General features: G+C 55.8%; 1 protein-coding gene across 2 annotated transcripts; it reads right to left on the bottom strand.

Annotated features, from left to right (window-relative positions):
* Window positions 1-55979: 55979 nt before the first annotated feature.
* On the bottom strand, window positions 55980-66669 carry NPEPL1 (aminopeptidase like 1). Of its 2 annotated transcripts, none has more exons than XM_040988207.1 (12): window positions 66445-66669; window positions 65775-65960; window positions 65361-65531; window positions 64445-64534; window positions 64034-64115; window positions 62991-63133; window positions 58864-58941; window positions 57540-57640; window positions 57258-57381; window positions 56838-57014; window positions 56479-56589; window positions 55980-56253 (listed from the first exon to the last, which is right to left on the bottom strand). In XM_040988207.1, the coding sequence occupies exons 1-12, from the start codon at window positions 66592-66594 to the stop codon at window positions 56098-56100; spliced, it is 1569 nt and encodes a 522-aa protein (XP_040844141.1). In that variant the 5' UTR covers window positions 66595-66669; the 3' UTR covers window positions 55980-56097. The 2 variants fall into 2 exon arrangements, with proteins under 2 accessions (XP_040844141.1, XP_040844140.1); XM_040988206.1 differs by having other exon boundaries at window positions 65739-65960; window positions 66445-66617.
* Window positions 66670-69476: the final 2807 nt, after the last annotated feature.

Genomic DNA, 69476 nt, shown 5'->3' with positions numbered 1-69476 from the left:
AGATTCTTAGGATTGTACCCCAGAAACGAGAACTTGGCTCAGTCCAGTGTCCTGATGCATTCATTCCCTGTGTTCTCCTAGATAAGTTTCTTAATTTCAGGACTTAACTTGAATATTTTTCTTTTTATTAATTTGAGATTTATTTTTTAGAAGATTTACTCATTTGAAAGGAAGAGTGAGAGATTTAGAACGAGAGAGCAAGAGTTTCCATTCACTGTTTATTACCTAAATTTCTACAACATCCAGGTTTGAGTCAGGCTGAAGTCAGGGGCCGGCAGTTCTGTCCTGGTATCACATGGGTGTGTATTTTAGGAGCCCAAGGAGTGGATCGTAGTTTTCCATCTTCCCACACACATTAGCAGGAAGCTGGGTGGAGTAGCTGGGACCCTACGGTCACTCTGATATGAGATGCTGTGTTGAAAGCAGCAGGTGCATCGGCTGTGCCACAAGGCAGGGTTCCCTGCGTGCGTTTCTCTGTGACGGCGAGAGGCAGGGGTCTAGATTCAGACATCCAATTTCTCTACCCCGTTTGCTTCTGACTCTTTTCATGCTCTTGGTGCTGTTGTGGAAAACCAGTCAGCTAGGCACGTATGGATTGATCTGCTCTGTTGGTCTAAGGTGTCTGTTGTGTACGTCGAGAACCATGTTGCCCTCAGGTCAGAGGTTCTAATACCTCCAGATTCAGCTGTTGGTGGCTCTTGGCGATTTCACACAAACTTGAGGAGTTTTCCTACGTCTGTGACGAGCATAGTCACGTTTAACAGAGGTTGGGTTGGGTTGCATCTGTAGATTGCTTTCGGTAGTATGGCCATTTAAACAATATGAATTCTAATCCATGAACATGGGATGTCTTTCCTTTGTGTGTGTGTGTGTGTGTGTGTGTGTGTGTGTGTGTGTGTTGTCTGTGTTGTCTTATTTTCATTGTAGAGCTTCTACACCTCCCTGGGGAACTGAGCAGGTTATGTCCCTGGCGGTGTGCAGAGAAGCACAGGCGGCCTTGGGGCTCCCCCACCCAGCCATCGAGAAGGTTGGACCAGTCACCAGCATCACATGAGTCCCAGGAGTAAGTTGGCCATGGCTGGGAGCTCCAAGGTGGATCCAGTAGCTACTCCCTAAATGGGCCTTGGTCAAGATGAATCTGAGCTGGTAGTGGGATGTGAAGTTTGCACATTTACAGCCCAATTTTGAGGTTCTAGGTTCATGACAACAGCACGAACAAAATCCGTGGCAATGCATGAGGCTGGCAGGTGCTGCCCTGTGGGCCTGTGCTCATCTCCTTCCATGCCATGTCCCTGGGATGAACTGTGCCTCATAAACATGTTATGCTTCCTGAAGAGGCTGACAGATGCTACCCTGCGGCCCTGCACATACACGCATGTCCTTCCACTCCATGTCTCCAGGATGAGCTGAACCTCATAAACATATTTTGCTTCCTGAAGAAGACAGAAAATTCCAGTAGTCAGGCCTCAGGCCCCGGTGACCTCTCAAAGAGCTAACGGGAACCATGTTCTCGACCGCAGTGCTACAATGGGCTGCTCGGCCTCTGTGCGGCTGGCGCCAGGCTGGAAGGCTCCGGGTGGCTGGGCTGCAGGGCATTCCCATCTGCTCACCCAGGTGCCCCCACACTCCCCACACCTCCCATGTCCCCCAGGGGCTGAGACTGCTGGACACTTCTTTCTCTTCATTTTTATTGATAACATAAAGAGAGCAAATTTCATAAACTTCACAGATACAATTCACTCTTTTAAAAGATTTATTTATTTTGATTTGAAAGGCAAAGTTAGAGCGAAGGAGAGAGTCTTGCATTGCTGTTTCACTCTTCCGATACCTGCAGTGAGACTGGACCAAGCTGAAGTCAGATCCTAGGAACACATCTGATCTTCCATGTAGGTGGCATTTGGACTGTCTTCCAGTGCCTTCCTACAGGGAGCTGTACCAGAAGCCAAGCAGCTGGGACAGTGAAATGGGATGCTGGGACTCAAACAGGTGCCCTGACATGGGATGTTGGCATTGTAGGCTCGTATGCCACTGCACTGGCCCCAGGGCTCCAGCCCACAAGGGGAAGAAGCTTATTTGGGCTCTGCTGCCTTGTGGGTTTGCGTTTGTTCTCACCTTGCCTGCTTGCCCCTCTTCTGGGCACACACCCTGTGGCTGCATGGGCAGACTTGAGCATAGAGGTAAGTCACCTAGCGTTGACCTGGTCACATAGGCTGGGTGCCAAGCAGCACCTGACCTCGTGTGGTTTGGGTGCCGGCACTGGGAATGACAGTTGGGTCTGGAGGACAGCTGGATGTGGGGGGTGGGAGAGCGGAGGGGTGTTGGCAGGCAAGGGGGTCATGCAGTTGTGGCAGGGAGAATTTCCCACGACAGCTGGCTGGTGTCAGGATCTCTAAAGAACTTCAACCTTCTCTGAAGACAGGGAGTTGGTGGGGCAGGCAGCCCAGGCCTCCGTGCACTGCCCGGCAGTAGCCTGGGTCACCCCGGGGTGTGGGAGCACCGTACCTTGACCTCAACTCCCCCAGCCTCTAGCAACTTTTGTGAGAGCAAGGGTTTGGGATTCTGCACATGTTGAGTCTGCCTCGCTGTGCCTGGCTCACTTCACACGATGGACTGAGTGCTTCAGGGCTCGGGGGGTACACACCATGCGCTGCTCCCTGCTCAGAGAGGATGCACATGCAGGTGGCCACGGTCAGGGAGTGCCGTGAGCAGGGGATACCGAGAAATGAAGTGCCACGCCTTCTTCCTGTCTGGCCTCATTCCTCTGGGTGCTCTCGTGCTGGGGTCACTGGGTCACAGGGTCACTGTGTCCAGCCCACACTGCTGTCCTCCGCTTGGGCTGGCCGGCTTTCATGCCAGCGGTGCTCCGCGTTCTCTGCACCCTCTCCAACGTTTGTTGTTTTAACATTTTGCTCCTGGCCATTCTGCCTGGGGTGAGGCGTTCCTTCAGCTCCGGGGCGGTTAGTGGGAATGTGTTTGTTGGCTATTTCTGCATCTTGAGAAAATGCCCTACCAGATTTTTTTTACTTACTCTTACTCTGGGCTTTTTATTTTATTTTATTTTATTTATTTTATTTTGCTGTGGAGTTGATTGAATGTTGATACATTAAAGGTTTTACATTTAAGCCACATTGATTTGCCATTTATTTTTGTTTTAAATATCTGTAATTTCACTTTTTTTTTCCTTTGGAATCTCGCTCATGTCCAGACTGCTCCATTTCGGATCAGGCTCCCTGCTTGTGGCCTGGGAAAGCAGCAGAGGACAGCCCAAGGCCTTGGGACCCTGCATCCATGTGGGAGACCTGGAAGAGCTCCTGGCTTCAGATCGGCTCAGCTTTGGCCACTGTGGTCATTTGGGAAGTGAACCAATAGAGGGAAGATCCTTATCCCTGTCTTTCCTTCTCTCTGTAAATCTGGCTTTCCAATCTAAACAAATAGATAAATATTAAAGAAAAAAACCTTTGCAAAATACAGAGAAAGAAAGGACCACCTCCCATCTGTTGTTTCACTCCTCAAATGTCTGTGACAGCCAGGATTGGGCCAGGCCAAGGTCAGCAGCCCATTCCCAGTCCGGGTCTACCAGGTGCCTTCCCGATGCACACTAGCAAGAAGCTAGGGGCACACTCGGTGTGGGCTGTGGATACCCCAAGGGCATCCTAGGCACAGCACCTGATGCCACCCTGAACTGAGCCTCATGTCTGCTAAGGGCAGGTCGGTCTCATTTGGCCGCAGGTAGACACCCAGTGCCTCCTACTGTTCACTGAAGAAACTTCCCTCGCAGCACTCCCCCGGGGCAATTCTTGGCTCCTTTCTGAGTGCTGCTGTGACATCAGGTCCTGGAGAGGCAGGCAAGGCATAGTTCAAAGGGCCTGACCCAGGAAGGGGGTCACGAGACGCCAGGCAGCCAGCCTCCTACCCACTGGCTTGGGGGCACCTCCAAGCCATGTGTTTAAGTTGCCCACCCCCCTTTGGACCCCAGGCTCCTGGCATCCATAGCCCACATGGCTGGCCCACCTTCACACTCTGGTAGCGCCACAGGATCCTCGGAGCTTCTAGAAGGCAAGGACAGGGCCCAAGGACACACGACTGTCCGGGTCATGTGCTCTTCATGCTGGGCCTAGCGGGGGCATCTGTAGAGGAGGCCTTCCTGCACAGCTGTGGGGATGGTGAGGTGTGGGGCAAAGAGCAGAACTTGGGGCCCAGCACAGCCCAGCATCGCAGCTCCTCTCCCCAGCTTCTTCCTCACCTGGCCTCCCTATATGCTTGTGTGACTGTGTCCTTGGTTGCCAGCGGCCACGGCAAGGGCCATGAGTCCATCCCGGCTCCAGGCGAGCTGACTGCTGCCGCCCCCGCTGTGCCCTGCCTGGGCCTGTAGCTCCAGCGCCCTTTCTTAGTGTCAATGCCTGGAGTGAAGTCGACTGCATGCCCGAGTTGCCACCTGTGCCATCCCCGGCAGTGTCGGGGGAGCCCATGGTTCTCACTCAGACCCCAAGTTGGACACAAGTCCCAGCTTGCCAATGGGCAGGGCTGGCTAACAGTAGCCCCAAATGGGGGTCAAGGCCAATTTCAGTGGAGCGAGAGCTAAGCATGTTCACCTGCTGGGTGCATGGAGCTGGAAGGCCTCAGTGGGCTCTGCTTCCTGCTGTCTTGTGTGAAGGAATGTGAGGATCCAGACAAAGCCCCTGGGAGCTTGTCTGCAGGGAAGAGCAAGGCCCCACAGCCTGACGGGAAATGCACACAGCTGCTCACACACTGGCCGGACCCAGGCCGATTTCCCTAGCAGGTGCCCTTGCTCCTGCTCTGAGCCTGCCTTACCTGCAGGGACAGCCCCCAGCTTTGCGTTGCGGGGTCCAAAGCCCTGGCGTAGGTCCCTGTGCCAGAACCGGGGCTCTGGCCAGTAAGGCCGTCCATGGGAATATGGGATTTCACATGTTCCTTGCCTCCTGAGTCCCATCCTCCCATTGGCTCAAGCGCCTGTCCGATGCTCCAGCGATGTCCCTCAGGGCCCCGCTGAGTCAGACACACTGCAGCCCGCAGAGAAAGTTCCTGACCGTCCCAACCTCTTACACGGGTGTGGTGTCCTCTGTCCAGCCCCAGGGGGTGGCTGCATTCTCCTGTCCTTTCCGAGCCTGTCCGAGCAGGAGGAAGCCCCCTCCCTGGCGCCTGCAGCTGCTGCTGGTGGCCGATCCTGCTCTGCTTGCTCCACAAAGGCCCTTATCGAGACTGGGGCACATCTGCTTCTGAAGTGGTCAGCCGGCGGTGCTGGCGGCTGAGACAGCCCTATGGTATTTTCGGTGGAAAACAGAAGACAAGACAAAGCCGTGAGTCACTGAGACCTGTGCCTGCCCAAGGTATGCGGCCTGCTCAGGGTGCCCTCAGGGCTGTGCTGTTTCTAGATGGTTCCATCCTGCACAGTTTATCTGCTTGTCAGGATCCAAGACTGGTGCCCTGAAGTCTGGAGTTGGGGGTGCATCTGCAAAGCCATCAGGTCCTATTGCTCTGTTGGGGGCCCCAGCCAGTGGCTCAGCTCTGCACCGCATTCTCAGGCTCTTCCCAAGCTCTCGCTGCTCCCTACCTTGGCCTAGCACCCCTGCATCGTGGCCTCGTCTGAGTTTTTGCCCAAAGCTCATGATGTAGGCGGCTTTTTGAGAATGGTGGGCTTGCTCAGCTCCCAGGAGCCCACCTGCGCCCCCAGTGGCACTCAGAGACTTGCCTGGGAGCTGGGAAGCAGTTACCTTCCATTTGCCAAGATGTCCGTTCCAAGAGAGATGTCCTTTCTTCATTGCTGGGTCAAGGTCAACACTTCGAGCCTCTGCAGGGCTGACAAATGGCACAGGGCTCCCCACCCTCACCCCACTCTAGGGCCGCCTTCCTACAGGAGACCCCAGGAGCCACTGTGGACCAAACCTCTGCCTACAGTATCTCTTCTAAGCCTGGGCTCGATATGCTTTTGAATTTTTAACCATCCCATACTTCAACTCAATTAAGACGCCAACCATAAAGCTTGGTTTTAAAAAGGTTCCTTAATTTGCACACTGAGTCACTAATACAGTAGAGGGCTTCGCAGAATTCTTCTTTCAAAAGGGGGGCATTGCCAAAGCAATTCATTCTCTCGCTCAGAAGAAGTGAGCGGGAGGCTGTGCGCTCTCAACCCCCAGGCTGTTTGTTGCATCCCTGTGCAGCCACCTCACAGGCAAAGCACGCAACAGGCCTGATGTGATGATCCAGCCCCCAGGGACCGTAAGGCGGCTTGGTTTGTACCTGCTTTGTTCCCCTTCAAGGCAGGGGCTGAGAGAGGGCTGTGCAGAAAATGGGGGCAGGTGTGGGTGCAAGCAGGATCTCTCGGGACCCGGAAGTCGTTCGCCCACCCCCTGATCATCCACTCTCTGATCCCAACCCCTCAGGATGCAAAACGTGGAATCCTAGTAGTGCCTGGCCACTGAACCAGGAGAGAACCTGTGGCATGTTTTCTTCCGGGGCGGCTCACGGGAAGGGCGAGGGCTCACGGGAAGGGCGAGGGCTCACGGGCAGGGGCGAGGGCTCACGGGAAGGGCGAGGGCTCACGGGAAGGGCGAGGGCTCACGGGCAGGGGCGAGGGCTCACGGGAAGGGTGAGGGCTCACGGGAAGGGCGAGGGCTCACGGGCAGGGGCGAGGGCTCACGGGCAGGGTGAGGGCTCAGGTGAAGGGGCGAGGGCTCACGGGCAGGGGCGAGGGCTCACGGGCAGGGGCGAGGGCTCACGGGCAGGGGCGAGGGCTCACGGGCAGGGGCGAGGGCTCACGGGCAGGGGTGAGGGCTCACGGGCAGGGGCGAGGGCTCACGGGAAGGGCGAGGGCTCACGGGAAGGGCGAGGGCTCAGGTGAAGGGGCGAGGGCTCACGGGAAGGACCGAGGGCTCACGGGAAGCGGTGAGGGCTCACGGGCAGGGGCGAGGGCTCACGGGCAGGAGGAAGCTGTTGCTGTCTGGAGGCCAGGTTGCTGTGGAAAGGGGCTGATAAACTTCATGGATGGCAGGCCTTGTGGTGTGGCGGGGGAATGGCCTGTTGGAGCACCCGCTGGGATCCCGCTCCAGCTCCCCGCTGATGTGCCTGGCAGGCAGCAGCACACGGCCCGGGCCCTCGGGCCCGCATCACCCACAGGGAGGCTCAGGTGGGCTTCCTGGTCCCTGGCTCTGGCCTGATCCAATTCTGGCGGTTGTGGCCATTGTTGTAGTATATCAGCGCATGGAAGATCTCTGTATGTGTGTCTTCCTTTTTTAAATACATAAAACTTTTTTTTTTTTTTAATTTCCTGGAAGCTATATATTGTAAAGACACTATGCATGGATTTCAGACTTATTTTGGTGCTGAAATAAAATGATCGCACAGTCCCCTCCTTCCACCACCTCCTGCTGTGCATCTCGGGCTCTCGCTCTGGGACTGACAGTCCCTCCCTCCACCCCTCACCCCACCCTCGACAGCTCTTCTTGGGACTTCTTTCCCTAGTGCCCCGTGACTGCGCCCCTGCTCCACCTCACCTTGCTCAGTCACTGGCTTATCGGGTGTTAATCTCATTCTTTTAGAAAAAAACCCCTCCGGTGGGGAATGAATTCCCATCACTAGGGGGATGGTTAAACAAGTTATGATGTGTTCCGGCAGCCGGACTGATGCTATGGCCGCCGTCCGAAAGCACGAGGCGGCTCTCTGTATACTGATGCAAAATCAGCATCAAGATAGATTGCCAAGGAAGAAAGCCAAGTGCAGAACCCCGTGTCTGGAATGTGCTGTCCTTTGTTTAAGCAGAAGGTATACACACACGTGCCCTTACCGACAAAGCGTATCTTTGCAAGAACACAACAGCAGTCGGGGCTGGTGCTTGCCCCGGGAGGGGAGGCGAGCGGGGGAGGAGAGCTGCTCTCCTCTGCATAGCCTGCCGAGTCTCTCGCATCCACGGCTTAAACTATGTACATACATTGCCTGAGTAATGTGATGAGTGAACCAAATATTAAAAATCTATTAGGGAGTTTGCTGCTTAAAAACATGCAAGAGGAAGCAAACACTCCCACAAGTAGGATTCTCTCTCCCTCTCTCCTCCCCTTCACTGGCCTTTCTCAGCCTCAAGACGACAACATGGAGACGCAGCAAGAGGAAAGAGCTCACCTTCCACTGGAGGCCTGCAGTTCTGGGAAGCTGATGGAGGTACCCACGAGACCCCTAGCAGTGTGCAATGCACAGGCCCGTGGAGCCTTTCCCTCGAGGAGCACGTCAATGGCTCTGTCTGCTTCCCACGATTCCTGCTGGCTTGGACCCATCTCATGTGGAGACCTTGATGGAACAGGTTAGCCAGCTAGTGCTCCAGTCCGTAGGAGTTCCCTGGTTTAGGTTTTTAGCCATGGATTCAGCAAAATAAAGAAAAATCAGACTCCTGGGACTGAGGCAGGTAGCACAGCGCAGGCTGACCTGCGGGCACAGCAGAGGGTTGGGGTCTGGCAAAGGACCCTGAGGAGTGTGGACAATCCTCACTGTCCTGCATGGCACCATCGAGGCTGCTGTGCAAGCACCCATGCATCTTGGGTGTTCAGGAAAACAGCTGGTTCATTTAATACAATGCAGCGAGGCCAGACTCCATCCAGCACATGCTGCTGTCCCGCTTTCTGCCAGGTGTGTGCCACTGCGTCTCTGTCCCTAGCCAGCCGGCGCCTCTTCATGTTGGCCCTGCACATTCTGAACGTTATGGTGATTCAGATCATGGTGGGGCTGCCGCCTGCCGCCTTTGCAGTGAAAACATAGCCTGCACATTAAGAGTGACGAATTCGGCGTAGGCATCGCGCCACCTGTGCAGCTGTGCTGCCAGCATGACATACGGGTGTATGTGAGTTCAAATCCCAGCCACTCCACTTGTGATCCATCTCCCTCCGTGCTAATTCACCTGGGAAAGCCGTGGGGGATGGCCCAAGTTCTTGGGCCCCTGCACCCATTGGGAAGGCCAGGGTGGAGTTCCAGGCTCCTGACTTTGGCCTGGCTCAGTATTAGCCACTGTGGACATTTGGGGAGTGAACCAGCAGTGGAAGGTCGGTCTCTCTCTCTCTCTCTCCCTTCTTTCAGTCTCTGGGAACCAACTGTCCTTAAGTAACTCTAAAGCACACATTTGTTGGACTTAGCTTGTGGCTAAAGTAAAAACAAGAGCTGCGGGACACCCAGGACAGCCCCTGGTGCATGCTGGGTGCTGGAAGTGTGCAGCTGGCTTTCATTCTAACAAACAATGATCTTACTCGGCTATAAAGCACAGTAAATGCAGACAGTCTTGTCCTGGGCGGTTGCTCAAACTTGAACTCCTCCTGGGCAGTTCATCCAATTTTTATTCATCAGGCATTGTTCCTCCCCGTAAGGGCCCCGTCTATGGACCGGCCACTGAGCTATGCCTTGAGCGGAATGAGGCCTTGGAAGGAACACGAGAGCCAGTGCACCTTGCATCGCGGAAGCCTTCTGCGTACAGTCTGGGCAACCACGCAGCCCTCAAACTCGCTTGTGGGTACCAAGCACCTGTGGGAACAGTGCTTGGAGGGCAATATAACACTTGGCAGGAGGTTGGAAGGCAAACAGGGCCGTATGGCAGAGACCAAGACAGAGAGCAAGGCTGTGGGCCAAAGGACTGGTTCACGGAGCTTAGTGATATTTAAAACCTCAGCCACCCCCTGGTTTCTCTCGTCCTGCTTTGCAGAGGGGTTCATTCTGTCTTAAAGGAGAGAACAGAGCCCGTGTCATGGCAACTGCATCTGCTGTCCATGGCAGGTGCCCCCTCTGCCCCGAGAGGCAGTGAGCGACTGGGACATGGCTGTGGACCAGCTGACCGCCAGTTCTCCCAAGCTCCTGGAGACGCCTAATGACGACCTCTGAGGGTTCTGTGGCGTGCACAGAAATGTGTATCCCAAAGCGTGTGTCCTCGGTGGTCATGGGCTCTGGCACAGGGGGTCAGTGGGATTGTAAGAGGGCAGATGCTGTTGGGGTTCGGGGAGTCAGTGTTGGGTTCTGAAATCTCCACCCCTTTCTTCCACACCAAGTTGACAGATGACTGCAAGTGCTGTAGACAGGGCCCAGAGCGGGGAGGTGTGGAGGGAGGAGCCTTCCAGGCAGAGGGGCCAGCTGCTCCAGGCTGGACAGTGGGGGTGGCAGGCTTCCCCCTCCCCACTCTGCCGACCTTCCTTCTGTTCCCTGACCTGTTGACTTGCGTGCAACTGAACTGGAGGGAGCGGGAACCCGGGCCTAGACAGGAGACGTCATCACTGCTTTTCATGGCAGGGGCGGCAGGGAGGCCGGCTCCCCGGGCTGGGAGGTCAGTCCCCGGGGGTCAGATGCAGAGGGGCAGCCCCTGGGAAAGGAGCACAGGCCCTGGGGCCCAGCAGCTTCCCCCACCCCATACCTGCCCCCAGCTGCCCTGGGGCCCGGCAAGTCACAGGAATGACGTGGGAGAGATGGGAGAGATGGTCTCAGGCTTCCGCAGTTCCCACACCGCGCCCTCGGGCTCCGTCCAGAGGAGGCGACTGCCTTTGGCCTCCAAGGATTCCCATGGAAGGCCCTCCTGGCCCAGTCTGGGTTCAGCCAGTCCGACTCCATGTTCCAGCCTTTATGTTTCCAACTGTAGGTGCTTCCTTGGGGCAAACCCAGCCCCGAGGGTCACTGGTGGCATTCCTCTTCCCTACCCCCAGGCCCCCCCAAGGTGGGGGACCTGTCTCCTGCTCCTCCCACTGTGAAGCGTGATGGTGGACTGGAGCCAGGCACCATCCGGGGTCTCCCTGTCTCAAGGTGACACGGAGCAGATGGAGATGTGAGAGGTGCTCTGGTGGGCAGGAGATGAAGTGCCCGGTTCAGGGCTTGGCGCCCAGTCGGCACCTGCTCTGTAGGCTCAGCCTCCACTTCCCTCGCCTGCTCGGGACCATTACATTAAGTAATTGCTGTAGTGGCCAAGTTCTATATTACCGAGAATGAACCTGGCTTTGACTTCTCATTCACTTTTACTGTTTTGCCTAGAGAGGTTTTTGTGGCAGCTTGGAAAGCCAGAAATGAATAAGGAGAGAGGTGACATGAAAGGCAGGCTGTTAGCAGAAGTGAAAATTAAACAGCTCAGCCAAAATCGAAGCCTGGGAGGGCCTTGCTGTACAGCCGGGGAGACAGATTGCTCCCCTCGGAGCCCTTCCAGGTGTGGGAGTCTGCAAGGGAGCTGGCTCCGGAGTCTGTCACTCAGCCCCACGGCTCAGGGGTCACCATCTCATTTCCCAGAGGAAGATGCAAAGATGCCAGGACTAAGAGAGAGAGAGAGAGAGAGAGAGAGAGAGAGAGAGAGAGAGAGCACAGTGACTAGTCCAAGGTCATACAGAGCTGGGAGTGGAGCTGGAGTGAGGCCTTGTCTAGGGACCACCTCTCATTTCAGCCGCTCTCAGCCAGGGAGCACAAAGCAAGCAGAGAGCAGGCGGGCGGGCGGGCGGGCGGGCAGGGCAGCAGTGGGGGTGCAGACGCATCCTTCTCTGCCTCCAGCTGGGTGAGCAGTTCTGTCTCAGTTCTAGAATGAAGGAGACTTGAACAGCCACCAAGGGGGAGGCCCTGGAAGGCACAATCCCCACGGGCAGGGAGCAGAGCCTGCCACAGGGCCAGCATTGTTGGGGCAGCAGAGCAGGTCGCCCTTTGCAACGCCTGTGTTTTATGTTGAAGAGCAGGCTGGCATGCCGTGTGCGCTGCTGCCAGCCCAGCTCCCTGTCGGTGAGCCTGGGAAGGCAGTAGAGGACGGCCCAAGTGCTTGGGCCCCTGTCACACTCATGTGGGACACCAAGGGTGGAGTTCTTGGTTCCTGGCTTCTGCCTGGCCCCATCCTGCATGTTGCAGCCATTTGGGGAGTGAACCAGCAGATGGAAGATTCTGCTCTCCCTCTCTTTTTGTGCCTCTCTGCCTTCCAAATAAATACCCAAATCTTTATTTAAAAAAAATGATACACAAGAAATCAGATGAGTGTGAAAAGTTACTAGCATTCGGGAGCCTGGAGCCTCCCCCAGATGCCCATCGCCTCTCTAGTGCACCTGTTCATTGAATTCTTGCTCTGGTCCCAGGAAGAAGACCTGTCTGGGTAAGGATGGTGAGGTCAGGGGGCTTGGGCCCTTCATCCACTCAATACAGCAAGAGGCTGGAGTGGGCTGCGTGAGGCACTGGCCCCAGGCCACAGGGTCGAGTCCTGGGAGGGAGGGGACAGGCTGGCCTCATTGTTGGTGGGGAGATGTCCTCCTTGCAAACACTGTGTTCTGTCTTGGATCAGCACCCACAATGTGTGTCTGGGAAGCTCCAGAGAGCTGGGCTTGTCCCGGGGGGTATTTCATCTGGGGACATACTAATCCATGCTGGGGACCCCTCAGCTGCCTGGGAGAACAGCCAGCTGTCAGAACCCTCACAGAGAAGTGCTACTTAGTAGAGAAGGTGCAGAGAAGGTGCAGAAGGCCTTGGCCCAGAGCCAGCATCTGTGTGGAGTGCATGAAAGGTGATGGGCAGCGTGGCTCTATGTGTGTGTGTGTGTGTGTGTGTGTGTGTGTGAGGCAGGCATAACTCCAGGGCTGGATGGACCCTGTTCTCATGGCAGATCATCAGTGCACCCCATTCTGATGCCTAAATATGATCTAATTAGATGGTCCTTTGCGTGGTGCTGTCACATAGTCGATCAGGAAAAGGTGGCATGTTTAGACCCAACAATCAAGCTTTCACTGCTCATCAACAAACACACTCTCTGTGGCCCATCCCCAAACCCGAGCCACGTTCACTCCATCCATCAAGTCATCGCCATGTTGGAAGATTCCACAGCTTGCCTATGGTATTAAAAAATAACCATCAAAGACCACTAAAGATGGTTCTTTATTCACAAGTCAAGATGGATTTGTGCATTAACCAGCAGTGGAATGACGAGCCGGCAGCTGAGGGGGAGGCTAGGCGGGGGGAGGAGACGCTGGTGCACGTAGCATTTTATAAAGTAACACAATCACGCCAAGTCAATGAACTCATTATGATTGGCTTTTTATTCCCCGCTTGTCAGGAGTCATAACTGTACGAGGCGTTCTCCACCTCGATCAATTGGAAAATCAATAGCTTGGTATTTGCAGAGAGCATCTCTTGTAGGAAGAAGCGGAAAGGACTGCCTGGGACAGATGCAGGAGATCGCCTGGCTCTCTGACAGCTGGGCTGCTGAGCAGTCGCCCTGCCCTGGGAGAGTGGGCACCTAATCAAAGCCTTTCGGAGAAGCGGGGGCTCACCTGCACCAACCTTTCTGTAGACAAGGTTTCCTTCTTGGGGTATCAGGCCCAGACACCTCGCCGTCCTGGCCTCTGTGACTCGGGGGAGACCCTGAGCAGTGCCAAGGATGCTGTCAGCTTTGGAACTGTCATTGCTAACCTCATCCCCGGAGCACAACTTGACAGCATGTGCTGTGTGCTCGAGTTTACGCGGTGCACATCATACAGATCCAACCTCCGTGCACCCCACTTTCTGGATCACTGATGGTTCTTTTTAAGGATTGATTTGAAGAGCAGAGAGAGAGATCTTCTGTCTGCTGGTCACTCCTCCAGTGGCTGCCAGGTCTGGGCCAGGAAGTCCATCTAATGTCCCGTGTGAGTGACAGGGTCTTGAGTATGGACCGACTTACACTGTTTTCCCAGGGGCAGCAACAGGGTAGATTCCAACAGGTTCTCTGATGTGCAATGCCGCCATCGTTTTACCTGCTATGCTGCAGCACCAGCCCCTTGATTCATCTTTTTAGCAAGGAAAATGTCAAGCTCACACACATTAGGGAGAGCAGTCATCAGCGCCAGGCAAAGCCTGCCACGTGTAGCAGTTGCCCTCACTACTTCCCCGCCCAGGAAACGCCCAACACCGCGAACACTCTTCATAGATGTCAAAGGGATTCAGAATCTTAAGAAAAACACAGAAACACAAGCACGAGACCATTGTTACACCCCAAACCCAACAACCTCACAAACCGTTTAACTCAGGATCCACACGAGGCATTCCCAGGCAGTTGCAGGTTCTAATCCTCCTGCCTGCCGATGCACCTGGGAGGCAGCACACCATGCCTCGAGACTTGTCTTTGTTGCCTGTTTGGGAGACCCAAATGGAACTCTTGGCTCCTGGTTTCAGATTAGCCCAGCCCCTCATGCTCCAGGGGCAGAAATCCCACTTTAGGCGAGAAATGACAAAATTTAAGCAGTGAAGCAGTAGATGGAAGAGCTCTATTTGGTGCTTTAGCTTTCAAATAAATCAGTAAAAATGAACGTGTAATATTTAAGAACATCTGACACCAACATTCTCAGTGCAGGGGTGAGGAAGCCAAGGCTGCCAGGACAGGAGTGCTGGCCGGTCACCACACCCTGGCACAGTGCTGGGTGTGCCAGCTCCCGGGTAAGGTTCAACAGTTCTGGTGACACACACCAAAGGGGAACTTGGGCTGCAGACTTTGACCCGGGTGGTGTCTTCCATGGATCACCCTAGCACAGCCAAGACTCTCAAATCTTGCCTTGAGTCGAACGTGGAAGCTCTGCTTCGTTAGGTGCGCTGTCCCCGGCACCTGCGACCCTCCTGTTGGTTCTGGGTTTCCGCATCTTTCTCCTCCTTATCTCCCTGTGCTCCCTTCACTACGCCCCCTCTTCTGTGTCTCTTCTCTCCCCCTCCCCCGTTCTCTCACTGTCTCTCGCTCTGCTCTTCCTCTTCCAGCCTTCTGTCCTTTTCGCGTCCTCTCTGCTTTGTCTCTGCCATCTTCCTGTGTGGGGGTCACGCTCTCGTCCTGGCCTGACTTCTCTCCTCTTGTCTGCTCTGCCTCCCGGGTTGGGTTCAGACACCCCTCCCCTGCCCCCATGGTCTCTCCCACACCTCGCAGTCCCGCCCCCCAGAGTGGAAGGTGCCCAGGTGTCCCGTCGGGCCCTCTGCACTTGTGTCCCCTGAGGTCCCTCAGGCTGGGCACTTGTTTGCTCACAGGGCGGCGGGTGTCCTGGCTCTCTGAAGTACCTTCCAGTGACCTCACAGGGTAAGGAAGTGGTCTCCTTGACCCTGAGGTCGCATCTGGCGCTCCAACTAACTTGAAGGAGCGCAGATGCAGTGATCTCAGGGAAAAATAGTGAAGACGAAAGAAAACTGACTTCTTCCTTGACCGTCGCCCGCAGAGAATCCCCAGCCAGAAACATCCCCGACCCCGACCAGGGCTTGGCTGGACCCCCAGGGGCAGCCTGCTTGCCACCCTGTGAGTCCCATGGGTGCCTGAAAGCCGGTCCGCTTGGGAGCTGCCAAGTGCCGGCTCAGCCTCCTGTTTGCCAATCTTCCTTCCGATATGTCTCCATTTCATCTTCTTGTAATCACCCAGACAGGCCTCAGCGAAGAAATATAGTTACCAGGTTCCAAGGTCTCCATCTAATTAAAAAATGCTTGCGTCGGAGAGAATTTTAATTCAGAAGCATTATTCCGATGGGGTGAAGTGGAAGGGGGGTGGTAGGAGTTCCAACAGACGATTTAAAATCCAGAGATTTAGTAAGACACTAAATAAAAAGTAGATGGCTGATTTGCAAATAAGATTTCCAGACGTCATCTTCTGAAATAAAGGCCTTATGGAATTTGGAGTTGGGAAAGTGAGCGCTTAACCCTTTGCGTTCCCTTCCGGGTTTGCCCTTCTCAGAGAGTCTAGAAAATGGCTCCAGCTTTGAGCGCACAGGTGGGAAGCGCAGCTGGGAGCGGGGCAGGTTTTCGTATCTTTCAGGTGCCGGGCAGTGTTCAAGGCACAACAATTCCCGTCCTTCGCCCAGCACATGACATTCTATCATCATGGCTCTAGAAGACGACAAATGTATGTGGCAAAGCAAAGAACCTCCAGTGACCAAAGTCATTTTGCAAAAGAATAGGGTTCCGTTCGCTACTTGCAGTCAAGGGAGTTGGTTCGGTGTTGGCGAGAGAGTGGCCACCCAGACCCGCGGAGTCCAGAAGGAGCAGTTGTTTTCGGGGTGTTATTCCAGCAACTGGATATCCACACCCCTAAAACACAAGGCACCCCGATCCAGACCACTCTCCAAAGACAAAACTTAACTGGAAATGGGTTGTAGACTGAAAAGCAGGACCAAAGGCCGTTAAGCTTCTACTCAAAGAGCAGGAGACGCTGTTGTCTTGGTGGGGAGCAGGTGCCTTCCCTTGGATCTGAACGCACATGAGCCACGTCGGGACGTGCTGAGAACTGAGAAGTCAAAAGGAAAACAAACAAACAAAAAAAACACTTCTGATCTTGCAAAGACACTGTTAAGGTGGAGGGCACACGAGCCATGGGCTGGGAGAAATATTTACAAGCAGATATCGGATAAAGGACTTGTTTCTAGAATATATAGAAGCCTTTACAGCCTCATAAAAAAAAAAGCAACAACAACAAAAATCAAACCATGCAGCTTTTAAAAACGGGTAAAACATTTCAACAGACCATCAGAAAGGGTAATAAGATAATAAGTACTTTTGAGGAAATTTCAACGTCGTTAGTCATTAGGCAGAGGCAAATTAAAAATTAAAATGAGACATCATTGCACACATCTTAGAATGGCTAAGATTAAAATAGAATAAAAGCAGTTGTTTTTCAGTCCCTGATGATACAAAGTCCTACAACACTGTCCGGAGCAGGAGCTCTCGCGCGGTGCTGACGGCAAGGCCACCGGGAGACCCACTTTGGAAAAGCGGCAGCTTCTTGCAAAGTTAAAAGCACACTTGGCAGGAGCCCTCCCATCCCTCCTCGCCAATCTACTCCAGGGGAACGGAACCGATTCTTCACAGCAACCAGGACATGAGCGCTTCTGGCAGCATTATTCGTAATTGCCCCCAGACCAAAGACAACCCAACCGTCCACCAGCTACAGAGTGTTCCTCAGCAATGAGTGAACGCATGCTCTCGGAACATCATTCCAGACACGCAAGGTGACACTCCGTGTGCTGCCACTTACATCACTTTCTAGAAAAGACAAAACTCTCTAGATAGAACACAGATCACTGGGTGCTATGGGGTGGGCAGGGACCGGCTTCAGGGGGATCCAGGCAGGACCCTTTGGGGATGACAGGCAACAGGCTGCACCATTTGTACAAACACAAATCATGACACACAACTCGAAAGGAGGCGCTGTGTCTCCGCAGGTGCTGGACTGCACAGAGGCCTGTCTCCAGCAAGCTTCCCTGGGAGGGTCCTCAGGAGCCACTGGGCAGCTCGTCTTCACCGTGCCTCTTCTGCCTCCGTTCTCTACACTTCTAGAAAGCCAGTGCTACGGAGACATGCACAGACACGCATATACTCGCTGGTTTACACCTCAGATGGCCAACACAGCCGGCCTGGGCCAGGCAGCAGCCAGCAGCTAGGAGCTTTCAGGTCTCCTACCTGGCGGCAGGGAACTAAGCTCTAAGTCGTCTTGCTCTGGTTTTCTGGCCATCAGCAGGACACTGGCTGGGAAGCAGAGCAGCTGGGACACACACCGGCACCGGTATGAGATGTTTACATGCTAGGCCACAATGCCAGTGCCATATGTGCGTGTTTAAGGCGGCCACCGGCCTAGCTCCTTTGCATCACCCGGGTCTTGTTGGGAGATGCTGTTGGCTGGCGTCATTTCTGGTTCACTCTCTGTGCCTGCTTTTTCTGGTGGGGATGACCTGGGTCAGCATCATCGGGCCTGGGCACCTGCTGGCCTTTGGATGTCCATGCCACCGGGAAGCCTGTTGCCACCCAGGGCTGGCCTGACCCCCTCCTTTCTGTTGCTGCAGCCATGGCGATGTGCCTCTCGGGGTACCAGAATCCCTTGTTCAAGGCTGCTTGACTGTCTTGATCCCCCCAGGAAAGGCACTGCCGGAACCAACAGTCCTTTTCCAAAGACATGTTTACCACATGTGGAGCAGTGTATGGTCTCCTGCATGCCACGTGGGATGTGGCCTGTGCCTTCTGCCAGGGCTGTGGATCCTGGAGGGCTCTGAATCCCAAGAGAGCCTTGGGGTGGAAGTGGGGAACCAAAACAGCAGCCATGTTTCATGGACCAACTGATAACCCGGGAGTGACACCCCACGAACCCAGTGTTCGTCCATCGTAGCAGGCTGTGCTCTGTTGTTCCGGGAGCAATTGCACTAAAATAAGGTGGAGCAACACGGAGTCCTCCAGCCGCTTGCAGGCCGCAGGACTTCAGGGCTTGCAGGCTGGAAGCGGCCTCAGCAGACAACTTGGTTTACTGTGAACCAGCCCCCTCCCTACGCCGGCCACCATCTCTGTTAGTGTGGGTCAGGTTCGAGATCTGCCCAGGATGGATGAAGACAGAGGCCAGACGAACCCTGTGTGGTCAGCTTGTCTGGCAGACACGGGATCCGTCTGCAGATGTGTGGCGCGGATTCTCCCGTCTGGCTTGCCATGCCCCACACATGAACTTCAACCCAGCCGTGCATTAAACTCCACTCAGCATAATGGACTCATTCTTCAGAGGCCCTGGAGCCTCAGCTAGTCACCCAGAATGGTGGTCCTTGTCGGCCCGAGACGTGTGAGTGATGGCCTGTCAGATAAACTGGCTTTTACTGTAATGGCGACATTCCTATTACCGATTTATCTCATCGCATCACCACGGGCAGAGGTGCCCCAGGGTCCCTCAGGGCAATGCATCTGCAGACAGTACCCTCCTAATGGCCGCTGGGTCTCTCTTCCTAAAAAGCGAGTCCCCAAGATGACAGGACATTGGGGCTTTGCAAGTGAGGACTCCAATGACGCAGAGGCAATGCCCATCACGGGATGCGGGGATGTGTGTGGCCAGTGGGTTCCCTAGGCTTGGTCCTCGTCAGTGTGGAGGGTGTCTCCCTGGCCTCAACAGCTGAAGGCTCCTCTTCCAGGAGCTCCTCTTCCACCCCATGTGACCACGGGCCCGGGCTGGGAGCCTCGCAGACAGAGGGAGCGGTGCTGTCCTCCATACTTCTCCCGTGTCCCAGGTCAGCGCGTGTTCCTGGCGGCGTCGCTCGTCCTGTTTTGGCAGATACCACGCAATGGAAGGGTATCTGCTACAGATGTCTTCTAGAAAATTCGCCAGCACAGCATAGGCACGGACTTGGGGAAAGACAGTGCAGAGCTCAGAGGTTATGTTATAAAAACAAAGTCCTGATGCAAGAATGCTGAGTGACCGGCTATACTCCGACTGCGAACCCAAGGCGCAGACTGGGTTTTGTCTGTGTTTGTGGGAGCACGCACAACCAGCTCTGTAAACCCCAAAGAGAAAGGTGCAGACGAGTAGAGGTTGTTCTGGGCTGGCACAATGGCTCAGTAGCCAAATCCTCATTTTGCACACCCCAGGATCCCATATAGGCATTGGTTCTTGTCCCGGCTGCTCCACTTCCCATCCAGCTCCCTGCCTGTGGCCTGGGAAAGCAGTCGAGGACGGCCCAAAGCCTTGGGACCCTGCACCCGCATGGAAGAGCCGGAAGAAGTTCCTGGTTCTTGGCTTTGGGCCAGGTCAGCTCAGCTCCAGCTGTTGCAATTGTTTGGGGAGTGAACGAGTAGGTGGAAGATTTTTCCTCTGTATCTCCTCTGTATAAATCTGCCTTTCTAATAAAAATAGAGAAAACTTTTTTTTTAAATATATAAAGAAGGGATTATTCCATGTAACCACAATGCTATTGGCACAGCCCAGGAGAAAGCGCCTAGCTACCTCACCCTCCCCAGTCCTGGCCATGCCCCAGGTCCCTGGCTGTCCCCTACTGTCACCAACTTGGTCAGCAATTGAGAGACAGGCTGCCTGCTCATTCGCCCAGGTTCGTCTCTCCGGAAACCCCAGCCCAGCAGCCCTCGGGTGGTCTCTGTTCTCTCATGGAACAGACTAGCAGGAAAAACATGAGGTCCAATATCAAGTCCAGAGTGGCAGCACCCTCCAGGCAACAGCCTCTGGAAGCTGGGGACATGCCCACCCCATGCCAAGGGCACGTCCACTGAGTTTGCAAATCCCCAGCCTGCAACTACTTCCTGGGATTTTAGGCTGCTGGGCCAGGGCGGTGGTCTGGGTTCCACCCCAGTAAAGCTGGAGCCGGCTGTCTTTTATGAATGAAGGCAGAAGGGGAATGTATTTCTTTTCACTCTTGCCTCTGAGCGACATCCCGGGTTAGGCTCTCATTCTCCAGCTCTTAATTTGTCAAGAAAACATGCGAGGACACATCTCTCATGTCGCAGACAAGCGCCCGGCTCCGGGGCGTGGAGCCCTGGCCACGCTGAGTGGGTTTCTGCACATGAGTCAGGTGCCGAGATGGACGAGTGGCAAGCAGTGCGGATTACCTGTCCCTCCCCTGCCAGTCAGCCGCTACTGTTTGCCCTGGGGGAAGACCATGGCAGCATGGGCGTGAGTTACCCCAAGGAACCGGGAGGGCTGGGGAACATGGGGGCGGGGGTGCCATATAGATGTAGGGGTGCAAAGAACTGGGCCACTCCCTAGATGAGCCTTCTCTGTTACTTCCCTTTTCGTGGGAGAGACAGAGTACAGAGAAGGGAATAGACCAAGACAACAAACGTCAACTCCTCCTTCTGTGCTGGTAGAGACACACCAGGAGCAGGCCTGAGCCCTGGCTCCATCTGCCTAAGGACCGGGCCTATGTGTCCAGCATGCAGCTGCCAGGACACCCAGCGATGAAGATATCACTGTCCAGGGATGGCAATGTGAAAGAGGCTGCAGACCCAGAATCATTAATGCCCAAGAAACCACAGCAACCAAGAAGAAGGGGGGCTCCAGGTGGACCAGCTGCTCGAGGTTACAAAGCAGAGCTCAGGCCTCAATAGCCCCTCCGTACGGAGCCTCCCAGGTGCTCGAGGGAATACTGGCAGGCACCGGGGCAGGAGGAGGGGAGAGGGCACAGGCCCAGGAACTCAGGGTGGGGGTGAGTGAGCTAACACCTGGGAGAGCCACAGTCACGCGTTGAGGCTGGCCAGGTTGTAAGCAGGACCTGCAGTCAGCTGAGCGCAGCAAGGTGCCAGGGGTTGGAGAGCCTTTCTTTGCAGCCCACCCACAGCCTAAGATCCCAGTTTAAGTGTCAGCTTGACCTGCTGCCCCACTCGTAGGGACGAAGGGAGCCACTGCCCGGGGTCCGGTTGGAAGGGGATCCTGCCACCCCCCATGGGTGTTCCCTTCGGTCCTCCAGCTTCTTGCCCAGAGCACAGCCCACTGAAGCTTGTGTGAGTGTCCGTGACCCCCACTTCTGTGGTTTGTTGAGGGCCCCCATGCATCTTTTACGCTCAGCAAGCACGCACTCCTGGAGGAAGGGACACTGCACATGCAGCCAGCGACACCTGTCTCGTCAATGAATGGTTGCTTCATCTTGGTGTGGAACAGAGTGTCTTTCACCAACAGACCCCCACACAAACGTTGGCGAGACAATGCTAAGAGACCCCTCTTTTGTTTCTTTGCACAACACAGGAGTGCTGAGTGGTTGGGGCCTGTCAAAGTCCTGTGAGGAAGCCGAGAAGAGTCCCAGTGGCTCACCATGAAACAAACTGGGACCAGTACCTGCTCAACAGGATAATCCTCCCCTTGCCTGGATCCCATATGGGTGGCAGTTCATGTCCTAGTTGCTCTACTTCCCATCCAGCTCCCTGCTTGTGGTCTGGGAAAGCAGTAGAAGATGGCCCAAGTCCTTGGAACCCTACACCCATGTGGGAGCTCTAGAAGAAGTTCCAGGCTCCTGGCTTCAGATCAGCTCAGCTCCAGCCATCGCAGTCATTTGCAGAGTGAACAAGTGGATGGAAGATCTTTGCTTCTGTCTACTTCTCTCTGTAAATCTTTCTAATAAAAATAAGTAAATCTTTAAAAAGACAAGATAAGAAGAGGAGGAGGAAGGACCGAAAAGCTAAGCTGCCTGAGGCATGCGCCTCCTAGAGGCTCTGCTACCTGCTCGCTGCCTGTTCTCCCTTTCCACTATGTTCCCTTACTTTAAAATTTCCCCAAGAAGAAGCTCTTGCCATGAGACTGGAATTATTCTGGTGTCTGGAGTGCGGCACGCTAACGAGCTGTTATGGATGACTGGGGAGGCAACATTGGCGAAGGGCCGAGAGCCCGGGTGGCTCCTGGACGAGACCACCCCTCCGCTGGGAAGGTGTCCCTCAGAGCTCTGCGAAGCTGAGCTGCTCTGCTCCAGTCACCTGCTTTCAAGGCCCGAGCTCTGGTTCCAGCTGTGCCTTGTCGACAGTGGCTTCTGCATCTGTTTAGCCACCACCGCACTCCATCCTTCTGGGTCTGTGGTGTGTAGCAACATGTCCCTGTGGCTCCCTGGCCGGTGCTGGCGGTCACCGAGCAGCATTTATGTACATGCACTCTACAGTGTGGAGCATTTGCTCGGGTAGTATTGCTGACGATGCAACTGAAAAGCGGGTCCTCTCGAAGTCGACTTTGGAAATGAAATGATGTCACAACGGAGTGTGCTGCGTTCACCATCATGTCCTTGCTGCTCAAGTCTGCGTTCAGAACTGCTCCAGCCTCCCCGTGCAGTGTGACTCCCTGAGAGCGGCCACCTGTCTCCCTGGCCACCCTCCCTGCGGCTCTTACCGTGGACCGCTTGCAGCGGAAGCAAAGCCCCGCTGGCTTTGGGGCACAGAACGTCACACAACTTGTCTTGAGTGAAGGGACACTGGGGGCTGAGGCTTGGGCGTCTCTTTCTCAGCCTCGGTTTTAGAGGAAACCAACAAAATGGCCAAAGCGTTTTGACCAGCGGTGGAGAAAATGGCTTTCTCTGTTTGTCTTCAATTGCCGAGATGGAGAGAACGAAAGCAAAGCTCAAGGAAATTGCTGCTCTGCAGAGAACCCGCAGGTGTCCTGATGACTGGCGGTTAGCAGGAGCCTAGCAGGAGCCGCCTGCCCACAGAGGAAGCTGTGGGGGTGCCCTTCCCCACAGCCTGCTCCGACCTGCTCTGAGGGGGCCCAAGACAGGGACATTAAACCAATCCTCCCGCCGCCCCAGGAGCCAACAGGAAAACGGGTTTCTCTGCGCAGAATGGAGGAAGCACGGGAGTGCCGATTTGTCTGGCGCATTCAGATTGGGACTGTGGTTTGAGTTGAAATTCTGAATCCAGGCCGGAGACCGTCCCCCGCTTGCCAAGTAAAATCCCCTAGGCTGCTCAAGAAATGTTCCTTTTGGTGAGACGTTTGGGCTCTGGAAAGGCTGTGCTGGTTATCACAGGCAGCAGCTCTGCCACTCTGTTGGAGTCTTCAAAAAACATGACTTCCCCAAAGGGCCACACGGAAGCTGTTACCTGGAGATCAGACTGAATTTGTTCTTTCCTGCAGTCGAACAAGTTGGAGAGAATCATGTCATCACGTGGCCATCGGCCACGAGGGCGATCCTGCTTTATCTGACCATTCATACGCAGTATGTGATCAACGGCTTAACCTCCCTAATTGACACACTGAATTAGTGACAAGGCTGAATTATGGTGCTTTTAAGAAAAGAATTTTAGTTCTTGAAGCTGTCAGGTCTGGGCTTCCAGGGACGCCCCTGGCCAGAGGGACAAGAAGCCCGTGGCACCACAGCAGGACCTGTGGTGGCCCAGACGTGCCCGCCCATGGCCTGGTGGCGCTCACTAATTTGTTCAAGAAAAGCACGAGAGGGAGTAGGCAGCAGAGCGCTGACCACGCAGCGAGCCAGTTCTGATTCTTTTGGTACCCGAATAAGCGTGGCAGTCCTCCTCCTTTCTGGGGTGCCCCCAGCTTCATCCGAGGCTCCCCGATTCTGGGCCTCTGTCCAGCTGGTCTCAGCTCAGCAGCGGGGGCAGCAGAGAAAATGGCGGCAGCCATGTTCCAGGGTCCCAGCATTCCAGGATTGCCCCCAAAAGGGCCACTCTCTGGAAGTGCCCACCGTGTTTTTACAAAGATTGCAGCAAGGACCACAAAGTGGCTCACCTTCACCAATGAGAACATTGGGGTGGGTAGAAACCGAGAGCTGAGTTCACAGCCACGGCCACAGTGGACTGGCGGGTCCTGGCCGTCCAGAGGCCTCGCCTGCCCTGCACCGTCAGTGTTCCGTGCATGGGGCTGGTGAGTACCTTGCAGCCAGCCGGCCTTGGCATGGGATGTCCTGTGGCTGAGGAGGTGGATGGATGGCAAGGGGAAGCACAGAGCCCCAGGAGATGTTGGAAACCATCAAGACAAATCCATCATTTAAATCTACTTAGGGGGAAAGACAAGCCTGTCTTGACAGTGACGGCTCCTGTTATGGAGTGTGCGCCCGGGCAGGAAACGGAGGGCGCAGCGACATGCCCTCCAGGCCACCAAGGCCTCAGACGCATGTCAGACAGAGCTGGCCTGTGGGCAGGGCTCCGCGGAAGAGGCGAGAAGGTGTGCCCCAGTTCCTTCCTTGGGGATGTGTTTTGAGTGATCCCCATGCAGAGGCAGGGAGGATCGGAGTGGGAAAGGATCCACGCCGGGGTCCACACCGTTCTCAAGGCATCTAACCCTGAGTAGGACACAAGGTCCGGTCTCAGGGTGGGAGGCGCCGACTGTGGCTGAGTGAGAGCAGGGATGCCCCATGCCTTGGAAACCTTCCGGGCCAGCATGCAGATGGTGCAGTGTGCAGCAGGCGTGGCAGGACTGGTACTGGGAGCAAGGGTTAGCCCGGCTTTATTGGCCTGCCTTCCGTGAGTGCTCAGGGGGCTGTTATCAGGGACGCTGAGCCCTGAGGATCTGTCTCCAGGTGCTATTGGAATAGGCCAGAGAGTCTGAAACCAGTGTCGCAGAAGAACCGATACCATCACCAGGAAGCCAGCTGTCTTCTCAGCGCCACTCAAAGTCCTTACGCAAAGTCACGCACACGTGCCGAGCCGGGACACGGGAGCCTGGCACGCGGAGGGCAAGGCTGTTTTATCCCTTTGGGGGATTCTGAGCTAGAGAGAAAGGATTGGGAGTGGGGTCCCTGGCCTCTGTTCCCCTGTACGTGTTTCTCTAGTATCTTCCTGCTTTTCCAAGTTTTCCCCAAGTTTGCACGTGAGTTGAAAGTCACGTCAAAGACCTCTTAGGCAACCTGCTGCTTCTGCCCTGAAGGGATGCTTTCTTCAAACAGCGTGTTGGGCAGAAGCAGAACTCCCTAGGGCCAGCATGTGGGCGGCGCTGCCCGTTTTAGTGGTTTGTGCCAAACAGCCCGACTTTTCTGGGAACAGGCACAGCGTCTTCTGTTTGGGGTCAGCTTCGGGGTTCCCACCTCGGGATGCAATGTTAAACATCTTTTCAATTCACAAACCACCACGCAGAGCCTTTTCTCGTCGGAAAGGAACTCACTTGGAACAAATACGACATCGATTTTCCATCTCCCTTGATGAGTCTCATCTGGTCTGATTCGTAATATTTAAGGCTTACCGACAATGAGAATATACAGTTAGCAATGGTTCTAATTAGATTGTGTGACCTTTAAGAAAGAAGAGGAGGCTCTGGCCCGACAACGTCTGAAACTGCCAAAGAACAGAGCAGGGATTTATGACCTGCCCTCAGCTCGCAGCAGGCGCCCGCGCCCAGCGCTCCGGTCTGCCCTCAGCTCGCAGGGCCGCACGCAGGCGGGATAGGGGCGTGCGAGGCGAGGGGCGGCGGCCGAGCGGGCTCTGTGTGGTCACTTTGATCACCAGATGGTCAAATAAGGAACCCTGGCAGCCAGCAGCTCTGGCTCCTGGCCGGGCCCACGAACAAGTGGACTGTGTGGGAGCCATGAGGTCACGGGCACGGATGGAGACGGCAGCGCCCGTCTTTATGCGTGCACGTGGACTGGAGGCATCGTGTAGGTGGCCAGCGGGCGGGCCGGGACAACGGCATGTTTGCTGAAGGGGCGACCTGTGAGTCTGAGATACTGGGAGTGATATGCATTTTTCCGAGTCTACTTTCCATAATGGCTTGAGCTTTGGAACACATCGCCCGACCAGAGAGAGATTAATATGTGGTCTGTCACGGGCCGGCCTTTGCTGAGGGAGGCATTCACTGAGGGAAGCCCTGCATCCCGGCACCGGGCCAGCACCGCCCGGCGCTTTCCTCTTTGCACCGACCTGCTTTTTCTCAGGTCTGGCTGAACATTAGTGATTCGCTGTTAATGCCACAGTGTGGCCACAGCCCTGTGTGTTAACACGCCTGCTCTGGAGACACACAGTGTGGCCACAGCCCTGTGTGTTAACACGCCTGCTCTGGAGACACACACACACACACACACACACACACACACACACACACACACGCCTACTGAGAGGCAGCAAACGTTTACAGAAATGCAAATCCGAAGCAGACAGAAGTTTCCCGTGGGTGCCTCTTCTGTTTTTCTTTGGAATGGTTCAGGGGGTGAGAGGCCAGCCGCTGTTGGAGATGGTATCCGGGCAGCGGTGCGAGCTCCCAGGCCAGCCTGGTGCTCGCAGGGGTTCAAAGACAGAAAAACCCCAAAAAACAAAAACCAAATCCCAGCAGCTGCACCAAGGGAGGACTGTGCTGGCCGGTGTACACACAGCTCAGACCTACTGGTAGAGTTAGTGCCACTTCCGGCAGCATGGAGTGTGTCCTCTAGGGAAGGGACATCCTACAGGGCCATGTCGCTCCAGCCCTCCGCAGCGGGAGGTGCTGTCTTTGTTTCTGGGCCCTGCTGATGTCGCTTGGGTCTTGGAGAGATGGTTAGGCCTCCAGGGGTCTGGAGTCTGCAGCCCCCGTCGCAGGCCGGTTGTCGGGGTCCAAGCCCTCAGCCATCCTCCACCAGCTGTGGGCGCTGGGGTCAGGTAGTCGGAAGCAGGTCGCCAGGGCTTCTCTCCCTTGGCGGAAGGTGGCAGGAGGCTTGCCACAGGCTCCAGAACTCACTACCATGGCGGTGTTGGGGCGAGGTGCCTGGGAAGTGCCCAGCTATGGTTAGCGTGTCCCAGAGCAAGGTGCCCGCATCAGCCTGACTCTGACAGGCAGAAAGGCCTTCCCCCTGAGCCTGCCATGGGCAGGATGCTTAGTCAGGTCCCGTGGAGGCTGCCCGCCACCCCAAGCTGGACCACCTGCGGCTGCTCCCTAAAGCTGGCGCTCTGCAGCAGGGGTCAGAGAGGGCCAGCGCCATCTCAGGGCCCTCTCGTCAGGCATTGCTGCTGCTGCCGTAAATAACAAGCAGGCTCCCTCCGCCACGCTCTTGTTCTCCCCCTGCAGCCGGAGACCTGAGGCCCGGGGTGCTGAATGGTATCGTGGAGCCCCCGAGTGCATCGGGGGTGGAGGGACGGCGCCCACGCTGCAGTGGCCTTGCCCGTGGGGCCTTGTGTGCTGGACTGTCGGCAAGGGCAGCCTCGCCAGGGCGGCCAAAGCTTTCTCTCATGATGTCAGTTTCTTTTAATTATTCCATTCTGACAACTTTGAGAGTCGGTCTGAGAGCTGATGGGTGATTTATGTCCTGCATTAGCGGCTGGCACAGGCTATGGAAGGCCTCTGCCGCCTGCCACACCCAGCCCCCGCCGCCCGACTTGCTGCAAACCCTTGCCTGGGACTCCAAGGGCAGCCTGTGGGGAGGCACCGCTCTGCCACCTGTATCAGAACTGCCTGGGTCGTCTGTGGGACCAAAGGGCGAGATGCTGGGGCGGTAGGTCGGGGGAGGCAGTCCAAGCCTGCAGGTGACGTCCCGGGGTGGGACGGACCTCACTCAAGCCTGCAGATACAAATCACACAAGACCACAGATAATCCGACTGCTCCTTTTCGTCCCTCTTTGTCTACTTGCTTCATTTCTACCTGCCCCATCACCCGGGGGGTGGACCTCAAATGTCCCCGAGACTCGGGAAGCAGACGTGGGAGAGGGGCAGTGGCCAGCAAGTGCAGGTCTCCCTGGATCTCAGCAGGCACTGTGGGAAGCCCCTCTTGGCAGCGGGCTCTGGCTTGGGACCCTAAGGTGGGGCTGGGAGGTTGGGGGAGAGAGGGTCCCCGGTGGTGGGAGCAAGCTGCCTTCAAGCACCCTCAAGAAAAAGGGTGCTGGCTCCTGAGGGTCTACACTGTGGTTTGTGGGCCAAGGACATTTATAGAGCTGTAAAAGGGACCATTTTTGCTAATGCCACGAAATTATACTCTGAGCCGAATAACAGTTGCCCGCGGCAGGTACGGAAGTAATTTTCTTCGAGTGCGAAATCTGGCTTTTAGAGGAGTTGGAGGCAGCGCTGTGGATATTGACAAGGCCCCTTTTCCTGTGCGATTTCAGGGCCCAAACGGGAGCTGGGACTATGGCGACGCATCCTGCTAAACAGCCGCCAGGGAGGGGTAGCGAGGCAGCCTTCGTGCACACAGTGGACGGTGACTGGAAGGACGGGAAGGCTGTGTGGTGACAAACTACCAAGCCATCTGTCCACACGAGCTGGCAACCCAAGAGACAGAAGTCAGCATCGGGGCGGGTCCTCCAGGCAGGGTGGGAGGGAGGGAGAGTCTGTCTCATTTTTAAAGATGTCTGTATTTTTTAATTTTATTTATTTTTATTTGTAAGTCAGAGTTGTAGCGAGAGAGGGATCTTCCACCCACTGGTTACTCCCCAGATGGCTGCAATGGCTGCAGCTGGGAGCCAGGAGCCTCCTGGGGTCTCTCCCCAGGTGCTGGGGCACTTGGGCCGTCCTCTGCTGCTTTCCTAGGCCACGAGCAGGGAGCTGGATGGGAAGTGGAGCCTGCAGGATATGAACCGGCACTCCTATGGGATGCTGATGCCACAGACAGAGGCTCAGCATGCTACGCCGCAGCTCTGGCCCAGGAGGATAAATGTGAAAGCCCTTGCCACCTGCAGGGAGTGCCGAGGGAGCCTGCATGGGAGCTGATTCCTCTAACTATTCCTGAGAAGCCCAAGCCAGTGACCTAGAACCCTGGTCCACACTCGAGGGAACTGAAGCTAGAGAGTTCAAGGCCCGTCCCACTGCCAAACGCTGCAACCTCGAGCCGCCGTGGCCCCAAGGACCCACCCAGTGCTGCATGTCCAGCCCAAGCTGCCCCTCTCCCCCCTCCCCACCCCCGACGCTGGCTCCTCTGTCTGGATGCATGCAGGCTGGGGCTGGACTCTCCTGCCGGCCCACTGGCTCAGCCTGGCCCTTGGGGCTCGGGTGATTTGCCAGACCCTCCATTCCACAGGCTCCAATATACCCAGCCGCCTATCACCGTGTCTGACTGTGCCCTCTGACTTCCCTGCCGCTCCTCCTTGGAGGCCCAGCCAGCCTCACCCCTGAGCCTCCAGGCTTCCCAGCCAGCAGCTCTGTCCCGGCTCTTGTGCTGGCACATGGGATCCACTCCGTGTCCCCGCAGCTTCGTTCAGAGTCTGGAACACAAGGACTCTGAGGGTCGGCCGGGCGATGTGTTCAACAAGTCATTGTGGCCCTCATCGATCACGCAGGAATGACCCCAGGCACATCCTAAGTGATTGCAAATTCCAGGTGGGAAGAGTTCCGAATCAAAATTCATGAGGACCTTTTTAAAATTTTCAGAATGCCCTTTGATGCAAATGTGATCGATCGGTCATCGAAGGTTTTGAAAAATGATGTGTTTGGGGCCTGGGAAGGGGACAGAGCTGCAGCAAGCAGTTGTTGCAGATGCAGCAGGGGCAGGGGGCAGGGGTGCGGGCTGGGGAGTGCGGTGGGCAGATGCCAAGCCCAGATGGTCCCTTGGGGGTCATTCCGTACCACCTGCTATGTCGACGACAGTCTCAGCAGACACCTGCCTTCGAGGTGTTCCCAGGGAAGGAGTTGTCTGGAGCCCAAGCCAGGCACCAGCACGTTTCTCTTGTTCGCCCTGACAAAGTGAATGGCTCTACCTGGGTTAGCAAATTAAGCTAAAAGGTGTTATGTGAGACACTTGAGGAAGCAAAGCAATTGGCTTTTTTAATTTGATTATTTGTTTGAAAAGACTTTCCTCAACAGAGAAATGGTGTGCAATTGAGCTTTTTTTTTTTGCAAATCACATACATGCATATTTTTAAATGCATCTAGGGAGTGCCCAGTTGATGGGAAACCTTGACTCTGTGCTGAAGCAAGTAAAAATTTACTCCCAGCGTAGACCGGGGAACATCGGGGTTGGCATTCTCTCTCTTGCGTTTTCCTCGAGGCAGGGCCACATCCACCGTAGCTGGTTCTCCGGGCCTGACACCTACTGGACAATCCTGGAGGGCAAGCGCTGGCTGCCGCTGCCAGGGCACCCTTCGCCTTCCATCAGGTGGCCTGTCCAGTTGGAAGCCTGTGGGGTCTGTGGTCTCTCCGGCCGTGCGTTCTTCATTGCTCTTCCATCTTGTCTTTATTGTGGAGCCGTGCTCTCGGTCTCAGGCCTTGGGTGGCTGTGATCTGTCTGTGACACGCAGAGAGGTGCCGAGAGGAACCCCCTCCCGAACCCTGAGATGCAGCTACCGTCAGCAGGTGCCTCTCTGCTTCCAGCCAGCCACCACCCCGCTTCTAGGGGCCAGGATCCGGTGCTTGACACCTCTGCCAGGAACTCATTCACATCCATGTCCGACGAAGCAGGTCCCCAGTGCTTGCTCCCACGGGACCGTGCACACAGTAGGACAGAAAACAGGGCAGCCAACACTTAAGGCTTGGCTCCCGTGTGCACCGGCCTTGCCTGCCCCTTCCTGACTTCCTTCGCATCTCAGACATATTCTGCTGCCAGCGCCAAGGATGATGCCGTGCAGCAGTTATAAACTTGAAGGCAGCCTACCCATCAAAGTAATCAGAGCAAAAGCGAAGTGCTGGTCACGGGACACCTTTGCCCACCACATCCCTTTTACAAGCCTGGTAACACTGCCCCTGCGCAGCACCACGGGGCTAGGCACACAGAGGATCCCGGCCCCCGCCCCCCCCCCCCTGCCTCCTTCAGCCTCGCTGGAATCGCCCCTGTCCAGCCTGGCCCCTGTGAAGCCCTGATCTCCCTGCGTTGGGTTAAAAACAAGCACACACCACATTTAGGGGTGGCATTGCAGCATGGCAGCTTAAGCTGCTGCCTGCAACGCCAGCATTTCCCTATGGATGCCAGTTCAAATCCCAGCCACTCCATCTCTGACTCAGATCCCTGCTACTGCGCCTGTGGAAGTAGTTAGTGATGCCCCAGGGCCTTAGGCTCCTGCACCCACGTGGGACAGCTTAGACAGAGCTCCAGGCTCCTGGCCGCAGACTGGCCCAGCGCTGCTCCTTGAGGCCCTGTGAGAGGAAACCAGCTTATGCAAGAACTACCCCCAACCTGCTTTTCTCTTCATAACTCTGCCTGTCAAATAAACAAATTACAGCTTAGAAAAGAAGCTGTGCCGTGTGTGTCTCTGGCCGTTCACTTGGCTGGGGAGACTGCTGAGGTCTGAGCTGGCTGCTCGGCGTTCAGAGTGCACCAGCTTCCGATGGCCCCCCTCTCACTTGTGAATACTTCCAGCACAATGCCTCCATCTCTGAAATCCACCACCTGTGATGCACCTATGTGTGTGAGCAAACTGTGCCCATCAGCCTGCCGTGGAACACACTGCTTTAGCAGGCAGCACGGGTCCATCAAGATTAAAGAGAATCGGGATGCCCCAAGGCCGCCCAGTGTCGCCTGGACTGGCTCTCGCGTTCCAGGTGGGCTCTGACTGTCTTCATCCCTTGCCTCTGCTGCCCCTTTCACTGGGGAGTGCATGGGGATTAATTTACTTCTGTGTGTACACACGTGTAGCCGTGAGGCTGTTTCAACACCTTTCCTGGTCTCTCTCCCCCCCTCCCTTAGGCCACTGTCATTGTCACACACTTTCACAGTCTGGCTTCTTTCTCTTGACCCCTCGCATCTATGGAAAAGCCATTTGCTTGGCCAAGTGGAGCTGGAGATGCTAAGGCTGTCAGTGGCCTCTGCCACTTTTGAGGCCACCCAGCTGGCCTTCCTCTGCCCTTCCACCTTCTGGCAGGCACAGGTTTTATGCTCCTGGCCTCTCTCCCGGTCGATGCCCTCCTCGGGAAGACTGGAGGGTCCGGGAGCTGGACAGAGCCCGGGGGCCAGTCTGTGCCCTGCCTGGCAGACAGCTGCACATCCTGCTTTTCCGGAAGGAACCCCGGAGAGGGGCCTCTCTCCATAGGGCCCTGGGTCACCACAGCATGCTGCTCCCACGTTTCCTGGGCTATGAGAGGCACTTGTCGGCTGCCTCCTGTGCGCAGAGCCACAGGGACCTGGGGTTCAGCTGGCAGCACTGTAAGCCACTGGCCGCCTGTGCTGCTGGCCAACAGTGGTGCGGACCACATCAGGCTTGGCTTGTTGTCCACTCCTGCAGTTAGGACTCTGCACACTCTAGCCCCGCTCCATGCGCTCACGTTCCTGCTGCTTCGGGGCCAAGCGGGAGTAGTAGGGAGGCCCTGTGGACATGGTGGAAACTCCCGCAGCTACTTCTCCCCACCTGCCTGGTCTCTCCTGGGTCTAAAACTGTGAGAGCAGAGGGAACTATGAGAAGGAGTGCGCATGGATGGAGCCCAGGGGCTGCCATAACAGCAGCCAGCCAGTGCTGCGCCAGCCCTTCAGGAAGGCAGCTGGCAAATGGGGTGCAGGCACAGGCTCAAGGCCCCAAGGTCTGACCCAAAGGGTGTTTCTATTCACCTCAAAGCAGCTGCAGAAGTGGCAAACCAGGGGCCCATTAGGGTCTGCGTGTCCCTGACCGGTGAGAGGGTCTGTTGGCCATTGTTCTCAGCTCCACCACACATTTCCTCCCCACCCAGGCCCAGGGCTCCCCACTGGGCTCGGCTGCACCAGGCTTTTGTCTCGCCAGCCTGGGGGAGGCAGGGGTAGACCTGGCCCCTTGGGAGCAGGGGCTGTAGCAGCGAGAACCCCAGTCTGAGCCCTGAGCCCACGGCTGGCGGAAACCGCACCGTGCCAGCTCCTTCTCTCCCAGCCTTGGGTGGTCCCAGCTAGCAAAGCTGGTGCAAGCAGAGGTCAAACAGAGGGCCCCCGGGTCATTGTGTCTTTCCGGAGGGTCCCCAAGACCCAGGATCCAGGAAGACCTGGAGTCTGCTCAGGAAATCCCCATTCAGCCAAAAGCAACTCAACAAAAGGATGTTGAAGAAACAGCTGGAGAAAGGCAGGAAACGTGTCATTAAAAGGTAATTACGGGACCCTAATGCCAGGCCATGGGAGTGGGCGCCTGAGAGGAAGCTGAGGAGGTGGGAACCCTTCCCTTCCTCACAGACAAAACCCGGGTTGCAGGTGGAGTGGGAAATGACCAGCAGGGCCCCATGGGGACAAGCAGCCTTGAGGGGCGGTGGGCACACGGCTGAGGCTGCATCCAAGCTGCGGGATGAACGCCCACAGAGGCACGCACCCCAGCCCCTGCGTGCTCTGACCAGGAACCTGCAGGAGTGTGGGTTGCTCCTGGCTTCCGCCCAGGCCTTGGCCAGGTCTGACCCTGGTCTCTCCTGTTGGCCATGTGTGGTCCTTTGCCCATCTGTTCAGGTCTCCACACCAGCCTCTGCCGTCCTCTGCTCCTTTTCCATCCTGTTTCCCCGTCCTTTCATGTACCATCTCTTGATCCACACACCATTCCCTCTTGTCATCCACCCGTCTTCCCATCCACTCATCCATCCACACACCCGCCTAGCAACCTCTGCACCAGGCTTTTGCTAGTGGTAACCCCTCCATCCATCCACGCACCCACCTGCCCACTAACCCCTCCATCCATCCATCCATCCATCCATCCATCCATCCATCCATCCACGCACCCACCTGCCCACTAACCCCTCCATCCATCCATCCATCCATCCATGCACCCACCTGCCCACTAACACCTCCATCCATCCATCCATCCATGCACCCACCTGCCCACTAACCCCTCCATCCATCCATCCATCCATTCACGCACCCACCACATCACATTCCCATTTTCTCGTCTGCCCTTTCCGTCACTGATACCCAAACACACGCACTGGGCTTGCTTATTCCTGGGGTCGCTTTCACATCCACACATCATTGTACGTCCCAGTCAGACAAGGTCTCCTTGCTGCTAGATGTCAGATGAGGAATCCAAGATTTAGAAACAGAAAAAACTTGCAGCCAATGTCATGGTGCAGTGGGTAGGTTAGCTCACCACTTGTCCAACTGGCTGTTCCTGTCCAAGTGCTGGTGCATAGGTTCATGGCCCAGCGCTCTGCTTCCCATCCAGCTTCCCACTAATCTGTCTGGAAAGGCAGTGAAACGTGGTGCTGCCTGGTGGGAGACCCGATCGGAGCTCCTGACCCAGCCCTGGCTTGTCGTGGGCATCTGGGGAATGAACCAACAAACAGAAAGCTCTATCTCTCCTGACTTTCAAATCAATCTCAAAAACAAAAGAATTGGAAAAACTTATTTGATGTCACACACTGAGGAAGGCCCTGACCCTGGCATCTGGTCTACCCCACCCAGCCCTTCCTGAGCCCTGCCAGTCTGTGCTTGGGCTGTACCCAGAGCTTTCATGCAGGTGGACATTGAGGGCTAGGTGATGAGAGGCTGCCTCACGCATCCCTGCACCCAAATAGCTGCCTGCTGCACTTCTACAAAGCTGAGTATGCAGGAAATGTGTGCGTGTGTGTTGCCCCCAGCTTGCCCATCTGTTGAGCCAGGCACTTAATCATGGTGTTCCCCCGTGCCGTCAGCCCCGGGCCCCCGGCCCAGCCCTGGCCTCGCGGCCCGTGTGTTCCACAGTCAGTGCAGGGACACTGTCCTCTTCAAGTTCTCAGCCCACCCATGTGCGCCAGATTGCCGAGCTCAGCACTTGGTTTCCGGCGCCACCCAGAACTCTGGCTGCACGGAGCTGCAAGGGCCTCCTGTTGCTGGGGGCAGTATGGCCATCAGTTATCCTTAATCACCGGGCGGACGACAGGGTAGCGTGCCCTCGGCTTCCTTAATGGCAGAGCGTGGTCACTCTCTCTTCTTTCAGAACAGTGATGCTGTGGACTCCATTACCCAAATGGCTCAGGCGGCTGTGCTCTGTCCAAGTTGCTATGTCGTTGTTTTATTGCTTTTCTGAAAAGCTCCTACTAATTAAGATGAAAGCCGGATACGAGGCACGAAGAGAAAGCCTTCATGGAGTGGGCTGTGTGGAGTTCCTGAGGGCCCTGCAGCTGCCATCCGGGTCTCCCCAGAACTTCAAGCCTCGTCTGAGAGTGCCCCTCAGGGCCTGGACCCCTCGTGGAACAGCAGGGCTGGAAGGAGAGTCCAGGCCAGGATGCAATGGCTCTAGCTTCTCTCTGAGCTTGGTGATTGGGGTGGCGGTAGGGGCAGGGAGAGCCGACTCCCCTCCAGCCGTGGGTCTCAGTGAATGTGTCCTGCCGGTGTCTTGCGGTTCACAGGAGGGTCAGAGGCAGCCTAGTCTTTAAGGGACTGAGACCACAGTAGAAGGCAAATAGCCTTTTCATCTCCACACAGCCAGACCCAAGCCCCCTAGCAGCCAGTGACGGCTTGGATGACGGCTTGGAATGGATGAGCCCTGAGCTCAGGGACTTTGAGGAGAAAGCCAGGCCAGGATTCTGAAGTCCGAAGATATTGGTAAGGCCTTGAAGGCGCAGTCAAAGAAGAGACAGAGGCCGAAAGGAAAAGCAGTGGCTTTTAGGGACGGCAAGGAAGCCCTAACAGGGGGAGATTAGCAGAGGGAAGCTCAGGCGGGGGTGGAGGAGGCCTCCGGGCCTTGTGGGGTCCTGCTGAGTGCCATGGGTAGGGTGCCTGAGGGTGGCATGACCAGGGCCAAGGCAAACAAAACATTTTTTTACCAAAAATATTTTGATGTTATGTTAATAGACCTTTGGCATATTATCTTTTGGTTTTATGTGTTCTGGTGTGGATTTTTTTTCTTCATTTTTTAGGAACAAATTTGGAGCATGACAGGGACATGGCCACGAACACAGAACACTGACTGCAAAACCAACCCGTGTACCGTGCTACTCCTTTGAAGGGAGCAGAGTTTACTGGTGAGTGGATAACCTGCCGAGCCCCCACGGTGTCGGTAATCCAGTCAGACGGACAACCCTCCTATGGCCCAGATCCTTCAGGACTGCCCTGTCTGTGGGTCCCTGTGAAGTGCCCGCAGCAGGGAGAGCCAGTGCTGGGGGGACTCCTCCAGTGCCTGCCCGGGCTGGCGGGCGCTGCTGCCTTTCTGCAAACGGCACCTGGTTGACCGAATGCGCCCCACGACCTGAGTGCTCTGCTATGGAAGGCGTTTGGACCGGTTGCTGGCGCACGAGACCCTCACGGTCTGGCTCTGCTTGCATCCTCACCCTCCTTGGTCCCCAAGAGTCACTCTACTCCTGGCACATGCCCAGTTCTCTCTCACCTCCCTGCTTGGCCTGAAAATAAATTCTCCCACCCTCAGAAACTGTCTCGGAGTAGAACTGTCTTGTGATGGATGGCTGGAAACTGCAGAGTGGCTGTCTGGTTTTGCATTCTCCCAGGAATGTGTCGGAGTCCTGCATGCTGCAACCCGCGTGGACGACAGACAAGGCCGACTGTCCGTGCTGATGGCTTTGCGCGTCCTCTCATTTCCCTGGTCACTGATGACCCAGAGTGGCTTCACACGCACCTGCTGCTGATTTTCATGTGTTCTTTTGTGAACTGTCTAGTCCAGTCTTGTCGTGTTGCTTTGTTTCTTATAAAATTGTAGAAATTCTTTAAATATTCTAGATTAAAATACATTCTCTGATGCTTTTCCTGGCCATAAGCAGGGAGCTGGATGGCAAATGGAACTGCTGGGACATGAACTGGTGCCCATATGGGATGTGGGCGCTTGCAGATGGAGGATTAGCTCATTGAGCCAGCACGCAGGATCGCGTCTTTTCATAATCTTTTAAAAGTGTTTCTGTGCTGTCTCCCACCATCCTCTATGCTCTTCCTTTCCAACCTGGGCCCTACAAGAAAAGTAGCGAGATAGGCCCTTCTGCTATCAACGAGTCTGCCACCAGCATTCACCAGCGCACCCACGGAGTGGGCTTCAAGAAGTGGGCTGTCCAGGCGCCCCAAGAGACCCAGAAGGTTGCCATGAAAGAGATGGGGACTCCAAGTGTGCACCTTGAATCCAGCCTCAACAAAGCTGCCTGGGCCAAAGGAGGAAGGGACACGGCATACCACACCTGTGTGAGGTGGTCCAGAAAACGGCATGTCACAAACAAGGTGTAACCTTGCTGAGCTGTGTGCCTGCCACCGCTCTCAACACGCGATAGTTCACATAGCTGAGAATTAACTGTAAGACTAGAAAAAGCGGGTGTGTTGTGCTATGTATTGAAAAGTAAAGTGCAAGAGAAGGAGGTGCAAGGAAGAGAGAGGGAGAGAGACAGAAAGAGACAGAGAGAGAGACAGAGAGGGAGAGAGATGGGGGAGGGAGAGTTGCAAAAGAGAGACAGGGAGGGAGAAGATACAGAAAAAGACAAAGAAAGAGACAGAGAGAGAATTTTCCATCTGCAGTTCGCTCCCCAAATGTTTAGGGCTGGACAAGGCTGAAGCCAGGAAGCAGGAACACGCATGACAGGGCTCTAAACACGGAGCATCCTCTGCTGCCCCCAGGTGTGTCGGCAAGGAGCTGGATAAGAAGCCGAGTAGCTCAACTCCAGCTGCTGCTCCAGGACCGGCTGCTAAGGGAGAGCTTAACCACCACACCTCCTTTCCATAATCTTAATTTCCATTAGCAGAAGCCTTACAATTTTAGATATTTATTTATTTTCATCTACTTGGAAAGAATCTTGCCAATGCTAGCTACTTCCTAAATGGCCACAGCAGTGGGAGTGGGCCAGGCTGAAGCCAGGGGGTCTGAACTCCGTTCTGTTGGTTGCAGGAGCCCAAGCACTGGGGCCACTCTCCCGTGCCCTTGCCCCCAACGCCTCACCCAGGCTGCAGTAACAGGGAGTGAGCATGGTGGCCGGGGCAAGGTGTCCTGCAGCGTCAGCATTACCTCTTGCACCCGATAGCGTCTACTTGGTCAGTATTTCTCCCCGTGATCTGGAGTGCTCGGCCTGGGTCTCGTGCGGCTACACCCCATCGAACCTGACGCTAGAAGCTTTCCACTTCTAGACTCGTGTTAGTCCTGCCATCTGTCCTCAAATTAATTCTCATGTTTGATGAGCAGTAGGGGGTAAGGCTTAGTGTTTTCTGTACTTTTTCCAGCCCATTAGTTTCTTTCCTCATCAAATTGTCTTGACACCTTTACCAAAAAATCAATTGACCGAATACACACACGTCTTCTGATTCTCCGTTATAGGCCATTGACCTGTTTGTCTTTGAGTCCGGCAGGAACACACCCTTTCATGGCTGTAGCTCTGGGTGAGTCTGCGGTCCAGCCTGGGTGGAGCTCTGAGCTCTGCGGCCTGAGCCTGCCGGGGGCACGTGCCTCGCAGCCGCTGCCTCTTCGCACTGCGCTTACTACATGCATGACTTACATGTGTTTTTAGTTAGTTATTCCTAAGTATTTGGGAGGGTTTTTTAATAAATGAAAGTGTTTGAAAATTTCACTCCCAATAATTTGCCACCAGAATAGAAAATGCCATCCGGGCTGTGTATGATCTTGCTAAATGAAATTTCTGGTCCTGGTAGCTCTTCTTGTGTATTTTAAAATATTTTTCACATACATGGTAGTGGCATGCTAAGTGGAAGGAGGCATATGCTCGTCTCCAACCTGGCTGTCTTGCTTTTCTCGCCGTATTGACCTAGCTGGAGGTTCAGTGCAGGGGTGAGGAGGGCTGGGGCAGCGGACACCCTGAGTTGATTTGTTTTCAGTATTAGAGCCGAACACTTCAGCAATAGCTACGGCGCTCACAGGAGCTCGCAGATACCCCATCATGCCAACCGAGCGCTTTTCTTGGCCGAGTTTGCTGAGTATCTGGGGCAAGAGTGGGCACTGAATTTTGACACGGTTTTTCCCTGTATCTTTGGAAATGGTCACGTGGTTATGTTAATGTAGTGAGTTAAAAACTGGTTCCTAAATGTTAAATTGTTCTTGCATTTTCTAGGAAAAAACACTTGATTTATTGTCATTCGAATGTCATTGTCTTAACTTCATTGGCATTACATCGGAGATGTTTGCACCAGTTCGGCGAGGCATGCTGGTCTATAAATTTCTTATTCAAGCCTTTGTCAGGTTCAGGTATCTGTGCTGCGTGACGTACTAAGATGATGTGCGAAGGATTTTCTCCTGCTTTCTGGAAGCGTTTACGTAAGAGCGGTAGGGATCTCAGTGTATGTGATAACCCACATTGCTAAACCCGTGCTTTTATTAATAAATTCACTTTCCTGCTGGAGCTTGTGCCGTTTGTGTCTTCATCAAGTGGTGTCAGTTTGTGTACGGATTTGCCTACTTCAGTTAGGAGTTGAATTGTAGTGAATCTTCCATCACATTTTCTTGCTGCATTTAAAAAGAAATATTTACTTGTTTGACAGGAAGAAGGAAAAAGGAGAAGAGGAAGAAGGATAAAGACAGTGAGAGGGAGAGAGAGAGGGAAAGAGAGAGAGAGAGGGAGAGAGAGAGAGAGAGAGAGGGAGAGAGAGAGTTGGTGTACCCATTGTCTCCCACATGGCTGTATTGGCAAGCTCAGCCAGGACAAAGCCAGCAGCCAGGAAAGTCTTCCAGGTTTCCATGGTGTGTGACAGGGGCCCAGGGCCTCAGGCCAGCCTCTGCTGCTTTCCCAAGCTCACTAGCAGGAAGCCGGCTTGGGAGCAGAGCCGCTGGAGTCCATGTGGGTGCTTGGGTTTGAGATTTGGGTTTGCTTGGGGGTTGCAGCTCAGCTTGCTGTGTTGCAATGATGGTTGCTCTGGCTTTTATCTTGCAGGATCCATAATGATGTGCCCCTTTCATACCTGCTGTAGATAATTTGAGGAATTTAAAAGAGATTTGTGGGTTATCATGGCTTTTTCAGTATTGGTATACCTGATGTACAGTCAACTGTACATGCATGAGGTATACCAGTTGGTGAGTGCTGACTTTGGGCAAGCCATTATCACAACGGCAGTAATGAATATTTCCATCACCCTAAAACTTTGTTGGTGTTTTACCAAACTTTTTCTCTCCTTCCATCACATCGCTACACAGCCATTGGTTTGCTTGCTCTAACTGTAGTAAGCTTAAATTTTCTGGAAACTTATGTAGATGAATTAATGTAGATGGTCATATTCTATTAACTGATTTGGCTTTTATTCAACATAATGATTTTGAGATTTATTCATTTTACTGTAGGTATGATGAGTTTATTCACTTTCATGATTGAATACTACTGTATGTTTAAAAGCATTTTTAAAAAGATTCATTTATTTAAAAGGCAGAATGACAGAGGGAGAAACCGAAAGAGAGAGAGAAATCTTTCTTCTGCTTGTTCACTCCTCAAATGCCTGCAGCCAAAGCCTGGCCTGGGGTCTCCATCCTCGCTTCCCGTGTGGGTGGCAGCCGTCTCAGCACGTGGGCCATCTTCTGCAGCCTGCCCAGGCACTTCAGCGGAGAGCTGGATTGGAAGTGGAGCAGCTGGGACTTGAACCAACACTCCGCCATGGGACGCCAGTGTTGCAAGGGGTGGTTTATAACTTCCTGCACCACAACGCCAGCCCCACTCTCACATCTCTCAGCGATAATTGTGCCTTGGATAAACCTCACTGGCTATGATACTGCCACTACACAAAGCTCCTCTTACAGCTTAACGAAACACCGCAACCTGTTTATTTACAGCAATAGCGTGTGGAGCAGTCTCTGCTCGTTACCAACAAGATTGATGGGAGCACCCCACGTAGGCCTTTATGTGGGGAAATGCTTTCATTTCTCTTGGGTAAATAACTAGAAGTAGGATGATTGGATTATATGGCTGATTTTTGTTTAACTTTTTAGAAAAACTACCCAACTGTTTACCAAAGTCATTGTACAACTTTATATTCTCATTAACAGTATACGAGAACTCCAATCGTTCCACATCTTCTGGAACATTTTATGACCAGTTTGAAAAAATTAGCCATTGTGGTGTGTGCTCCGCGGCGCTGCACTGAGCCTGTTCCAGCCTCCACTGACGACCGGCCACGTGTGCCCCCACAGGCTCGCTGTCATCTCTCTCCACTTCTCAGCAAGACACCTGCTCAGTCCTCACGCCACCCTTAAGTGCCTCATTCACGCATTTATTTTATTAATGGATTGTGGGAGGCATTTGTGTAGCGTGGATAAAATCCTATGTCAGTTATGTGTCTTACCCACACTTCAGCTCATATGGTGGGTCTCTTTACCCTTATTTTTTAAAAGGATTTTATTTATGGCACAATGGCTCAACTGACTAAACCTCAAGCGCCAGGATCCCACATGGGCTCTGATTCATGCCCTGGCTGGTCAGTTCCCAATCCAGCTCCCTGCTTGTGGTCTGGAAGGGCAGTGGAGGATGGCTCCAAACTCTGGGACCCTGTACTCCCGTGGGAGACCCAGAAGAAGCTCCTGGCTCTTGGCTTCGGATCAGCTCAGCCCCAGTGGTTGAGGCCACCTGGGGAATGAGCCAGCAGACAGAAGATCTTTCTCTTTTTCTCTTTGCAATCTGCCTTTCCAATAAAAATAAATATTTTAATGAAAAAAAAAACTTTTTTTTTTATTGGAAAGGCGGATATACAGAGAGGAGAGACAGAGAGGAAGATCTTCCGTCCGATGATTCACTCCCCAAGTGAGCGCAACAGCGATGCTATGCCGATCCAAAGCCAGGAGCCTCCTCAGGGTCTCCCACACGGGTACAGGGTCCCAAAGCTTTGGGCCATCCTCGACTGCTTTCCCGGGCCACAGGCAGGGAGCTGGAAGGGAAGCGGGGCTTCTGGGATTAGAACCGGCGCCCATATGGGATCCTGGGCGTGCAAGGCGAGGACCTTAACCACTGAGCCATCGCGTCAGGCCCCCAAAAATAAACTTTTTAAGAAAAAAAATCTTAAGAAAAAAATAAATCCTTTTAAGAAAAAAGACTTATTTATTTTTATTGCAAAGTCAGATATACAGAGAGGAGGAGAGACAGAGAGAATGATCTTCCATTTGCTGATTCCCTGCCTAAGTGGCTGCAACAGCTGGAGCTGAGCTGATCCAAAGCCAGGAGCCCAGAGCCTCCTCTGGGTCTACGACATGGCTGCAGGGTCCCAAGGCTTTGGGCCGTCCTCCACTGCCCTCCCAGGGCACGAGCAGGGAGCTGGATGGGACGTGTGGGCCACTGTGACACAAACTGGTATCCATATGAGATCCTGGTGCGTGCAAGGCAAGGACTTTAGCCAATACGCTACCGTGCCAGGCCCATAAATAAGTCTTTTAAAAGGAGTGTCTTGCTTATTTGCTTGTTTTATTTTAGAATAATTTTAAACCTATGCAACAGCAATTAAGGTCGCAATACAGAGTTCCCATATATGTCCCGTCCCGTGCTTTCTTTCTGTGCATTTTTCACTCAACATGGCGTCCTCCAGTTCCATCCATTTTGTGGCGAGCAACAGGAATTCATTCTTTTTTACAGTCCGTGTACCTACGCCGTGTTTTCCTCATCCGCTCGCCGGTGACTGGCACTTTGGTTGGTTCTGCTCTGGCACAGTGGTGTGGGTTCCTCTTTGACAGGAAGAGTTCGTGGTTTTGGGGTATATCCACCCAGCGGTGTGACTGCTGGATCATACGGCCAGTGGTGTGTCTGTGCTTACAGCTCACCAGCAGCACACTGGAGTTCCTCCGTGCCCTCACCAGCAGCTGCCACTCCGTGTCCATGTCCACTCTGTCCTCACCAGCAGCTGCCACTCCGTGTCCACGTCCACTCTGTCCTCACCAGCAGCTGCCACTCCGTGTCCACGTCCACTCTGTCCTCACCAGCAGCTCCCGTCTCACAGCATCACCTCGAAGGCGACAGCGCTAAGCATTGGTTCATGGCGTTGCGGCCTTGTTCAACTGTTCAGGTCTTTAGTCCATTTCTTAACTGGAATGTTCTTGAGTTTTTTTGAGTTGCTGATATATTCTGGAAGCCCTTCCCTCTATCTTTGGCTGTGCAGACGCTCCTGGGTTTGATGTTGTCCTGCTTGTCTAGTTCGGCCTTTGCAGTCTTACTGCAGAGCGCACGCATGCTCAGGACTCTGCATTCCTTATGACTGCATTTAAATTTTTGGAGTATTTTTCTAATTCTATAAAAAGTGTCGTTGGTATTTGGAAATGGTTTACATTAAGTATGTGGATGGCTTTAAATAATGTAGACATTCTACAGAATAATTCTGATGCATGAACAAGGAGTCTGTGTCCTTGACAATTTCTTTAATTAATGCTTTATAATTTTATTATTTATTTTAACGTTTTTATTTGGAGAGACAGATTTACAGAGAGCAAGAGACAGAAAGATCTTCGTGTGCTGGTTCACTCCCCAGGTGGCCATGACGGTCAGAACTGAGCTGATCCAAAGCCAGGAGCCTGGAGTCTCTTCCGGGTCTCCCACAGTCCCGAGGCTTTGGGCCGCCCTCCACTGCTTTTCCAGCTCACTAGCAGGGAGCTGGATGAGAAGTGAGTAGCCAGGATACAAACGAGTCCATAGGAGATCCCGGCGTATGCAAGGCAAGGACTTTAGCCACTTGACTACCACGCTGGGCTCATTTTTGAAAAAATTTATTTGATTTGATTTTCAAAAGGTAGAGTTACAGAGAGGGAGAGAAGAGGGATTGATCTTTTACCTGCTGGCTTACTTCCCCAAATGGCTGTAATGGCTAAAGCTGAGCTGATTAGAAGCCAGGAGCCAGGAGTTTCTTCTTAGTCTCCCACATGGGTGCAGGTGCCCAAGCACTTGTGCTGCCCTTGGTTGCTTTCCCAGGCTTCCATCATATAATCAGAGGCAGATCAGAAGCGGAGCATGCTGCAGTGGAAGCGGTGCTGCTACAGGATGCCAGCGCCACAGGTACAAAGCTCGCCTGCCCAGCATTTTATAATGCTTATGAGTTACATTTACTCCTAGATTTCGACTTTCGTGGAGTCTCGTGTGTGTGGAGTCTGTCCTGTGGCTTTGCTCAACTGTGCTCTCTGCTCTAATAACTTTTGATGTAGTGGTCAGGGTTTTCCACATCCAGTATCACATCATTGGTCCAACTTTGATGCTCTTTCTTTCTCCTTCTTAATTATTCTTCGAGTAAAAGTGACGAAAGTGTACATACTTGTCTTGTTCCAGGTCTGCCTTCCCACCTTTCTGCACTCAGGTTTGCTTGGTGTGTGTGGCCCTTACTGCTGACTCAGGCTCTTCCTGTTCCTTATTCATGCTGAGTTTGTGTTCAGGAGCTGAATCTTACCTGCTGCTCTCTCTGCATCGTGGCGCCGATCGTATGGTTTTGTTCACGATGTTGGAGAGATTTCTGATGTTTATTGATTCTGAGTGCTGAGCTACCCTTTCCTCGCTGGGACAAATCCCACTTGACCATGGTTCATGATCTTTATGATGTGCTGTTGGATTAAGTTTGCTCAATTTTGTTGAGATTTTTTGCATCGGTGCCCATCAAAGAGTGGTGTGTGTGTGTGTGTGTGTGTGTGTGTGTGTGTGTGTGTGTGTGTGTGTGTGTGTGTGGATGTGTGTGTGTGTGTGTGTCTAGTCTTTGGCTTACATATCAGAGTGGTGCCAGCTCAAAGGAGTTGAGTAGAGTTGCATCCTTTCCAATGTTTGGGCTGGTTTGATTATTCCTGGAGTTCACTCTTTTTTAAATTCTCTTTTGGAGAATTCAGTGGCAGAGCGGTTGGGTCCTGCACCTTTCTTGGATGGGAGACTTTTAATTACTGCCTTGTTTTCTTTGCTTGCTCTGGGTCAGCTTCGATTCTTGATGTGTTCTCCAAGGATTCTGAGCAGGTTTTATGTGTGCAGGACTTGCTCTGTCTCTGGGAGGTTTCCCGTTTGTTGTTCAGAGCAGCTTCTCAGCACCGCGGGTGTGATTCCAGGTTCTCAGTTGTCATTTCCCTTTTCCATCTCCAAGTTATTTCTTCCTCCTGTTTTGTCTGTTAGTCTGCCTATTTTATCTTAAAAGCCAAGTTTTTTGTTTGCTATATATTTTTTCAATTTCAGTTTAGCTTATCTCTGCTTCAATCATTATTGTTTCTCATTTTCTAATGATGTGGGGTTTTTCTTGTTCTCCCGGGCCTCGAGCGGCGTGGTGAGGCTCCTGATCCGAGATCCTCTGCACGTGAGCCGTCTCGGCTGCGCGCTTCCCTCCTAATGAGGCTTTCGCTGTTTTCACGTGTTGTGGTTTCATTCTCATTTGTTTCAAGAAAGCCTCCGATTTCCTTTTTCATTTCTTCATTGGTCGCTTGGCAGCATGCTGTCACCAGTTTGCTGTCGCCGTTGTGGTCCGAGCAAGGTTTACGCAGACGACAGAGTTAGGGCTTGCTCTTACATTGCATTCAGCCAGTTCCACTGGGGCATTCAATTCGTTTACACTCAGTTAAGGATGAGTTCCTGGCGTCCTGCTGCTTGGACGCTGGGTTTAGCTGCTCTCCTGCGAATCTGCTACTGTCACTTGTTCTCTCGATGTTTGCTTGGAAGGCAGGATTTGTTAGATCTTCTTGCAAGAAGCCTCTAATGGCTGCTGCCTGTTTTTGCCTGTCCTTCGCTTCTGCAGGATAGCCTCACTGGATAGAACGTTCTGGGTTGCAGGACCTTACATTTAGCATCTTTCGTTCGGGCCTGCGGGTTTCTGCCGAGCGGTCGGCTGTTACCGTGACTGCTTTGCCTTCACACATAGCCTGCTTTTCCCGTACCATGTTGAGCGTTTTTCTCCTTGTCCCACCGCTCAGCCGCCTGACTGTAATCCCCTGTAACAGGACTCCGAGACCCGCTGCAGGTGGGTCAGATGGGGAGCTTTGAGCTCCCTCTGCGTTCGCATATCCCCATCTGTTTGGAGACCTGGGCATTTTCTGAGCAATGCTTTCATTTAGCTCGTTCTCGATGGCTTTTTCCTTCAGGCGCTCCTGCCTCGTGAGCATCGGTTCCCTTCATGGTCTCCTGTACGCCGTGCACATCTTCTTCATTCGCTTTCCATGTTCTCTCCTCATGTTTGATTGGATTATTTCAACAACCTTGCAATCAAAAAGTGTTTTCTCCCCTTGGCCTAATCTGCTTTTGAAACTCTGTTATATTTTTTATTTCATTGATTGAAATCTTCAGCTCCAAAGTCTGCTTAGATCTTTTGGTGATTTGTATCTCTAACAAAGTCTCTGCCCTCTGTTCTCCTCATGTCTTTAAACTGTCTGGAGTTTCCTTGAGATTCTTAGTTGGAATTCTCTTTCAGGAATTTGATAGGTTTCCTTGGGATCGGCATCTATTTCTGGAGAACTATTGTGCTCCGTGACGGTGTTGCCCCTCCTTGCTTTTATAGGCTTCCTGTGTCCCTGCTTCGATGTCCGTGCATCTGACTAAGATTTCCTTTGTTTTCATCGAGAAGGTTTTACTGGAAAACACTTTTGTTTAGACGGAGCGTCAGTTGTGTCACTGGCTGCTGATCTGCCTTTGTTTCTCGGTCATCTCAGCAACGTAACCTCGGAGGGAGCAATTTCTCCCGCAGGAATTACTGACGTGCAAGGGCCGCAGTGACCCAGCAGGGCTCCAGTGAGCATGAGCCCCCAAAGGTGTGTGCCCTTGGTCCCCGGAGAGGTGGATGCCAATCACGTGGTGGTTCCTGCTGGCCGCAGCCGGGTGTCTGGGGCTGTGGAGCACGGAGGGGGCTGTCCCCTGAGCTGATGCTGGGGCTGTGGCACCAATGGCTACGGCCTTGGACAATGTGCTGTGTGAAGCATCTTGCGTGGGTCCTACTGTGTGGGTGTGACTCCTGCTGGGGCTTGTGGCACCAAAAGGCCCGGTCCCAGCACTGGGAGATGTTAAGGGGCCTCTGCCCCAGCGCATAGGGTAAACGCAGGTTCTGCTCAGGACGGGTGTGGGTCTACGGAGCGAACATGCAAGGACATCCTCAGAAACCACAAGGTGTGTTCTGACAACCGAGGAATACAGCCCTGCCGGCCACAGTCCTGCAGTTCCCGGGTGCCGTGGGGCCATCCCCCAGGTCTCAGAGGGTAAGATGCCCATCTTGCCAGGACTTGGGACTGAATGTCAGCTGCCTGCAGCACCGGGTCTGTGCCTGGGCCTCCCTCGCCTGCAGGAGTGCCAGGGCTGTGTCTCTGGGGCTTTGCTTGCTCCTGAGGCAGGTGTGGCTTAGTGGCCGCTCGGGTCCGCACTGTGTGGGCAGGCAGGTGGGGGCAGGCAGCGTTCATTCTTTGGAGCAAGCTGGCCATCGGAACCTGGCCAGCCCTCTAGACTTGACTGCAAGTCAGTCAGGACTGTGGGATTCCCTCAAGGTTCGAGCTGCCATTTTGTAGCAGTGGCAGGAAGCACCCCACTTTCTGCTGCTACTCCTAGCAAGACGGCGTCGCCCATCAGGGGGGCTGGGCAAGGAGCCAGGGCGTGTGGCAGCTGCTGCTCCTCCTTCCCTGCTGGCAGAGACAGACACACACACACACACACACACACACACACACACAGCTTTCCATCTGCTGGTTCACTGCCCCAGATGCCTGTGAAAGCCAGGGCTGAGCCAGGCCGAGCCAGGCGTCGTGAGGAGCTCCACGTGGGCCGTGGGAGGAGCTCCACGTGGGCCGTGGGAGGAGCTCCACGTGGGCAGCAGGGACCCAAGGACTCAGTTCATCACTGCAGCCGCCCCAGGTGCATCGGCAGGAGGCAGGGGAGGAAGCAGCAGAGCTGGGATCTCTTTTGCTGTCCCTGGGCTGTTGTTAAGTCCATCTGCAATGACTATTTTGTTTGAAATAGCGTATACTTCCATTTGAACCTGATGTTTAAATTTTCTAAAAAAAAAAAATGTGGCAAATACACATATAAAATGGACCAGTGGAGCCGTTCCATGTGTCCAGTTTGACATTCATGCATTTCAAGGGGTCAGCCGCTGTCCTGTCCCTGAGGAACACGGCTCTGCTCCCCTCCACACCCGGGTCCCATTGTACAGTGTCTCCGTGAGGGTGGCTCCCAAGGGGCCTCGCGTGTGAGCTGCTTCACCTGGTGGAAAACGGAGTTGAAGGAGGAATTTGATTTAGTGTACTTTTTTTGTGTGAAATCTGTGCAGCTTTTTCATGATGGCCACGTCTTGTGGACTCCCACAGAGCTCGTTGCCTGTGGCGTGGTGGCGGTGCTCGGCCCTTGACGGTGCCTGTGTCACTCTGTGCGCCTCCAAGGTCCCTCTGTCCTGAGGCTGGACCCGAGCGTCCCCAGGGCGGGAGGCCGACTGCACCGCGGCTGGCCCACTCGTCTCCGCGTCCTCTCTCTCCATGCCGCCCCTTGGGCACCTGGGCGACTTCTGCCTTCTGGCCATTGTGAGTCATGCTGCAGCGAACCTAGACATGACATTGATTTCTAGAATCTATACTTCAAATATCTATTGTTAGTATGCAGAAATACAACTGACTTGGTCTGTGACCCGGGATTGCTGAGCTTGTTAAGGTCCCAGGGAGTGGGCCTGTCTTTGTAGGCCACAGTGTTCATCTGGAGAGCAAACCAGTGGATGGAAAGCCAACCTCTTCCTCTTCCTCTGTAACTCTGCCTTAAAAAAAAAAAAAATCTTCAAACTAGCCTCTCTCCTGCTGTTTGCTGGAGAAGCTGCGTGGACTTGATGCCGTGTGATTAATGCCTAGCAGAGTTGGCTAGTGAAACCAGCTAGGCCCGTGGCCCATTGGAAGGTCTGAAACCAACAATTCCGTGTTCTCAGCACTTCTAGGCTACTGAAGCCATCACTTCGCTCCAGCGGATGTGGCAGCTCGCGCCCTTCAGCGAATCGGTCTGTTTCATGTGAATGACTGCTCGGTGGGCTTGCAGCTGTCCGGGGCGTCCCCGCAGAGCCCGCCTCAGATCTGCGGCATCCGTCCTGTTCCCTCTCTTCCACGTCTGATGTTTGTAATTTGCGTGTTTGCCTTTGTGTTGTTTTAGCCTGTTTCTGCCTAGATCATTGGCATATTGTTTTGTTTCTGGGTGAATCTGTTCCTTCTCTGTTTCCAACTAGATTCCTTTCTGTCCTGTACTTTTTCTGCTTTCTTTGAGCTTAGTTTGCTTTTAAGACAGAATCTTGAGATTGTTTATTTGGTTTTCCTCTTTAACCCAAGAATGTGTTGAGACGTGTGCTGTTAAATTTCCAAATGCTTACAGAGTTTGCAGGTATCTTTCTCTTGTTGATTGCTAGTTTGGCAGCTTCTGGTCATGGCACGCGTACTGTGTAATTATCCACTGTGGTAGGTGGCTAATATTTTTTTTTAAGAAATTTGTTTTTATTGCAAAGTCAGATATACAGAGAGGAGGAGAGACAGAGAGGAAGCTCTTCCATCCGATGATTCACTCCCCAAGTGACCGCAACGGCTGGTGCTGCACTGATCTGAAGCCAGGAGCCAGGAACCTCCTCCAGGTCTCCCATGTGGGTGCAGAGTCCCAAGGCTTTGGGCCGTCCTTGACTGCTTTCCCAGGCCACAGGCAGGGAGCTGGATGGGAAGTGGAGCCGCCAGGATTAGAACTGGCACCCATATCGGATCCCAGCGCGTTCAAGGTGAGGACTTTAGCCACTAGGCCACCGCACTGGGCCCAGGTGGCTAATTTTTCACATCCTAGAACATGGTCTAATTTGGGAATGTCCCTTTCATACTTGAACATCTGTGGCTGCTGTCTGCAGCGGCTGGAAGAAGCTGTGCATGGCTCTCAGGAGATTTTTTTTTAATGTGAGAGTGAGAAAGTCCACTTGCTGATTCACTGCTCCAAAGGCCCACAGCAGCAGGGCCGGGTGCGGCCGGGGCTCCAGCCACTTTCCCAGCGGGTGGCAGGAGGCCTTAGCCGTCACCGCCACCCCCCAGGAAGTTGGGGTTAGCAGTCAGGGGGAGGGATCCAACCTGGGCATGCAGGTGTGGACAGTAAGGGCTGAACGCCCACCCCTGCCCAGCTGGCACGGGCCACTAGCACGGCTGGCTGCTGGAAAGGAGAGCGGAAGTCGATGGACATGACCGTGTCTTTTTTCCGCTTTGACAGCTTGTGTCTTGCATGGGATGAGCTGTGACACAGGAATCCCACATCCAGGCTGCTTTTATTTTCTTGCTGGATTCGTTCTTTTCTCATTGTGTCATGGTCTCTGGCATTTGATGTGCTAATGTAGCCATGTCCACCTTGTTTTGGTCAAGATTGGCTTGGTGTTTCCATAGCCACAGACTTTCTGTTTAGAACTATGAGCAAAGGTTCAGGTCTTGCGGGCTGTGTGAGGTTTCTGTCACTCCTGTGCTCTCACTGTCTGCTTACAGTGCTTGGAAACCACCCATGCATGCAGGGCACGAGCTGCCTTGGCCTAAGCCACAACGTATGCTGACCTGTTTACACCGTGTTGGAAGAAGGCCTGTTGCAGGGGGTCTGGTCTGGGTCTGGTCTGGGTTTGAACCCAGGACAGCCAGCTCTGTGTTTGTAAAAGATCCGGCCCCTGGCCATACAAGCTACGTCATTCAGTCTTGCCTTACTTGGGTGAGACAAGCAAGATGTGAAGTTTAGTTACTTTACCACTGGCTAATTTTTAAGTTGATAATTTTGTGTGGACCACAGATTGACATTACAAGTGACTAAGTGGCCCTTGGCAGAAAAAAGTTTCTCTACCCTGATTTAAACCATTCCAATTTCGTGTGATTCTTGATACAGCCAAACTTAGGCCTGCCATTTTACTGTTTTTCTTATTTTTTTCCTCAGTTTTTTTCTCTTTTCCTTTGAAGTTTCCACCTGTTTCTATCTATTGCCTTTGCGGGGCTCCATCCCTGGATTGCTTTGTAAGTGTTGTGACACCTTGCCCATCCCTGAGAGCTGCTGTGCGACGGAGAAGCCTGTGGCCACCGAAGTGTCCTCACTTCCTGCATGTGGCCCTCGCCACCTGCAACACAGGTGCACGCGTTGCATGCCCCCACCCTCGCCGACTGCGGTCATCTTAGCAGCTCTGCAATTTAGGCATATTTTAACGTATAAAATAAATGATTAAGCAAGTAAAATAAGTTTATCAGAAGAGTGAAAGTGCTCCCCTACCTCCACAGTCACCTTCTCTGGCGTCCACAGGAAGCTTCTCACGCTTGCGTCACTTCTGGTCTGCCATCTGATGACAGGGGCAGCTGGGCCCCCCTTTCATCCCCTTGCTCTTGGGGGCCACTTTCAGTGGCTGTTTCCTTGTTCTGAGAACCGCTCGTTAGCAGCACTGGGGGGGTGGGAATGTTGATTTATTGAAGGCAGTAGGGCCCACTGCCTGCTATTCCCGCGTAGCCAAGGATGGGGGTCAGACTGAGCCACGGGAGACCAGCACCCTCCTGTCTACCTCCCCGACTTTGCTCAGCCCAGGGCAGCAGCGATGGTACACCTGTCCAAGGTGAGGGCAGGGCGCAGGGCTGAGGTGCTCTGCCCTCTTCAGGTCCCGGACCATTTCGGTATTCCTGGTGTCACTCTAGGCACCTGTCGGCTCGGAGCTCGGCTTGCTTCCTCCACTGTAATAACCGCTGTGTTCTCGCTGTCCGCACTCCCTTAGCACAGTGTAGGCCGTCTCCTGATCTCAGTGCCTGGGCAAGGCCACCTCCAGCTTTCAAGCTATGCATGCGACACAGTTGGCAGTTGGACAGCAAGACCTAGGCAAGCACACAGAGCTATCCTGCCTGCGGGCACAGGAGGCAGGGGCACACGGGACCCACCCATATGGTGCAAGTGTGTTTACTGCAGTAAGACCCACCCAGGGCAGAACACGCCACTCTCAAGGAGCAGCTCGGCGTGTCAGGGACTCCCACAGGGCTGTGCAGCCATGGCCACCCTACACCTCTGGCACTTCTCACCCAGTGCCTCCAGGTACTCCCCACCCTGTGGACAAGCCTGGACTCCGACTCTACTGCTCACCCTGCCCCAGGCTGCTTTCTCACTCCAAGGTACTGGCTGCTCTAGCAGCCCTACAGAAACAGAGTCTCGCAGTAGGACCCCTAAGGGACTGGCTTGTTCCCTGAACGTCTTCCAGGGTCACCCAGGTTGTCATGCAAGTGCAATGTCCCTCTTTGGGAGGCCGTGGAGGTACAGGCTGCAGGTGCTCGCCCTGTTTGGACCATCGCTGCGCCATCAGCAGACAGCTGTAACCGCGCTCCTTCGGTCCCGTCCCACACCAACCCCAAGCCCGAGTTGTTGTCATGTGCTCCTTCTACCTTCCATTTTGTTTTTAAAAAGATGTATTTGTTTATTTTGAACATTAGTTACAGAGAAGCAAAAGACAGAGATCTTCCATGTACTGGTTCATTCCCCAGATGGCCGCAAGTGCTGGGCCAGGCCAAAGCCAGGACCAAGAAGCCTCGTCCGGGTCTCTCACCCGTGCAGCAGGGAGCCAGGCACGAAGACCCTCTTGTGCTGTCTTCCCAGGCAGGATGTGGGGGCAGAAGCAGGGCAGCCAGGACACAGACCGGTGCCCATAGAGAATGTAGGCGCTGCAGGGGGCAGTTTGGCCTGCCCCAAAGCTGGTCTGTGCTTTTGTCCTTTGGGGAGCTGCTGTGTTGTTCTTCGGGCACTTGCCCCATTTTGCACTCGCCATTTTGCAAGGCGCCCCGTCCCCACTTCCTCCCCAGCACCGTTTCAGTCACTCTCATGGTGGGAGGGGCCTCGCCCAGTGGTTTTAATTTGCATTTTTTCTAATGAATCTTGATGCTGAGTGGATTCTCTTGGTGCCAGCTGTCATCTTGGAGAAGAGTTGACTCTTTCTGTTGCCCGTCTTGGGGCGGGTTATTTTTCCTCATTATAGAGCTCGAGGAGTTGGCGCAGCCTGGGCAGCACCGTCCTGCCGCCTCTCCGGGCCACCCATGCCTCCTCTTTCTGGGAATCATCTTCCACTCTGCTGATGTGACTTTTGGTGCGTAACTGTCATCTGTCTCTTGAAATCCAATTTGTCTATTTTTCTTTTTGCTGCCTTAGTCTTCGCTGTCAAACCCAGATCCCAGCTGACTCCCAGAGTCAAGGCGTTTTCTCAGGGCTCTTGGAGAAGGACCCCGAGGCTGCCCCCAACCCAGCCTCCACACACAGCCCCCTGGGGCACTTGACCAGCAGCAAGGCCCCTTTGAGCCAGTCACATCTCCCTAGCTGGTCATCAGTTGGCAGACATACACCTGCCCGTTCCTTGTAGTGGCTCCCTGGTCCTCAAGGTACCGAAGCAAATAGAAGCCAGGAGATAGGCCAGCGCAGGCCACGGGGGTGCAAACACTCCCTCTCCACTCAACCAGCTGCCGGGCTGCCAGTGGCCGCAGGACTACAGCCCAGCCCCTCGGGCCCTGGGAGCATGGGCCAACAGCGAGGGTGAGTCAGGCTCCTTGTCCATCCCCAGCACCCTTGGCTGCAAGTCTCAGCCCACTCCAAGTCCCGTAGGGCAGTTCTACCTCCTGCTTCTGGAAACTGAGGCCTGTGTCACAGGTGAGTGGGACGTTCCCAGGAGAGGGAAGAGCTTTGCAAGAGCTGCATGCAGGCAGTGTTTAACGAACACGGTCAGGCGACGGAGCTGGTGTTCGGCCATCACCGCCGTGCAGCCAGCACGGCCACAGGCAGCCCAGAGACTCGTGGTCATGGCTGCCTCGGAGACCCATCCAGCCTGCTGGAAGGAAGAGTCGCAGACACAGAAAAAAGCCCCCCCTTTTTATACTTCTCTTTATTTGAAAGGCAGCTTTATGGAGAGACAAGGGAGAAAGATCTTCTACCCGCTGGTTCACTCCCCAAGCAGCTGCAATGGCCGGAGCTGAGCCAATCTGAAGCCAGGAGTTTCCTATGGGTCTTCCACACGGGTGCAGGGGCCCAAGCTCTCGTGCCATCCTCAGCTGCCCTCTTGGGTGCGTTAGCAGGGAGCTGGACTGCAAGCCAAGCAGCCAGGTCTCAAACTGGCACCCACATGGAGGGTTTAACCCGTTATGCTGGGATGCTGACTGCTGACTTGAGTCCCAAGCTGAGGAGCTAGTGGCTTCTTTCCTGGCTACCCAAGGCTCATGCAGGTGGGACGGGGCTTGGGACATCTTGGTGCATCCCGTGCAGCTGACAGAACAGACAGCTTTGCCGAACACTAACAGTGCAAGCCAGGCTGCCAGACATTTTCACTGCTAACTTGACAGATCTCAAAATTCCTGGGGAGTGCCGCAGGGACCTGAGGGAAATGGCCCAACCGCCGGCCCAGCGTGGGCCTCTCCTCGGCTGTGTCTGCAGCCCATCCGCCCTGGACACCGGCCACCTGCCTCTGGCTCTTGGACCTCGAGGCAGGAGCTGGGAGGGAGTGGAGGCAGGAAGGCAGCCCCTTCCCCTGCAGGGCCACGTGCAGGGCCCAGCCGGCTGGGCTGGCTGAGGGCTTTTAGATGCATCTCATTTGAAGCAAGGACTCAGAGCAGCCTGGAAAACAGCTCATTTACAGAGGCCTGAACAGAGAGGAAGCCAGTAGCAGCATCTCAAACCAAAACAACCTTTTGTTAAAGAACAAACAAACAAACAAAAATGCGGAGTACCAATTCTCCTGGGAACACGGTGTGATAGCTGCTGTGGCCAGGCACTGCCGCAGCCCAGCCCTAACAGGCTTATTTGAAGGAGTGGGGGAGGAACTGTAGGGCCCTAAAGCTTTCAGGGACCCTGGGGAGGGCGGTTAGGAAGGGGGCCCCAGGTGGTGGCTGGGTCTCCTGGGGAGTGCGGCCTGCCTGACTGGAGTGGCCGGCAGGTCCCAGGTAGGGTCCCGAGACAGAACGGCCAGCTGGCTTCCTGGACATGCGCCCCTGCCTTCTGCTACTGGAAGCACAGACTGGGACAGAGTGGGGGCCGGAAACTTTGAGATCCTGCCTTCCTCAATGGTCCCGGTGGAGCCTCCACACGGAACAGTGCACCCTGGGCTGCAGACTGCGCTGCCCACGCATGCCATGGCCGGTTGCGTGTGTGCGTACTTGCCCTGGTCCCGTGTGTATACACACCATGATGACGCATCTGAAGCCTAAAGCTGCAGTTTCGCCCTTTTGCCGCACGTGGCCTTCTGGGCCCCCAACTTGCAGGATTCTCTCTGTAAGCTCGTTGGCGGAGGCTGGGCTGTGCCGCAGCGGGCAGTGGGGAGCCTGGGGTCCCTGGCCACCTGCTGGCACTGAGTCTGTAGGGATCAGCCTCTTGTCCCCTGGGGGCCTCCAGCCCCAGTGGCACCCCTCAGAGGCCACTCCCCACATCTGCAGTGACCAGAGCCTGGGCTTCCTGTAGGCTGGCAATGAGTCTGGCCCAGTCCGGAGAGCCACTGCCTCCAGGTCTCCCACAGGTTTCCAGGGCTGCTCCCCCAGCCCAGACATAGCAAGCAGCAGCGAGAGCCCGAGTCAGGTGCTGCTAACAAGGCCGCTGCTGGGTCCCTTTTGACTTCCAGCTGTCCTGGTTAGCTCTCCATGTGGAAGCAGGGCACTGTGCCCACGGCCAGGGTGCCCCTTTCCCCAGGGTCCCTTCTGTGTCCCTGCAGGGCACTCACACTGCTCAGCCGCGCGTCTGCAGTGAGCTCGCCTCCACCCCAGGTGGGCACTGGGATTGACCGGGCAGCAGGGGCTGTTACCCACATGTGGTGGCCCGTGTGGGCTGCCCTGCCAGCAGCAGCGTTATGGGGGACTCTCGGACCACCTGATGCCCCAAAGAGCCAAATGGCTGGGCTATGAGGCCTGCACCCTCCTCCCAAGCCTACTGGGGATCTCAAAGCCTGATTCAGTGTGGGCCACAGAGCCTAAGGCGGTCTCCAGCGTGCTCGGATGAAAAATGAGAGGAGCCCAGAGTGTGGTGGGGTTGGTTTTAATTCAAGTGAATGCCCAAGGGCCAGGGTGAGAAACCCCCTCCCCCTAGCCAGACGTGTCTACCTGGCAAAGCAGCCAGCTAGCTCCTGGACCTGGCAGAGCCACCACAGAACGGGGCTGGAGGCAGCATGCGCACCTGGCATGGGCACAGAGCCGAGGCAGCGGGGGCCCCGGGTCAGGAATATGCTGGGGCGAGGGAGGACGCACGCCCCCCTCCCGGCCCTGCCGAATCTTGGGCTGATTTGGAGATGCTGGGATGTGGTGTGGCCGCTGTCCCCACCGCCTCTGCGCTTGCAAACAGAACAAATCAAAGCCTGGTGGTATCTTCCTGCAGTTTAAAACTGATCAGTGCAAAGTGAGGTAAAAGCTGGGAAGGAGGCAGCCTCACACCAGCCTGCGTCTCTTGGAGTCCCGGCCTGTGTCGTCTTGCGTGTCCTCCTCGCAGCCCAGTGGGGACACTAGATTCAGCAGGGGGTCCTCGGAAGCGCGACCAAAGAGTGCCAGCAGAAGTGCCACGCCAAAGCCTGTGGCGCGCTCGCCCTGTGGGAAGAGGGTGGACACGCCGGGGCTTGCAGGAGGTCCTGTGCCCAGCAGGGGCCTCCCGGTAGCCCCGCCCAGCCCCTCCGTCCTTGGAGCATGAGTCAGAGCCCCTGGCCTTGGGACCCACAAGAGGACAGGCTGTTCCTGGCTACAACCAAGCCGGGGTCAGGGTCAAGGGGTGGGGAGGGGACCACAGCTGGCAGGCCAGAAGGCGGGGGCACTCACGGCATGTACGGGCGCGGCAATGTCCAGGTGGACCCACACCCCGGGCCAGTCAAAGCCGATGTGTGAGGCGATAAAGAGGCCAGCGCAGGAACTGGGGCTGTTGTCTCGGTCCTGCAAGGCAAGGAGGGTGCACGGTGACTTCCGCTCCCAGCAGCGGGCAGGAGCTTGCCCTGCACACACCCCCTCCCTGCCTGCCCAACCCTACCGTCTCCCCAGGAGCCTGGGAAGGTGGGAGGTGCAGGGCAGCCGGCTGAGGCTACAAAAGCTTGGGCCAGGAGGCAGGGGCAACAGCAGGCCTGATGGAGAGTGACTGGGTCACACCCAGGGGTGCGGAAGCAGGCCCTGGGGGCCGGACCTACCGCCACCGAGTTCTTCATGTCAGCCACGGCCGAGGTAAACTCGCTGAAGTGCAGCTCGGGGCAGTAGATGAGTGGGTGCACCAGGTCCCCACACTTCCTGCCGGCCTTCACGCAGGCGGCTTCCCACTCGGCGCTGTTGGTTAGTACTGCTGCATGGTACTTGCCTGTGGCAATGCCCTAGGAGGGGTGGGCAATGCCCAGCATGGGGAGGCCAGGAGGACAGCGAGGGTGGGAAGCAGACACACAAGAGGAACACCCTAAGCCCGTGCTCTAGTCTTGTGCCCAGCTTCCTGCACGCTCACAGAGCGGGACAGGCCAGCCGCACCTGCCTCCCGGGCGATACAGACGGCAGCCCGGCCACCACCCCCCAGTCCTCCAGTGACGGGCCGGAGGCGTACAGAGCCCGGCGGCAGCACCCACCTGTGCCCCGGTCAGAGTGGCCATGTCCAGGATGATGTCTGCACCCAGGTCCTTGCAGGCATAGGACACACCGTCCGCCAGCACCAGACGGCCCTCGGCGTCTGTGTTACTGACTTCCACAGTCCTGAGGGGGATGGAGAGCCCTGCTCAGGGACACGACGTGCTGGCGGTGAGGCCAGCAGGACTTGGGAGGCCACACAAGAGTCCCTGGACCTCCTCTGGTCCCTTTCCCAGGAGGCAGGAAGTAGGGTGGGGCACAGGCCAGGGAGAGGGCAGCCTTACTTTCCCGAGTACAGCAGGTGGATGTCATCTGGCCTCGTGGCATTGGGCCCCACTGAGTTCTCTGCTAGGCAGAAGACGGCATGCAGGTTATCTTTGAAGCCCTAGAGGGAGAGAGGGCTCCGAGGTTACAAAGTAACACCCTCCCAGCACTGCCAGGCACACCTGTACCTGCAAGCCCTTCTTGCTGAACCCAGACCCCTGACCCGGCCACCGTGATTCACTCCCATGGTACAGAATCCTGGTCTTGCGGCCAGTCCGTGGACATGACCCCTCCCGCCATTCTATTTCATGTGCCTGGCAAGGCACGGCCTCCCTGTTAGGAGGATGTTGGGAATAGGCAAGGCTGAGCCGTGCTCCAGGGCTACCAGGAGTGCCCAGGGGCTCTGTGGGAGGGGTGCCCTGCAAGCCACCGCTGCAGCTTCCACGATGGGGCCTGGGACTACCCACTGCCGCCGGCTGAGAAACCAGCCCTTACTGCCAAACAGCTATCTGTGAGATCCAGCCGAGGATAGCAGGGTCCACCTGTGTGCGTGTCGCCTAGCCGCCTGTCCTCAGAGGCGGCACAGACCTTTGGTGGTAACGAGCAGCCATGGAGAGCCGGCCTCGTGGCCTTCCCACACCTGCTCGCCCACCCTGCTGCACTGCAGGACTGCCCCCAAGGGCCCTGCAGGTGCGTCCCTCGGTGCTCTAAAAGGGACGTGTTGGCCCAGCCTGTGGTGCCAACCAGGCCAGTGCCTCCTCGAGGTATATGCCCCGGTCCCCAGCCAGCAAGCAGATAAGAGCGTGCCTGCCCTCCCACACACGCAACAGTTGTGGCAGAAGGGTTTGAGGAAGCCATGGCTTGTGATGGGGGGGCCCTCTCCTTCTCGGCAGTGGGTCACATGGTTCAGGAAGCCACAGCACACAGAGCTGTCCTATGGCACACACCTGGCTGGGAGCCTGGCCAATCTGAAGCAGAAACTATTTGCAAAGACCTTTTTGCTTTCCAAGCTCAGTTTCTCCACCTGAAATCAGGCTACAGGGAAGAGGCTGCTTTACCTCCAGGACCAGCCGGCCTGAGGAAGTTTGCCAGGGGGCAAGCCCTGGCACGCGACAGCCCACGTGCCCCTTCATCCTTTAAAACAAACTTTCTTAGGGCTTCAGGCTTCATGGACGACACCCAGATCTCTGGATCCTGCCCTTGAAGCCAGGGCTGACCCGTGACCCCGTGCAGGAAGGAGCTCTGGGGCCATGGCTCAGGGTGCTGTGCACCTCCAGCTGAGCAGGCCCAGGAGCAGCCTAGGGGCACCTGCAGGGAGTGCCCCCACACATGCACCCTACGTACCTGCTTGATGGCAGCTCGGAAGGCACCCAAGATGGCGGCGGCACCCCCACAGTCTCGCTTCATCCCTGGCATGGTGGTCTGTGGACAACACAGAGTAATAGGGCAGTGAGGCACAAGCAAATGGCCCCTGTACCAGCACATCTGCCTCACTTCCCCCAGGGCTCCCCAAGCCTGATGGGCCTTCACAGCGGTCACCTGTGCCCACACAACTTGGGTATGTGTCCCCTGAAGCCACACCACTCAGGTACCTGCCTTGTCTTCCAGCCACTTCTAGGAGTTAGGCGAAGGGGACCCGTTCAGTGCCCCTCTCCACCCACTGTGGTCCTCAGTCAGCCCAGCCCCAGCCAGCCACCTTCATTGGCCATCCCAGTGCTAGGTGCCATGGCTGCTGCCTCCTCTTAACCCCCTGGAGCAGCTCCTGGTTCCTGAATTCCCTGCCCTCCAGCCACCACCAGTGAGGGGCACCTCCCCCAAACCCCTCCCAGGCCTGCTCCCACTGGCTGCAACATCATTCCAAACCTCGCTGGCTTCCTGGGCTGAGTCCCTCTCCTAAAACCTCCATGGCATGCCGCCTCCTCCCTCAGCACTTCCTGCTCTGCAAGGCTCTGCCCTCTCACCTTGGCCTCCTTGCCCACCATGCTGGTTATCTGGCTACAGTGCAGACCCTGCCTCCTCCCATGTGGCCCTTCTGCCTTCACTCATGTCATGGACATCGAGTCTGCCATGGTGCTGCCAGGTTGCCAAGGCAGCAGCGGCTGGTCACTCAGCCACATCCTGGCATTTAAAGGCCTTGTCCTTCCAGCCCTCTCTGCACGCGGCCACCTCCCACTGGAATTGATGTGACATCTTTGCCATTCCACCAGCCCCTCCTCACCAACCCAGGATGCCCATGGTCCACACCACTACCAGCTCTCCGGCCAGCAGTGGGCACGTCCAGGACTCTGTCTCGACACACATGCCATGCTGTTTTCTGTGTAATAGTGACAGAAAAGGCACAGACTACCAGGTCTAACCCAAGTGTTCTTATTCAAAAGAGCAGCAGCCCTCAGACGTGGTTTGTAACAGTCCGAGCTAATTTTGAGCCCTTCTTGTATTATTTGGGCACTGAGCTTTTGTGAAAAATATTCTCAGATACAAACGAAGCCACTTTTCTAATGAAGCAAAAACGACCCACCTTGCACTGCTGAAAAGAAGCCTTCTGTGCCAACAGAAGCCACGAGAAGGTGCAGGACTGTGGAAGCTTAGCTCTACAATCAGACTTTCCCAAGACAGCCCACAGGAGGAGAACACCTGGGCATGGCCGGGCCTGTGGGCCCGGGCCCCCTGTGGCTGCGGACACACGTCCAGTGTGCTGATGGCCTCAAGGGACCATCCACCCGCTCCCCCCAGGAGTCACTGTCACAGCAATCCTGTGGCTCGCTTTTCCGGGGACGTGACACTCGGTACCTGCATGACAGTACAGACGCCTCACAGAGACGCACCTCTGCACTCCCAGGACAGGGAGACGAGGCCGAGCTCATGACGAGTGCCCTAGGCAAAGCGGTGTAGCTGGTTTTTAGCCACCCTGTCTCTTGGCTCTGAGCGAGACAGGAGCTGCAGCGGATGCCAGCAGAAGGTTGGCAAGCTTGGCAAGCTGCTGGGGCCACGGAGACCACTTTGACTTGGAAGAACAACAGGTGGACCCATTGTGGTTCCTGGGACTTGGGTAGCCTGCAGCTTCTGGACAGGAAACAAAGTGACTCCCCCTACATCCAGGAAACACTAGAGACCATCTTGTTACTACCCGAGCTTTCAAGCAAAATCCAGAATCCTGGGGAACCTGATCCTCCAGCTGAATGGCTCTCTCATGAGTTTCCTGATGAGGCTCCTGATGGGCGCCTTTTTTTGGCAACTGGGTAGGTGATGAAAGGCGTCTGACTTGAAGGTCTGTTACTCCAAGCTACTACTTTGCACACAATGAGATGAGACCACATTGAAAGCGCAGGGTCAGCCAGTGCATCTCGCCGTTATGGGCAGTTACCCGATGCAACTTCACGCAGCTCTTAAGAAACTACCACTTGGGACTGGCAATGCGGTACAGTCAGCTTAGTCTCTACCAGTGGCACACGCATCCCACGTGGGCATTGGCTGGCATCCTGGCTGCTCCCCTTACCCTCCAGCTCCCTGCTAATGTGTCTGGAAAAGTAGAGGAGGCGGCTCGCCTTCTTGGGACCCTGCGCCCACGTGGGAGACCCCAAAGAAGCTCCTGGCTCCTGGCTTTGTTCTGATCAGCCCCATGCAGGCCGTCGTGGCCATCTGCTGAGTGAACTAATGAAAGCAGGAGCTCTCTTTCTCCCACTTTCTCTGTAGTTCTTACTTGCAAATAAAAAATAATCTTTAAAAAAAAAAAAGCAACCATCACTTGCTGAGCTTGGTGTAACAGTAAAGAATGCTCACAGCTCTTGGAAAAGATACTGAGGTACCGCTCCCTATACTGCGGATACTGGCAAGGCCAAACTGGGCATCTTCCAGCTGAGATGCAGAGGCCCACGGCAGAGCCCGGCGACCTTCGGGAAGCACACTGGACATGCCCAGGCGTTTGTCCTTCCCCTTCTTGGAGTACTGCCTGTGGCTGAAAACTGCTTGTCTATAGGCCACACCTCCCATGGCTTCCACGTGACAATTAACCACCTCTTGCGTTTCTCAGCTTTGGTCCCCAATACAGAAGTGGAAAGGATATCATCGCTGGGAGATACAGCCCCTTTGGGACAGATGCTACGCGCGATGGGTGCAGGGGGACCACGTGATGTGGTGAGACCCACTGGTCCACATGGGTCACGATTTCGCTTTGAGAGCTGTGATGGCTCCTCCAGGCACCTGCTAGCTGGCTTCTACGAAGTGACGGCTCCGTGTGGGTGGCGCTCCAGACAGCCCTCTAGGGAAAGGCTCACAGGAAGAGTTCTATGCCCAAGGTCCCTGGGTGTCAGCTCAGCGTGGGGCTCCTGCTACCAGCTGCTCGAGCCTCTGGGCGTGGCTCAACGCCTGGCACAGGGCAGAGCTGCAACAAAATGCGCTGTGGGCTCAACCCGAGCTGATACGGAATCACTCCGAAGCGCAGCAGACGTGCCAGCTCAAAACTGAAAACCAGGGGTCAACTTGCTGGTGCGACACCGGCCATCCTGTGTGTCACTGGGCATGGCTCCCGAAAGGGTCCTGGGGCCGGGCAGCTCCTCTTCTCCTTAGTGGCTCTGCAATCATGACTTCTCTTTTTCACCTTCCCACAGGCACAGTATGTAAGGGGTTCCGTAAGACAATGTTGGTTATTTATTTTCCTTGAGAAAGCAAACTTCTATTACCAGTGCCTTTAGTTCCTGTTCAGTGCTGAGAACTGTCCACGACAGGGAGGCACGGGTGGACCCCCACGGCCCTGGGGGGATGGTGCCAAGGGAGTGGTGGCATTGGTGCTGCCAGGTCTGGGTTTCTGAAAGGCCAGGAACCCGGTCCTCTCCGAGAGCGCTTCAGTGGCCATGGTGGGACGTCTCGGGGCCAGCAGGCTTCTGTGCCTGTCCCAGACCAGCAGGGCTTGCCCCTCCCTTCCAAAGCTTCTGTTCCTCTGGACTTTCCTCTCCCAGGTCTCCTGGGGCACACACGTCGTCCTGTCTGCCCCTTCCGAGGGTGCCCAGGGCACCCAGCTCCTGGCCCTGGCCGTGCGTGGTGGCCACCACAGCCCAGGCAAGGAGCGAGCAGATGGACACCATGCTGGGAGTGGACTATACCCTGGAGACCGGCCTCTCTCTGGGCACTGGGCTGCTGCTTTCGGGGTGGGGTCTAGAGAAGACCCCCTTAGCACTCCTTCCTCCTAGGCGTGGCATCCACCCTTACCTCCCCACCGACTCCTGAGCCGGCCCCCTGGGCATGGGCTTCACCCAGTCTTCACGTCTGTGGTCTCCCTCTGCCCCAGCAAGACGCCTGGTCCAACTTCCTGATTGCCCACTGGGCACAGACCCCAGATATCCCACGCTGGATGGTCTCAACAGACTAGGAACTGACTGTGCTGCCTCCTCCTGATGCATGCTGTCCTCCACAACACCTAGGGGGCTGGATGGGCCCAGAGACCACCCTCCCTGCCCCCAGCACCCCCACCTCACCTTGCCTTTGATGCTGAGGCCTCCGGTGTCGTAGACAATGCCCTTGCCCACCCACGCGATGGTCTGTGTGGCTCTGTCGGGGGTGTGACTGAGCACCGCCAAGGCCGGGGGATGCACGGCGGCTTTGCCCACACCGTAGATTCCTGCAGCAAGGACAGGGGAGCCCAGTGAGGGGCAGGTGGAGCTGTGAGACCCCAAGGACACCTCCCCAGGAGCACCGCCACCCAGCTGGGCTCCTTGACCCCTCTCCTGTCCGGGCCAGCCTGGGAATCCTGCACATCTGGGGTTGCAGGAGCAGTGTGTGCCAAGCATTGTCAGGAAAGACAACCAGCTGAGTTGGGTGAGGGGTGGAACCCCTGCCCTGTGTCATTTCCTGAAAAGTTAGCATTGCAGAATGAGACTGATTTTGGACAGTGATTCAAGGGCACTCCAGCCAACTCCCAACCCCTCCCCAGTGCGTACAGTGCTCAGGGGCTGCACCAGCCGTCTAGGGTCCCCCTCCCCAGCTCAGGGGTCTCATTGTTCTCCTCCGGGGACAGCAAAGGGCAGATCCTGAGGCCTCCCACCCTGGGGCACGCTGCCAGCTGACTATACCACCCAATGTGTCTTTGTAACCTTAGGTCATAAGAGGCATCTACCGAGACCAGTCTATAGGCCTCCCTCTCCAGTACCGAGAGTATCTTGGGGGAAAGAGTTCCGGGCAGCGAAATCTACCCCCACCCAAGTTCTGACATGGCCATGACCTCGAATATTCGAGGAACAGGGGCCCCTGCTAAGCTGGCCAGGGAGCGGGGCTGGGCGGAGGCCGAGGAGGCCACGGAGGCTGCAGGCAGGAGAGTGATTTGGGATCTGGCAGAATTCAAATCCAAACCTGGCCGGCAGCCCCTTCCTCCCCAGAGAGTGCAGCTTCCCAGGCTCGGGCCCTGGGCTGCAGGGGCTGGACCCTCTCAGGGCACGGAGGGCTGCAGCCTGGGGAGGTACATGGGTGGAGCTGGCTGTTCCTCACTGCCCCCTCACCACGGCCAGCAGCGGCCCCCACCTACCTCCGAAGCCCCTCGTCTTGAGCTCCTCGTCCCGGATGATGGTGGGCGTTATGCCCAGCTCCTTCCCGACCTTGTGAATCTCCTGGAAAAGTTCATGGGAAAAGGCAACACAAGGACACGTGGAGGTGGTGCAGGCCAAGGCAAGGTTGGCTGCCTGAACGGTGGGGGAGGGCCAGCCCCTGGAAGGCAGCCACCCCGCTCAGCACTGGGGGTGGGACGGCTCCCGTGGGCCCCCAGCTTCCAGCAGCTCACAGCTGCAGCCCAGCCGAGGCCATTCCCACCCACCCCGCCCTGCCCCCAGTGCCTCCCGAGCAGGGGTGGACAGCAGTACTTCTGGGAGTGGCCCTCGGTTGCTCTGCTTCTCCAACACCCACCCTAGCCTGTCTCAGCCCTGGACGGTGTGCCACGCACCTCGAGGAAGATGTCCGTGTTCATCTCGTTGCAGGGTGTGTCCACGATGCGAGCTGCCAGGCGCACACCCTCTGTGGCATTCGCCAAGCACTAGAAGGAAGGGACAGGCTGCTGGGGCTCTGGGGCTGGGCGACGTGTGTCCCCTTCCTGGCCACCTCCCAGAAGCTGCGCAGTGGCATCAGGGTCCTGGCCAGATCAAGACTGCTAACGGGGCAGAAGGCATGGGCAGGAGGAAAAGCAGGACACTGACCCAACACGTGCACTACATGGCCACGCCCCACACCTGGAGTCCAAGGCCTCGGCCCAGTGTCCCTGCCAGCTCGGCACATGTGGGGGCCCTGAGGGTGACCACCAAGTCAGCAGTGGACTCAGGGCTCACCAAGGAGCCAGGGGTGAGAACACGCAGGACAGCCTTTTCCTCAAGCGTCCCTTGGCTCTGTCCACGCTCATGTGGGAGTGAGCTGCGTGCCAGGCACTGGGCTGCACCCGGGGGCCTAGCTGATGCCTGGGACACTGAGGCCAGTGCACAGGAGCCCGCTGAGGTGACAGGCCAGAGCTCAAGTTTGCTGGCTGGGGGCAGAGAAAGAGACCCAGACAGGCACTGGGCAGGAAGGGGCAGTGACCTAAGGGAAGGTGGAGTGCTGGGCAGGAGGGCGGAACAGGTGAGGCCCACAGGGGAGCACTGCTGGTGCCGCCTGCTTCCCGAGGGGCGTGCCCAGGGAGCAGGTGGCACGGCGCGCCTGACAGTACTGCATACCCATGGGCAGGATGGTCATTACAACACACCCACGGGCCTGGCATGGGCCAACCACCCCCAAGACAAAACCAGGCTGGCGGGCTCATGGCAGCACCCACTCTGCCCAGCCTGCCTGTGGGGCTGCCCCAGGGGCTGTGGGACGCCTGGTCAGACACCCACTTGCAACGTGGACACCTCCATGGGTCCGTTGTCTTGGCCCACCAGGAAGAACTCCACTGCCACTGTCCTCTTCTCTGGGCGCCGAGAAGTCCCTGAGCGGCGGGAGAAGAGCGGGAAGGCCCGGGCCAGGGCGCAGGCCGAGGCAAACACATCCTGCTGCTCACAGACCACCTGAAAGGCAGGACAGAGTGAGGGGGCGCCGGAGCCCGCGGCGGGCAAAGGCCAGTGCAGGCCGCCACATGGCAACCGGGCCACGCGAGGCTGGCCAGCCCTAGAGCTCAGGCAGAGACGTGGTGCTGCCAGATCGGGGGTGGGGACAATCACCGGCCTCTGACTCTGCTGTCCCGTGTGCAAGGCACAGGTGGGGGCCACGTGTGCAGGGCCGGGACTGCCGCCTGTGCCCACAGCACTCACCAAGATGCACCGCTGGGCTCCAGGCGGCAGGCAAGTGCGCACCAGCCGCGTGACGAAGTGGGCAGCCGAGGGGCTGTTGTGCCGGCTCACCCTCGGGGGTAGGGCGGCCACTGTGGCATAGTTCAGGTACAGGGCGCAGCTGTCCGTGGGGTTGGGGTTGAGTGTGCCCAGGGCAGCCTGCCAGAGCTGGATGGGGAAGGAGGGAGAGAGACACACACAGAGCTGTGAAGCAGCGGCGCCCAGGCAAGGGCAGCGCTGCCGTCGGAAGCGCAAACCCGAGCCCCGTGGGCGTGTCTGCGGGAGCCCTTCCGCCTGGGTGCGGGAAGGAGACCATCAGCGCTCCCAGGCGGCGTGGGGCCGCGGCCCAGCTGCACGCACGTGAACGCCTAGGGTTGCACGGGCCTCGGGCCACTGGCCCCCAGGGCGGGGCAGGGAGACAGGGGCCCTGTGCCACCCCCACCGCGAGGCAGGTGGGCAGCGGCCCAGATGTTTCCGGAAGGCAGGGCCCGCAGGGCGCAGCCGCCCGGGCGGCGGCGCGGCGGCGAGGCCCAGTGCAGGCCAGGGCCCGGGCGGAGCGAGCGGGGCGGCGAGGCGGGGCCTGCACGCGCCCCCCGCCCCCGGCCTGGGCCGCCCGGGACCGGGCCTCAGCGGCCTGGCGCGGCCCGCTCACCTCCTCGGTGACCCGGGGCTGCAGCTTCCCGCGGATGTGGCTCCAGGGCACGCGGTGCAGGTGGTGCAGCTGCCCCAGCAGCAGCAGAGGCCGGCTCTGCGGGTCCGCGTCCCCGGCGCTCGCCTGGAACTGCAGCCCCACGTTCGCCATCTTCCCGCCGCCCGCCAGGCCGGCCCGGCCCCGCCGCCCGCCCGCCCCGGCCCGGGCTCGGCGCCGCCCCGGCCCGCCCGGCGCCTGCGGGCCCCGCCTCCCCCGCCGCTCCGGGCCGCTCGCGAGAGTGCAGGGCGCGCCCCGGGGCGCGAGAGGGCGCCGGGCCGGGCCGGGAGGGCAGGCCCCGCCGGGTCCCGACGGCCCGGCCTCGAGGCGCGAGCCCTTCCGGGATGGGCCTGAGCGCCTGGCCGGCCTCGGCAGGGACGCCGGGCGGGCTGCTCGCTGGCCCCGGGGAGCCCGGGGCAGAGCCGTCCTCACCGACCCCGGGGAGCCCGGGGCAGGGCCGTCCTCACCGACCCCGGGGAGCCCGGGGCAGGGCCGTCCTCACCGACCCGGGAGAGGCTGGCACTGCTCCGCAGGGCGGTCCTCTGCCTAGGGTCGGCGTCCCGGCTCTGCCAAGGCCTAGCCAAGGTCCGGAGCCCTGGCTCGCGTGCTGTGCTCGGACCTCCATGCTTGGCCGGGGTAGGGGGCTGCCCTGCATGTGAGCGGCGGACCCTGCCTTGTAGGGTTTAGCTAGGACCCCGTTTAGCTAGGACGGAGCCAGGGGTAGTTCCAGGTCGCACACAATCTCATGGGAAGGCGGTAGAGGAACCGTGGGGGTGAGGTGGCCCCTGGTGGGTGTGCGTGCACTGGGGGGGGGGCCCTCACCCCCTCGGAGGCTCACCGCAACCAGGCTGCTCCAGGCCTTGGGGCTCAGTCCACTTGCCCGCTTGCCTCTTGCTTTTGGGCCCGAGCTGCCTCGCCCAGGCTCAACCTGGGAAGAGCAAACAGCTGGGCCTTGGAGGCTTCCACCCACCGGCTCGGTGCCCACCGCCTGGCCGCGGCCACCCCTTCAGCGCCAAGCAGACCCTGGGGCCGGCAGGGCCTGCTCTCCCCACTGGCCCGAACCCACAGGCGGGTGCAGTTGGAACAGCTGCCTCGCGGGTGAAGGGAATTTCCCCAGCATAAAAGTCAGTGCTAATTGGCTCTTATTCCGAAGGTCTGACAGCAGCTGAACATTTTCACACGTTTACAGAGGGTACCGAGAGAGCCCGTTTGCAGAGCCATTGCTTGGCCCTGTTTGCAAACAAGAGGCAGGGGCAGAGGCTGGAAAGGACAGACTCCCCCAGGCCCAGACCCTCAAGGCACTCCTCCAGGTAGACTGCCCTAGGACCCTCGGGGACTGGGGGACAGACCCACAGCCCTGGAGAGCAGCTGACGCTCAGCTCAGGCCTGGATGAGTGAGCACTTATTACAGCTGGAGTCACTGCATACACTCCTGGTCTTCAGGCACCCAACCCTGCGTCCGGCATCGGCTTGCTGCTGACGCAGTCATGCCAGCTGCCAGCGCCCCTTCTCTCTGCAGATGTTTTTATTAAGGTATTAATCCTGGGCTTGGTATATATTTCACTGTCAATGAAAAATTCATGTCTATTTAATTTTCCTTAAAAAAAAGAGTTTAAAATAAATGGCCAGTTCTCTGATGAAAGCCAGCATACAGCTCTTGGTTTGGAGGACCTGAGACCCACGTTCAGGCTGCTCGCAGGAGACAGACTCCTGGAAGACACCAGACAGCAGATCCCATCACTGCTGGGAAGCTGTGACTGTACAGTTGGCCATTTGGCACATGTTTCTGAGCGTCCATCAGGCAAGAGGGCTCTAGGAGTCTAGAAGATGGGCTGGGATCCCCCTGTATAAGATCTAACGACTGCTCACACGTGGTTGATCCATTTGATCTGATATGAGGAAAGCTTCATATTTTCTGGTATTTTTATCCATCCGCTTATCTACCACCCACCCATCTACCCACCCACGCACTCCTCCACCCACCTGTTCATCCACCCATTCATTCATCCTTCCCTCTGTTGATCCGCCCATCATCCTCAGCTCCGAGTAGCCTGAGTGCCATCAGGCGCTGGGTACACAATGCTGTATAGGTATGTCTGTGTGTTAGTATCAAGGAATTTGGGAATCTATGGGAAAACAGTATATTTGGGCGCAAAAAAAAAAAAAGTTCACATAGGTAGATTTGGCAAGAAGTTCATAGAAAATGTATATTATGACAAAACTATGCCTACATTTCATTTTTTTCGTATCAAACATCTTTCAATGCGATTTCTAAGGGTGTCTCGAAGTTCCCTTGTATACATGCATGCGGGGAGGAGAATGTGAAACCCAGCAGCACACAGAAATCCATTTCCTGGAAACAGTAAAACCCCAAGGTCAGGACCAGGACCAGGACCAGGACCAGGCCTCGGGTTCCACTCTTGACTCTGCCCACCCAAAGGCCTGGTGGGGTGAAGGACACGGCCCACTGGGTCACTGCTGACTGCTGAAGTGACTGAACATGGTATACTGAGAAACCGATGGAGGGGCCAAGCTGGGGTGCGGCATACGGCCACCGGGAAGGCAGCAGAGCAAAGCCGGGGTGCCCTTGCTGGCAATGAGCACTGCCCCACTAGCCCCAAGAGGAGAGGCCAGCCAGCTTCCTGCAGAAGCAGCTGGCCAGCAAGTGTGCCTATCCACCAAACCCTGGGGTTTCCGGACTTGCTGCCCTGAGTGGTGGGGGGCGAGCTCTACCTTGCTGCGGCCTCAGTACCTTCATGCTGGAGAATACCGCAGTGACAGTGTGAACTGAGCACAGCTATGCCAAATGGTCCCTAGAGGAATGAAAAAAAAAAAGTGTGTCTCAAGAAACCTTGAAAACATTAATTAATCTATGCAAAGGTTGGAATATGTGTGTGATAGACACCTGTGTGCCCTGTGCCCAGGTTCATGAGAGAGGACTTTGAAATGCTTGCAGAGAAAATGAAATTAAAAGTTTGCACTTTGGTGCAAAAACT

This window comes from Ochotona curzoniae, unplaced genomic scaffold (assembly GCF_017591425.1).
Source record: "Ochotona curzoniae isolate NIBS_2020 unplaced genomic scaffold, NIBS_Ocur_1.0 contig_48, whole genome shotgun sequence".
NCBI lineage: Eukaryota > Metazoa > Chordata > Mammalia > Lagomorpha > Ochotonidae > Ochotona > Ochotona curzoniae.
The sequence above is the reverse complement of the archived record's forward strand: the minus strand, read 5'-3'. Positions and strand labels throughout refer to the sequence as shown.

Coding starts and splice junctions, on each gene's coding strand:
- NPEPL1 (XM_040988206.1), bottom strand. CDS start 66,594: ATGGCGAACGTGGGGCTGCAGTTCCAGGCGAGCGCCGGGGACGCGGAC. Junction 57,641..58,863: donor TCCGAGCTGCCATCAAGCAG/GTACGTAGGGTG, acceptor CTCTCCCTCTAG/GGCTTCAAAGATAACCTGCA. Junction 57,015..57,257: donor CCACTCTGACCGGGGCACAG/GTGGGTGCTGCC, acceptor CACCCCTCCTAG/GGCATTGCCACAGGCAAGTA.